Source organism: Trichosurus vulpecula, chromosome 6 (genome assembly GCF_011100635.1).
Source record: "Trichosurus vulpecula isolate mTriVul1 chromosome 6, mTriVul1.pri, whole genome shotgun sequence".
Taxonomy (NCBI): domain Eukaryota; kingdom Metazoa; phylum Chordata; class Mammalia; order Diprotodontia; family Phalangeridae; genus Trichosurus; species Trichosurus vulpecula.
The window spans coordinates 271,329,359-271,399,221 of record NC_050578.1 but is presented as its reverse complement, the minus strand read 5'-3'; the positions used below and the strand labels follow the sequence as shown (position 1 = coordinate 271,399,221).

General features: G+C 50.7%; 3 protein-coding genes and 1 pseudogene across 6 annotated transcripts in view; 1 reads left to right on the top strand and 3 right to left on the bottom strand.

The window, feature by feature from the left end:
- Positions 1–11,738, top strand: part of SYT7 (synaptotagmin 7) — a 91,970-nt gene extending 80,232 nt beyond the window's left edge. For all 4 annotated transcript variants that reach the window (XM_036763068.1, XM_036763066.1, XM_036763065.1 and 1 more), the window contains 3 exons: positions 509–623; positions 1,982–2,181; positions 3,952–11,738. In XM_036763068.1, the coding sequence (XP_036618963.1) occupies positions 509–623; positions 1,982–2,181; positions 3,952–4,056 (420 nt within the window). In that variant the 3' untranslated portion in view covers positions 4,057–11,738. The remainder of the gene's footprint in view (positions 1–508; positions 624–1,981; positions 2,182–3,951) is intronic.
- Positions 11,739–18,959: 7,221 nt separating this feature from the next.
- Positions 18,960–19,940, bottom strand: LRRC10B (leucine rich repeat containing 10B). Its single transcript, XM_036762640.1, has one exon. The coding sequence runs from the start codon at positions 19,938–19,940 to the stop codon at positions 18,960–18,962; it is 981 nt and encodes a 326-aa protein (XP_036618535.1).
- Positions 19,941–39,416: 19,476 nt separating this feature from the next.
- On the bottom strand, positions 39,417–46,560 carry LOC118855202 (annotated as a pseudogene).
- A 773-nt stretch (positions 46,561–47,333) lies between these two features.
- On the bottom strand, positions 47,334–60,012 carry PPP1R32 (protein phosphatase 1 regulatory subunit 32). Its single transcript, XM_036764883.1, has 14 exons — positions 59,884–60,012; positions 56,378–56,517; positions 54,582–54,699; positions 53,322–53,475; positions 52,863–52,991; positions 51,654–51,717; positions 50,989–51,089; positions 50,697–50,756; positions 50,379–50,462; positions 49,377–49,502; positions 49,205–49,293; positions 48,055–48,228; positions 47,644–47,726; positions 47,334–47,454 (listed from the first exon to the last, which is right to left on the bottom strand). Exons 2-13 carry the CDS (start codon positions 56,484–56,486, stop codon positions 47,648–47,650), a joined length of 1,287 nt encoding a protein of 428 aa, XP_036620778.1. The 5' UTR covers positions 56,487–56,517; positions 59,884–60,012; the 3' UTR covers positions 47,334–47,454; positions 47,644–47,647.
- Between the last annotated feature and the right edge of the window lie 9,851 nt (positions 60,013–69,863).

Here is a 69,863-nt window from a genome sequence, read left to right as displayed (position 1 = left end):
ATGTATGGTCATAAAAGGCAGCTAGCTAGGTGGCGCCAGAGTGCACAGAGCACTGGACCCAGAGTCAAGAGGACCTGAGTTCAGTTTCTGCCTTAGACACTTCCTAGCTAGGAGACCCTGAGCTAGTACTTGACCTCTGTTGTCTAAGTTTCTCCATCTGTAAAACGGGATAATCACAATACCTGACCCTGAGAGTTGCTGTGATAATATGATGAGACAATATTTGTAAAGTGCTTTGCAAATCTTAAAGCACTATACGATGCTCGCTAGTGTTATTAACCCCAGGTGGGGGGGGCATTGTAAAAGAGACCCCCTGGCCCACACCCAATGAGGTGGGAATCCGAGAATAGGGTGTGTTCATCTGGACTATGGGTCCAGGTCAGAATGAGGAGCTGAGGGCTGTGAGTTCCTGGCCCCAGTGATCTCCACAAGGCAGAGCCACCTAAGGACGCCGCCCCCCACCAGCCGCATCTCACCCCGCCTCACCCTCTCCTTTTGTCTCCTCCAGGGAAGTCGAGGGGAGCTGCTCCTGTCCCTGTGCTATAACCCCTCTGCCAACTCCATCATTGTGAACATCATCAAAGCACGGAACCTCAAAGCCATGGACATCGGGGGCACATCCGGTACTCTGGGCTTCGGGCCGGGATGGACTGATGAGGGCCCTCCTACAGCATCCCACCTGCGCTCAGGCTCCTGAGCCCTCTGACCCTCCCTCCCCAGGCCACCGGCCTCAGCTCCCTCCAAATGTGCGGACCCCTCTAAATGCCCCATCAGTCACCCAGCCCATGCTGGACAGTGTCGCCCCCCGCACCACGGAGCAGGCCTTCCTCACAGAGCATTCCCAAAGCCAGGCTCGGCAGGCAGCCTTTACTGAGCATCTCCCAAGGTGTCGGGGGCTGTGCCAAGCACTAGTCTCCCTGTGGACCCTCTGCCTGCAGAGAGGGGCTTATTCTGGATTTCTTTCTAGAATAGAGAAGGTAGCACAAGAATAGAAGGAACACAAGGCCTTGGGCCTGATTCTGTTAACTTTCTTGGTGACCCTGAGCTAGTCATGACCCCTCTCTAGGCTCACGTTTTCTCCCCTGTAAAATGAGGTCATTGAACCAAATGCTCTGACATCCCCTGTTCTAAGGTCCCTCCGCCCTGACATCCCCTGTTCTAAGGCCCCTCCCAGCCCTGACATCCCCTGTTCTAAGGCCCCTCCCAGCCCTGACATCCCCTGTTCTAAGGTCCCTCCCAGCTCTGACATCCCCTGGTCTAAGGCCCTCCCAGCCCTGCCATTCCCTGCTCTAAGGTCCCTCCCAGCCCTGACATCCCCTGTTCTAAGGTCCCTCCCAGCTCTGACATCCCCTGGTCTAAGGCCCTCCCAGCCCTGCCATTCCCTGCTCTAAGGTCCCTCCCAGCCCTGACATCCCCTGTTCTAAGGTCCCTCCCAGCTCTGACATCCCCTGGTCTAAGGCTCCTCCCAGCCCTGCCATTCCCTGTTCTAAGGCTCCTCCCAGCCCTGACATCCCCTGTTCTAAGGTCCCTCCCAGCCCTGACATCCCCTGTTCTAAGGCTCCTCCCAGCCCTGCCATTCCTTGCTCTAAGGTCCCTCCCAGCCCTGACATCCCCTGTTCTAAGGTCCCTCCCAGCCCTGCCATTCCCTGTTCTAAGGCTCCTCCCAGCCCTGACATCCCCTGTTCTAAGGTCCCTCCCAGCCCTGACATCCCCTGTTCTAAGGCTCTTCCCAGCCCTGCCATTCCCTGCTCTAAGGTCCCTCCCAGCCCTGACATCCCCTGTTCTAAGGCTCCTCCAAACTTTGACATTCTATAATTCAATATGTCCTAAAGATCCCTTTGGTCCTTTCATGGATGCTCCCCTCTAAAAGAAAGAGGCCCTCTCTCCTCCACTCCTCCTCCCAGCTCCACGTCCTCCCTCAGTGGGAGGGGTCAGAGCTGGAGAAGCCCCACTCCCCTGACTCCTTCCTTTCCCTGCACAGACCCCTACGTGAAGGTGTGGTTGATGTACAAGGACAAGCGAGTGGAGAAGAAGAAGACAGTGACCATGAAGAGGAACCTGAATCCTGTCTTCAATGAGTCCTTCATCTTTGACATTCCCACAGAGAAGCTTCGGGAGACAACAATCATTATCACTGTCATGGACAAGGATAAGCTTAGCCGGAATGACGTCATCGGCAAGGTGGGGGTCACCAGCACCAGGCAACCTGCTGATGCTGGCAGGAGCCGAGGGAGGGAGGGAGAGCAGCACCTAAGGCAGGGCTGTGTATGCTGTAGGCAGTCAATCAATATTTGCTAAATATATGCATGAATGAGGGTGTGAAGCTAACTACAGGAGGAAGGAAGGAAGGAATGAAGTATGGAAAGAGAGAAGGAGAGAGGCAAGAAAGGAAGGAAGGAGTGTATGAAGGAAGGAGAGAAAGAGAAGGAAGGAAGAAAGGAAGGAAGGAGAGGGAAGGAAAGAGAGAGGAAAGGAAGGAGGGAGGGAAGGAAGGAGAGGGGAAGGAAGGAGAAAGAGATGGAAGGAGGGAGAGAAGGAAAGAGAGAAGGAAGGAAAGTAAGAGAGGGAAGGAAGGAGAGAGGGAAGGAAGGAAAGAGGGAGGGGAGGAGTGTATGAGGAAGGAGGGAGGGGAGGAAGGAAGGAAAGAAGGAAGGAAGAAAGAAAGAAAAAGAGAAAGGAAGGAAGGAAGGAAGAGAGAAAGGAAGGAAAGGAGGGAAAGAAAGAAGGATTCCCATGGCTCTGCTTGCCCACATTACCCTCAGAACCTCTACTCTGTATATCTTATATTTCATTGACACTTCATTCCTTCCTTTCCTCCCCCTTTTCCGCACCCATTTCTCCTCCCCGCTCCTGCTCTTCCTAACATCATCAGAGCCAAACAAATCTGCAAGGTAACAGTCCTGCCTGGAAACACCAGGCCCTTTCTGCCCCTGAGTCCCTCCCCTCCCCATTCAAGGATGGGCAGCCCATTTCCTCCTTTCTTCTCTGGTCCTTTATTGATCGTTAGCCTGATCAGAGCCCTGAAGTCTCCCCTCGTCCTTTCTTTTCCAATGCTGAGGTCGTCTAAGCTCTCCCAGTTAGGCTCACCTCCCTCTCCTGGATGCCTGGTTTCTCCTGAGCTAACTTCCTGCAGGGGTGACTGTAGGCAAGTCACCTGAGCCTCTTGACCTCAGTGGTCTCATCTGAAAAGCCAGGAGATGCTCCGAATCTGTGATTCTATGACCTTGGCAGTCATCACTCACATTTCAAAGGGCCACAAGGTTTTCAAAGCACTTTTCTTATAACAGCCTGTAAAAATGATTCCCCCCCCTTGAAGAGAGCCTTAGAAAGATCACCCAGCCCCAGAGGGTCAGAGCCTAGACTGCTGCACTAGTTGTCTAGTGTGCCTTCCTGCCCGCTGCCAAGTGATCATCCTAAAATTAGCTCCAACTGTCATGGTCCCACTCAGGAAACCCCATTGTCCCCCTTCTTACCTCTAGAATTAACTATAAACTCCATAGTTTGTCATTCAGAGCTCTTTGTGACCCTACCCTTCCCACCTTTCCAGCTTTATTAGACATCACTCCTCTTCACCTGATAGTCTGCCCCCAATGCTGTCCCTTTCAGGTAATCCATATCCCACCTCCATGCCTTTGCCCAGGCTGGTCCCCATGTCTGGGATGCCTTCCCTCCCTCCTCACTTTGGCTTCTTAGAAGCCCTAGTTTCCTTCAAAATTCAGCTTAACCTCTATGTAAGGCCTTCACTGATGTACCCCTACTCCCAGTGGTTAGTGCCTCCCTTCAAAAAATAACTTTGCATTTACTTTGTACACTTAGACTTTCATGAGTGTCTGTTATCTCCCATGATAAACTAAAGTCTCATTTAGCTGAGCAGCTGGCACATAGTAGGTGCCTAATAAATGCTTGATAATTGAAGGATCATTCCCCCCCCCTTCACTCTCTTCCCTCCAGATCTATCTGTCCTGGAAGAGTGGTCCTGGTGAGGTGAAGCATTGGAAGGACATGATTGCCCGTCCTCGGCAGCCTGTGGCTCAGTGGCACCAACTGAAGGCCTGAGTAGGGCCTGGGGAGGCCCGGGGGTGGGGCTGTGGGCCTATGGTTTGGGGGTCACGCCTTCACACTTTATGCACAACGCTCCAGGCGTGGCTCCCCCATTGGGTGGGGGGAAGGACCCCTGTGGGCTCAGCCAGGGAGGGGGCTCAGGACTCAGTATGGCCATGTTTCTAGGAAGCGCCAGCCCCCCCCCATTTGGGGGGGTCTTTGGGAGCCATTTTCCTGCTTGCCCCTTTTCTTCAACTCGCCGACACTAAAGAAACAGGAGGGGGGAGAGAGAGAAAGAAAGAGAGAGCAAGAAAGATGGATGGACAGAGAGACGGACAGACGGCAGGACAGAGAGATCCCTCCAGAGGCCCCACCCGGTGGAGCTTGACTCATCTGCCATTTTCTTTAAGGTGGCTTCTGGAGCTGTGGGCTGGCCGAGCCTCAGCCAGCCCCTGGTCAAAGTGGGCTAGGGCACGGTAAGGCCATGGCCATCAGCCTGGCCGGAATGGCCCTCCTCCCCTCTGGGGTGTTGGGTTTTTTTAAGCCGTCTGGGGGCCCCTGTGTGCCAAGGGGGTATAAATAGCCTGGCGTCAGAGCCGAGGTTCTGTGTACATGTGCTGTGTTCAACCTTTGTGTATGTGCGTGTGTGTGTGTGTGTGTGTGTGTGTGTGTGTGTGTGTGTGTATGTGTGTGTGCTCATGCACATGCATGTGAGTGTATGGGGACAGCGTCAGGGGCTCCATGGCTCGCTGTGCTGGTCCTGAGGTTGTGGTGAAGGATGGGGCTTTGGAAAGAGTAAGGCATACAGAGAAAGGGGAAGGAATGGAGATAGATGGTGGGCTAGGGAAAGAAGAAGTGAAGAGAGAGGTTAAAGGGCATCCAAAAGAAAGGAAGAGACGAAGGAGGGAGGAGGGACGGCCTTGTTTGTCCCGAATGTCCAATAGCCCATCATACCTTGGAATCTAGAGCTGGAAGGAGCCATACAAGACAGTTTTCCCCAGCCTCTCGTTTTTCAAATAAGGAAACAGGTGCCCAGATTCGCCCAAAGACATAAGCAGCAGAGCTCAGACATGAACCTCGGTCCTTTGCTTCCCAAGTCCAGTGTTGTTACTGCTTAAAGACTGGGCCTTCATGCTGGTTTGAGAGCAAGAATACTGTTTTGTGTTCTAGTCTCTGCTTTCCAGTTCCTGGAGACCAGGGGGTTGTGTCTAAATTATCTGGGCCAGGCTTTTCCAAGCTGTATTTCTGGCTCTCCCCACCATGGCATGGGACTTCTGTAGAGAATCCACACGCTGGCTCTCGTTTCCCTTCTAAACATGAAGTATGAAATTCTGTATGTATGAAAAGAGTTAGTACATGTGTTTTTTTAGTATAAAAATAGGTGTAGGATCCTAAAAGTTAGAGTTAAAAGGGCCCCTTTAAGGCCATCTAGCCTGACCCTCTCACTTTTCAAATAGGGAAACTGAGGCCCAGAGGGATTAGGTCACTGAGCCAAGATCACAGCAGTAGCAAGTACAGGGCTGAGATGCGAACCTGAGTCCTTTCACTGGTTCCCCTCCATCCCCCTCCCCCTCCTCTGTTTTGTTTCCATATGTCCCTGTCCCTACCCCCACGTTTGCCCTGGAGAAGCCTAGACCAACAGCTGTCAGTTTCTATAGCCAGAGTTCAAGCCTCTGAGTGCTCCATGGCCAGCTTGGTCCATCATCTCCATGTGAACTAAGTCTCCGAGGCTCTTCCAATAAATAGTCAATCACCCCCAGGGCCATCTCCCTTGCTGGATGACCCTACTGCTGAGAATTTTTAAGTAGGCTGGTCCCAGTCACTGCCCCTGGCACAGATACACAGTGCCCAAGTGGGCCTTGGTCCATCCCTGGAGCCTTCGAATGGGTCTTGGCCCTTCCTTTCCCTCTAAGTGTTCCCACGTTGTCCCCCCCACTTCCAAGACCCCATTACCTTCATTCTCACTTGGAAAGTGCTCCCTCCAGCCCTGCCATGTAGCTCTCCTGGCCTTCTAGATTCTCCCCTGCTCTTTCAGACCCCTTATGCCTGCTTTCCAGACTTCCCCAGGTGTCTACCCCACTTCTCACCTCCCTCCCATACTGTCAGAATTGGAGGGAACCTTAGAACAGAGAATCTCAGAGCTCAGAGGGAAGGGCCTTAGGATGTGAAAGGTCCAAGCTGGAAGGGACCTTAAAATAAGCCTATGGGAGAGTTGCATGAGCCCTTGGAACTCTGAATGGAGATTGTAGGAGCTGGCAGGGACCTTAGAATGTAGATTTTTGGAGAAAATTTCAAAAACAGAATGTCAGAGCTGGAAGGGACCTTTGAATCCAGAACGTTGGCACCAAGGAAGCACCTTATAAGGTAGAACATTACAGCTGGAAGGAACATTAGAACATAGATGGTCAGGACTGGAAGGGACTTTTGAAAATCAAATGTGAAAACTGGACAGACCTTAGAACGTTGATTCTCAGAACTAGAAGAGACTTTGGCCTGCATGTCATCAGAGCTGAAGGGGAATCTCGAACACAGAACATCAGAACTGCAGTGGAGGTAGGAAAGCACAGAATGTCAGAGCTAAGAGAAACCTTAGGATACAGAACATTCAATGTCATTCAGACATTAGATCACAAAAGGTGAGAGCTAGGAGGGTCCTTAGAGCATAAAATGTCTGAGCTGACCTTGGAACCTAGAAAGTCTGATTCAGAAGAGACTGCAAAGATCATCCAGTCCAAGCCCATGATGTCACAGCTTCTTCTTTTTCTCCCTGCCTGAGCCCAGCCATTAACCCAGAGGAGGACCCATTCAGCTAGGACCATCCCCCCCAAATGCTGGGAGTTGGGGTGACCATCAATTTACCCCCAAAGTATTTCTGAGCACCTAATAGACCAGCATAAAGGAGGCTGAGGAGGGCCATGCCCCATCTCTCATTCCCTTCTCCACCTCTGCCTCTCCTCTCTGCCCACTCCTTGCCAAGAGAAATGGAATGGAGCCATCCGAAGGTTCCCTGAAATAATGAGGCAAGGCCAGTGGCCCCTGGCTCCCACAGAGTTGGAGCCAGCTCCCTGTTGGTGACAGAGTGCCAGTTCATCCCCACCTAGGAGCAGGATTTGAGGGCCAACAAAGCTGGAGTCCCCCAGGAGCAGGTGTAGACCTGCAGTTCCCAAGGCTGGCCACCAGATGGCAAATAGGCATCATAGACTGGCAGTTGCTCCCTGCTCACGCTCTTGCAGAAAAGTTGACGTGCGATGGAGAAGAAGCAGCTTCTGCCTTACCATGTTTTGGGAACGGTGGGAAAGGGGAAGAGGAAAGGCCCCCCCAGGAAAGGCTGAAGGTGATCCCCAGAGACCCCCAGGTCCACAGTGGGGCTTTGGATTTAGGGGTAACTTCCAGCCTTCTGCGTCTAGGAGGCTCGGGCTATGCCCTCTGCTTAGAGTATGGATTCCTAGAGTTGGAATGAGCTGGAGAGCTCATCCAGTCCAGCTGCCTCAGCCCCAGACACAGAGAGACATTAGAATGAAGAACATCAGAGCTGGAAGGACCCTAGACCTTGGAGTGCACGCAGAGGGACCTTCTGAGCAGAGAGGGGCCTTAGAATGTAGAGTATCTTTGAATGAGGGAGAAGCAATTTGCTCGTGGTCATGTCTGAATTGGACACAGAGCAGGAGTTTGAACTCAGTTCTTCAGGCTCCATATCTAACGCATACTTAGCACCACCCTAGCCTGTCTTAGTGGGCTTCAATGCTGAACCATCTTCCATCCTAGATAATAATTCCCAGCCTTGCTGGGGCATAACTCTGCCCTCTCATCTTCATCCTGTGTCACCTTGGGCAAATCCCTTGACTCTCTGGGCCTCAATATCTTCATTAGAAAAATACGGGGATTGAGCTAGGTGACCTGAGGTCCCTCCTACTGCTCTGTCTAGGATTCTCTCCTCCTGCGAATGAATGAATGAGAAAGCTGGGCCTCTCTGATCTGGATTCTGTCCCTGGGACAAGCTGTGTGACCTTGGGCAGGTGACTTCATCTGTTTCCTCATTGGTGAAATGGGGGGAGTGGTCTAGAAGGGGACCCCCAGGTCCTTTCATATCTAAATCCTGTGATCTAATCCATGGCACAAAGGCTCAGGCTTATGTGGAGGGGAGCAATGGAACAGGGTAGGTGGTGCCCTCAGGCAGCCAGAGGAGAAGGGTGAGGGAGGCAGAGCAGGGCAGGAGACATTATGGGTAAGGAAGCTCAGAGAAGGCCAAGAGAATGAAGAAGCCTCCTCTTGGGGTCTCAGTTTCCATCTCTGTAAAATGAGGGGTTCAGACCAGACAGCCTCTAAGGTCTCCGCTGGCTCAAGATCCTGATGAGTCTGTATTCTGGTGAGAACTAGATTAGAGGAGAGTGCATGAAGGGTTAATGGGCCCTCTGCAGCTGGGTGCTTCCTGGGTCTCCCCCTTTCTCCCCTCCTCCCCCTCCTTGTGGGTGGGGAGGGACCAGCCAGCCAGCAAGCCCCCAACCTTGCCATTCTTAGCTATTGATTCCCAGCTGGGGTCAGACCAAATCGTATTAGAGTGGACAGGGCCAGCACATTGTTTTGGCACCCGGCCTGTGCAGCTCTTAGCCAATCAGAGGCAAAGATGCTCTCCAGATGGTGTCTTTTTTTTCTGAAAGGGGGACTGAATGGAGCAGGGGTGGGAACCCCCTGCTTCCTCTACCTCCTCCTCCCACATCCTTCCCAAGCCTCCTCCTTACCTTGCATCTTGGGTTGCCCTGCTGAAGTTTCTACTTCATGGTCATTGCAGCCGAGGGAGGGAGGGAGGAAGGAAGGAACAGCAGAAAGGGAAGCTCCCTGTCCACAGCCCACCTCTGGTCTTTATTGGATTGAGGCTCGGATGGTTGATGAGACCATGCACAGGGCACCCAACCTGTCCTCAGACCAGTGGGTGCCCAGCTGGCCATCTAGGTAGGAGAGCTGAATGGGGTCAAGGTGCAAGGTGCTGGCCAGAGGTAGGTGGGACAGATGGAGGAGAAGCAGGGGGAGCAGAAGCAGCCCCACAGGTGCCCTAGGGATGTTTTCTCCACTTATAAAACGGTGGTAATAATTCATGCTTCACCTACCTCACAGGGGAGGTTGTTAGGTTGTGGTCACCTGACCTGTGTCCAGGGGTGCCCTGGATGCCCTTGGATTTTGAAGGGGCTAGACGTCTGCCTGCCCTGAGAGTGAGGCCTGCTTTGCCTTGAGGCCAAGGTTCCCCAGTGTCCTGGGTCCCTCCAGTCCCCATAAGGATGTGAGAATCATCTTTGGTCTCTTTGGGGTACGCTAGAGCTTTTAGCTATTACCTTTTTCAGGTATGTCTTTTTTCTTGTGACCATCCTCTTGTAACTGCTGTACAGAGTTCTCCCCACCCCCAGCCCTTCACCTAGCAATGCACCTGAGGGAGGGGATGGGAGAGGCAAGGGCCTAAAGGCTCAGGCAGCCTCCAACCCCCAGCCCAGCTGGGGCCTAGGGGTGGGGACCCTGCTGTTTCTATTCTGTTGAGTCCTCTTCCAGCAAATGTTTTATAAAAAAAGAAAAAAAGAAAAAATTCACCACCATAAAACAAAACAAAAACAAAAAACACCACAAACCTCAACATTCTCAGTGAAGAGAAAGGAAGAAAAACTAATGGGAAAAAAAAACCATACAAAATGTTTCCACCACACACCCTCTAAGCCAGCGAGATTTCCTCTTTGCAGATTCCTATTTTTGTGGGAATGGCCCTTGCTTTTTGTGGAGCAGGGCCATTCTGATTAATAAAGGAGAGTGAAAAAGCAGGGCCTTGGCTCCTTCCTCCGCCGTTCCTTAGCACTCCCCCAGGAGGAGGTGAAGGAGATGGGGTGGGGTGGGGCAGGCTGGGGCTCTCTCTACCATACACCTTGTCTCTGGCGTCAGGTGGAATATGGCCTCAGCCCTGGCTCTTCTTCCAAGATCCATTTGCTGACTCCCTGGCTATCATCCCCCAAGGGGAATTATTAGCACCTTAGGGCCTCCTGCAGCCATAGCTCCCCATCCCCCTCCCCACCCCCCCAGGAGGAACTGAGACAGATTCACTCCCCCTTGATCCACCCCTGAGGCAAGGCAGACCAGCCAGGATTGGAGCATGGGGTGGCGCTTTACGGTGGGCCCCCCCCCCACCAAAACCACCCTAAGGGGAGGCCCAGCCATGGCCCTGGTTGGTTATCGCTAGCCACTTCTTCTTCCTCAGATGTTACTGGGTAGGAAGGAGGAATTAGGCAGGGTCCTGGGCCTGGTAGTCCTGGCCCCCTTAGAAATAGCAATAGCCAAACCAATATTCTCTCCCCAACCCTGGCTCTGGGGAACAGCCCAAAAGGGAGCGCTGGCCCCAAGCCTGCAAAAACTGGGTTCCAGTCCTGACTCCTCCTGGTCACTGGCTGTGTGACCTTAGGCAAGTCACTTCTGTCCTCTGGGCCTCAGTTCCCCACCCCTAAAAGGGCAATAAGCACCCCAGCCCCCGTCCCTCCCAAGGAGGAACTGAGGTCTGTGTCGTGCTCAGGGTTTCCTCGGAAGAAGGTGCTAAATCAGCTTCCCTCATGAGCACAAAAGGAAATTCCAGTCCAGTCCTCTGCCCATCCCACCCTCATTCCTACCCCCCGCCCTGATTATGGAGTCCTCATGAAGCCAGGGCAGCATGTCTTCCTGGCACTTGGGCTGGGTTTAAATATTCCTTCATTGTTTTTCTCTCTGGAAGCCCATCCCTAGTCAGGGAAGCAACGCCAGAAGGGAGCTTGGGGACCATCTAGTACCTAGTGTACCTGCGGTACCTAGCTTGGCTTCCCCTCCCTGCTGGGGTGACTCTTCCTTCTCATGGAGCCTGGAGGAACCTTGGGAGGCAGCTGCCAAATAGCTCGGCCCTGAGCAAAGAGAGGAAAGGCCCAGGGCCTTGAGTTTTTCCCATGGAAAATAGTCCCTGGAAAAAAAACCAACACAAAACACTAACCAGCCCTGGTGCTCAGGTACTGCCCATTCAAAGGCCTGGAGGTGCCAGGCCTGGCCACTTAAAGCTTCAGGGCCTTGGGCAAGATGCTTTCCCTGGGGGCCTCGGGTCTTCCTTCTGTCCCTCAGGGGAGTAGGACCAGAGGAATTCAGAGACCCTTCTTGTTTGGTGACTTGGCACCCCGCCTCAGTTCTGAGGTCCTCCCCAGTTCTGAACCTTCCAAACCCCGCCTTGGTGACCCCAAGAGCCCATTGTGGGATCTGAGGGCAGGGAGATTTCACTGTCCTGGTTTCCAGTGCCCTCCTAGATCCTGGATCCCCTTCCGTTCCCATGTAGTTCATCTGCCCCGTACTCAATCCGATCCCATTCTGCAGGCTGGGCTCGACAGGTTATTCCTTCTTCCTTTGTCTTCCTTCACATCCTCCTTCTATATTCCCTGCTCTCTGGAAGCTTATCCTGAACAATTCCCCATTCCTCCCACCCCCACCCAAAGTCGAGGGGATGGGACTGAATCCACCTCTGTGTTCTGGGTGTTGGCTGTCTGGGGCCATCTGTCTTTCCCTGGGTATGTCCCCTGCCTCCATCCCTTCCCCTTTGTCTGTGTCCTGTGTGTCTCTGTCTTGTTTAGATTGTGAACCTCAGGGGCAGGGACCCCTGTCTGACTCAATGTTCTGTACGGCACCTGCAGGTGCGTGAATAAATGTTAATCCATGGATCCAAGAGTGCCCAGGTCATCTTGGGGAAGCAGGTTATGGGACAGGTGGGCTAACCTGGGTGGCTGGGCCAACCTGGGTGGCTGGGCTAACCTGGGTGACTGGGCTAACCTAAATGTTAAGACTAACCTGGGGAGGCAGGGAAGGGGAGATGGAGCTTCTGAGCTGATCCTAACCTGCCCTTTCCTTCCCAATGACCCCAAGGGGGTGCATTAGCAGGTTTGGTAGGGGAGGGTAGAGGACCATCTCTAAAAAGAAAGCCCTACTACTGTGGTACCACCCAAACAGCTGGTGCATCCTATCACCAGGAGGCCCTCCAAAACCCAGGTAGTCAGAGACTTTGAGAGCTAGGGAAGAGCACATAGACCCTGTCCCCCCACCCCAGCCCAGCTGGCCTCAGAACCACTCACAGCTACCTTACCCACACAACTACAGGTTTCCTTCTCCTGCCTCAGGGAAGGTGCAGACTAAGTGTTTTTACTGACCCAGAAGAATCCTGGGATGGGGCTGGAGGTAGAGATGGGGGAATCATTCTCTACCTAAGGAGAGTATCTGGGAGGCACTTTCTTAGTGACATTCAGTACACATTTATTAAGCACCTACTATAGCCAAGATTGCCACTAGGCTCATGGGGTAGGGAGCATCTGCTCCATCTGGGAGACAAAGCTGAAAAAAAGACAGAATCCCTGTCCTCCAAGAATGTGAATTGGGAAGTGGGGAGGGGTGGAGGACACTCCAAGAGCACAGAAATAGGGTAGGGCAGGCAGAGGGGTCTGGGAACATCAGAGGTGGATCAGTCAGAAGAAGACTTCTCAGGAAGGTGGTATACACATGAAGTAAGACTTTGATGGGCAAAAATAAGGAGAGAGGGCAGTCCTGGCATGGGGGCAGGGGTTGAGCAGCTCAATGGAGGCAAGAAACATGTTTGGGAAGCAGCTGGTGGGCCGGTGTGGTTGGAACAGAGAGTACCATCAGAGCCAGGAGGGATGGAGAACAGGGGAGGTCAGATCTGGAGGAACCTTAGAATATTCAGGAAGACCATCCTGGTATAACAGAATGAGTGTTGTATTTGGAATCAGGGGACCCACATTGGAAACCCAGCTCTGTGACTTCCTATCTGCACGACTTGGGGCAAGTCACTTCTCTCTGGCCTGCCCCCAACCACCATCTTTAAGATAGAGAGGTTGGACCAGATGGACTCAGATCACCTCCGGCTCTAGGCCTGTTATGCAAATGAGGCTTTGACCCTAAGAACACAAAACACAGAATGGCACCCAATTAATCACCAAACATTGCCTGAACCCTTACCATGTGCCAGGGCCCTGCCCTCAAGGAGCTTACTTTGGGGAAAGGGTGCAGGGGAAAAGAAAACGTGTGCACATAGAAATATATACACACAAAGTCCATGCAGGGCAGTTTGGGAGGGAGGGTGGAGAGGTCTCCTGTAAGTAGGAGAGGTTGGAGCTGAGTTGTAAAGGGAGGGAGGGACTCTCGACAGAGAGCAGCCCAGTTTGACTGGACTTTCACATGCAGGGAGGGGACAAAGGTCTGATGAGGAGGCTGGGGACAAACTGGCTTTAAAAGGACTTAATATCTGATCGAGTCAAAAAGGAGCCATCAGAGTTGATTGAGTAAGGGAAGGACACAGGCTGTGCTTAAGAACAATCACTTCTGCGGCTGTGGGGAAGTTGGATCAGAGTGGGAGAGAGATAGAATGGGGAGGCCTATTATGATGACGTTGCAGCAGGCTGGTGGCAAGGGGATGAGGGCCTGAACGAAGGGAGGGAGTGGTCAGCTGAATGGACAAGTCACACAGGAGAGATTGTTCACGCAGATATTACAAGAGTTGGTGCCTGATGGGTTATGTGCCGTAGGGGAGGGTGAGGAGATGGGTAACCCGGAGGTCATCACCCTGCCTAGGAAGCTTGGAACAGGGATAGGTTCGGGGGCAACATGGTGAGGCCGTTTCAGACATGCTGACTTTGTGATATCTCTAGTCTAGGATATCCAGTTTGAAATGTCCAAAGGGCAGTTGATGATGGACTTGGGACAGAGCCTGGGCCTGGATGTGCAGATGGGGGAGTCATCTGCATAGATGATAAATAAATCCGTGTCAGAGCTAGAAGATAACTTGGAGTCATTGAGTCCAAACTCGTAATTTTATAGTTGGAGAAACTGAGCCTCAGAGACACTGTAGCATATGCCCAAGGTCATAATATCTGGTTGGCCCAGACCCGAAGAAGAGAATCATTAAGAGGCAGCTAGGTGACACAGAAGACAGCATACTAGACTGGGGATTAGGAAGACCTGAGTTTTAATCCTGCCTCAGACACTTACGAAATGTATGACCCTGAGCAAGTCACCTAACCTTGGTTTCCTCAGCACTAAAAGGGGGGTGGTAATAGCATCTACCTCCTAGGTTTGTTGTGAGGCTCAGATGAGATCATATCGTGTAAAGTTCTCAGCCAGACTTAGAGCACTCTCTGAATGGTGGCTGTTATTCTGCAGACCCCTCCAGTGACTTCCCTCTCAGCCCACAGCACCCCACATTATTGCTCCTATCTATAATGCCTTATTCCTCCTGCCCATAGGTCCATGAACAGCCAACTACTCCAGTGAGACCTTCATCTCCAGATGCTGAGGACTGGGCACATAGGAAGCTAAGGGAAGCTGTCAGAAGCAGCTGTCTCCCCACATTCCACTGCCTGCTGGCAGCTGGAACACAGGCAGAGGCTTCCCTGCTGGTACCTCCCTTTTTAGGCGAGGCAGCAGCTCCTTTGACTCTTTCCCCTTCTATTCCTTCAGTCCATCCTCAGTGTCTAAGGTCCCAGCTTAAACTAAAAACACCAGGGTACCCCAACGGGGAACCCTTTATATTTTCCTGCCTAGAAGGACTGCCCTCAACAGAAATAGAAAGTTTGGAAGAAGGGAGGTTTGGGGACAAAGATCATGAATTCTGTTTTGGACAGGTTGCATTTGAGATGCCTCTGGGACATCCAGCTTGACATGGGCTATGGGTTGGTGACACCAGACCAGAGTGCAGGAGAAGCAACTGGGGTCAGACCCAGAGTTCTGTGATGCAGTTCCAGTGGCCTCCCTGTCTATGTGCCAGTTGGCCTGGGACTTTGTCAAGGCAAAGGGAAGAGCCTCTGGACAGAGCTGCTGCTCCAGCAGTCACAGGCAGGCTGAAGGACCCAGAGGAGAGAGCTTGGGGTAGGAAGGGGGAGTGGGTAATAGCCCTTGACCTACTCACTGGTTTATCTAATTTCATGGGAATGTTATTCAATATCCTCCAAGGTCCCATAAAGCCCACCACTTCTATATTGTGTCCACTTCAGCTAATGCCTCTAATGGTTCCTGACATTTTTGGTGGCCTGTCTATCCCCCTTTACCAATGAAGCCTATGAAACCTTTCTCAAAATCAAGTTTCTAAACACATAAAATATATAGAATTACATAGGAAACTGATTATATCAAAATAGAGATTTTTTTCCCATCCACATTCACAATTCCCCCAAAATCTATCCATGGATCCCTTTGGGAGAAGTGGGGAGAGGTCCAAGGGGCACTCAGGGGCCCATGGACAACAGATTAAGAATCCCTGATCTAACCTTTCAAGAGGCGTCCAAATGCTGAAAAACCTTAGCTAGAGGAGCCTTCATTCTACTCACAAAAGGAGAGAGGCAATGGTGGATGGGTCAAAGGCAGAGCCAGGGTAAGGGATTGTGGCAGCAGCCTGTTCTCCATCCCTCTACATTACTCACTCAGCTTCCATTTGGATTGGAATGAATCAAACTTGGGCAGCCATTTCCAATATATTGGTTGAGTAGAGAAGTCCTCCAAACACCATTGGGGATCATACCAGATAGGTCTGCAGAGCCACAGTCATGAGAGAGGGTAATAGAGAGCTATATCAGGAGTGGGGAGGGCATGATGATGGAAAAGTAGTAATAAAGTTTTCAGTCCCTTCTGTAATCAGGGCCCTCCCATCACCTCCCCCAGACTCCATCTCCAAATGCCTTCCCAGAGTGACTGGTCCCCTCTGGCTACCCCTCCTCTCTCCTGGGCTGGGGAGTGAGAGGAATGGATGAACTTCAGGATACAGCTGGGAGGAAACTTAGCAATGTCTGAGTCCAGCCCACTCATTTTATAAATGGAGAAACTGAGGCCCAGAAACAGACTTGTCCGAAGTCACTAAGCTGGGAATAGAACCCAAGGCTCTTCTGAATCCCAAGCAAACCATGTGCCAAGATATTTGAGAGGTGATGGCTCCCCTCCAGCCCCTTTGTGAGCAAAGACTGGGGTTTTATTCTTTCCAGCTTGCACCTAAGAACCACAGAGCATCTTCTCTCTGCCCACAGCCCCTCCAGGGACCACTGAGGCAAGAAAGGAAAGAATCCCCCATGCCCCTCTCCTTCCTCTCAAGGATAGAGCATAAGGCTGGGTGGGCTTGGGTCTCTGAGGCAGCAGAGGAGGCCTGGCTGTTCCCAGGCAGTGCCAGCCTGGACTCCTGGGGGCAGCTTCCAGCTCTCCTTCTTTCTCTGCCAGCTTCTAATTTGCATCTCCCTGCCCCCACCTCATGGCTCCCTCCCAGCCTGGCTGGGCAAGGCTTGACCTTTCAGCCCAAGCTCATGACCCATTGCCATAGCAACAAAGCCTTGGCACCATCTCCTCATGTCATTAAGAAGGCTTTTTATTTACTTATTTTCTCTCAGTATGGCTGTTTTTCCTGAATGGTTTAAGAAAAAGAAGAGAAAGGGCTAAGCAGAGGAGGGAGGGAGTGAGAGGCAAAAGGCAGACGGGGAAGGAGAGACCGAGAGAAAGGCCAGAGAGAGCAGTCCAGGAGGAGTGACTGCCACCCAGAGGTGGGGGATGGGCAGAGAGGGTGAGAGCAGGGGACAGACAGACAGTGTATGGGAGGAAGAGAGGGATGGCTAGAGGAGCAGAGAGGCAGAGAACAAACAAGACAGGAAGACGAGGACACAGAGAGGAAGGAAGAAGCAGCTTGTATAACAGATCCATCAATCCATTAGCATTTGTTAAACACCTACTATGTGCCAAATGCCCTACTAAGCAGGAGGATTACACATCGTGACAATCATGAAAGTGAAACAGAAATAGAAGACAGACCAAGGGGCCAAAGGGAAGAGAAAGAAGACAGGAAGAGAGAGCAAGAAGCCAAGGCTAGCTAGAGAGGGGCAGGGATGGAGACAAAGCAGAGAAGAATGGAGAGAGAGGAACAGGCAGGCAGTGTAGCGGGGGGCCAGGGTGGGAGGAGCAGAAAGGAGGCACCCAGGGACATGGGGAACAGAAGGGCAGAAAGAAAGGTGGAGGCACCGATAGAGGAAGTGCTAGGGAGAGGGATCGGGACAGAAAGCAGCAGAGACAGAAGGGGAACAGAGGCAGAGGCCAGATGGCAGACAGGAGGGAAGGAAGAACACAGAGATCGTACAGAGGAGTAACAAAGTTATCGAGGGGGTGTGGGGATAGGACAACGGGGTGGGGAGGAGAGGGGCAGGGAAAAACCCCACAGGAAAATGGGGGCTAAGATTCAAACACAAGGGCCTAGAGCCTGAAAATAAAACTACAGACAGATAGACAGACAAGACAGACCAGAGAGGGCTTGGCCAGAGGTTCAAAGCAGAAACACAGGCCCGGGGCTCAACCAATTGAATCCAGGCTGCATTGATACAGAACAGAGCTGGGCTGGCCAGAAGTAACAGAACACAGGCTGACAAGGAGACAGACCGGGCCAGCACTTGGCTGGCCCAATGAGCCCCAGCTCAGATGGAAGGAGAATAAAAGCTGTGGTGCCTGGCACACAATACTGAGCCTGGACAGACAGATGGCAGGGCTGCTGGCTGGATGGGGGTGTGGGTGAGGACGATGATAGGGAAAGGGCCGAAGCTGGCCAGGCCACCAGAGAGAAACAGAAGGACACACATTAACTGGAGCCCAGCAATCTCCCAGGACTTATAAATAAACAGGCATGTGGGAAACCAGGATTCTTTCTCCAGGAAATATAATTTATGTTTACAGACATAAATTTTCTTTTAAAGAATATCCTTCCTCCACTTGGTCACTGTGTCCCCTGGCTGTGTCCCTGAGTTACCCCCAGGCCCTGCCCTCTCTGCCCTAGCAAATACCTTCCCTTTATTGCTCAGATGGTAAAGATTTGGTCCTGACCAAGAGGACTGGGGAGGGGGCAACGAGGATTGGGCTGTCCCTGGCCCAGGAGGGAAGAGGAAGCGAGGCAGGGCCAGTCAGTCCCATCCCCTCCTGCTTCACGGAGCTGCCCCAGATGTGCCCATGTATGGGCATGGAAAAAGCAGGCAGCTGGGAAATGCCAGAGTCGCTGTCTGATTCCCACCATCCAGAGAACCTCTCTGGGGGGCAGAGGGAGCCGAACTGGAGGCCCAGCACAGGCACAACATGGGAATACTGGCGTCTTGTCAAACTTGACAGCCGGAAGGAACAGCTCCCATTCTGGGGGGTTGGTGGGGAGAGAGGCAGTGACATTCCAAACTCCAGAAGGCCAAGGGTTTGAGAAAAGTGGGGTGCAGGATCCTTCCTTTGCTTGTTACTGAATACTGCTTAGGCAGCAGGCCTCACACCCAAGAGCTTGAGAGGTATGTAGGATCCCCATGGAGGGATGGAGGTGATTCAGTGCTAAACACAGGCCTTTCCTGGCCTCCCAGACCCCAGAACTTGAGGCTCCCTTACCCAACACTGTCCAATTAGCCTGGTTAGCATGTCCCAGTGCCAACTCCAGGCAGAGGCAAATGGGCCCTTGAAGGACCTCTTCTGCAGGAAGGTACCAGCTTCCAGTCCTTTCAGAGCAGGGTGCTTCTAGGAGATGTTCTGTGGTTCCCAGGCCCAGTGAGAGGTAGTGACCTTTAGGAACAGAGGAAAGAGGTGGCCAATGGGAGAATGGCTGATGGTCCTCCCCAGACCCAGTGAGAGATGACGGTCCCAAAGCCGCCAGCAGCTCCAGGTTGGTGGCCCTAGGAGGAAATGTTCCCCAGAAGTGAGCCATAGTTCGAGGCCCAGGCAGCAGTAGAAAGGCCGAGTCCCTTTGGGCTGCCCAGCCTGGCAGGACCAACTCCCCCAAGCAGTGGGTGGACTGTGTAGTGGGCAGCTACCCAGATCGGCTGTTACTGGTGTCCAGGAGCCCTCTGGGGCCTGGAAAGAAGCAAAGTTGAGAGAGTCAAGGCTTGGAGGGCTCAAGTGGGCTCGCCTTTGCTGGGGATCCCTAGGCCCGGGGGCTTGCGCCCTGCACAGAGCGCAATCTCTTCCTCCTCCTCCTCCAGCTCCTCCTCCTCCTCTTCCTCCTCCTCCTCCTCCTCTTCCTCCAAGTCCCGCACGCGCTCCGGCTCTTCCTCCTCCTCCCCCTCCTTCTCCGAACGCACCGCCGGCGGCGGACCGGGCATCTGGGCCGGGGCCGGACGAGGGCGCGGCGGCCGGGGCACAGGCGGCGGCTCGTCGCGCTCGGCCATGCGCTCGACGGCGCCCTCGCCCACTAGGAAGACTGTGTCGAGGACCCGCGGGGGCCCCGTGACGGGGTTGTGGTCGTAGGAGAAGACGCGCAGTCCGCGAAGCGGCCGCAGGTCGGGGAAGCCGCCCAGCTGGTTGCGGTCCACGTCGAGGATGCGCAGGCGGCCCATTCGCAGCAGCACGTTGGGGAACACCTCGAGGCGGTTGCCGTAGAGCCAGAGGCCGCGCAGGCCCACCATGCTGGGCAGCTCGGCGGGCAGGCCGCGCAGCCGGTTGTCGCCCAGTTGCAGGGACTGCAGCGCCGGCATGCGGAGCAGAGCGCGCGGGAAGCGTCGTACGTAGTTGCCCTCGAGCCACAGACAGCGCAGGCTCTGCAGCTGTGCGAAGTCCGCGGGCAGCCCGAGCAGCCGGTTGCTGCCCAGGTAGAGGCGGCTGAGGCGCGGCAGGCGGCACAGTGCCTCGGGCACGTGCTCCAGCTTGTTGAAGTCCAGCGCCAGGATGCGCAGCTCGCGCAGCTCCTCGATCTCGTCGGGCAGCTCGCGCAGGCCCGTGCCGCTGATGTAGAGCCTCTGCAGGCCGAGCAGGGCGCACACCGAGGCGGGCAGGCGCCGCAGCCGCCTCCCGCTCAGCTCCAGGAGCTGTTCGCCGTTACTCAGCTGCTCCGCCACGTCCGACGGCAGCTCGTCCAGCGTGGACTCAGCGATGCCCATCCTGCGTTCATGGCCCCCAAGTGGGGCGGGGGCCGCCGGCGGCGTGCGCCCTGCCCGCGCTCAGGCCCCCGTCTATCTGCCTGCCTCATTACCCTGTCCCCGCCCCCCCGCCCCCCCCCCCCTCCCCTGACCCGGCCTGCACTACTCACCGGGCCTGATCAATCGTGCACCCCCGACAGAGCTGAGGGTCCTTCCTCCCACCCCCACCTCCCCCCAGCAAAAGGCTGCCCAGCCGGCTATCACCTCCTGACCTGGCTCCGTCGGGCTGCCTTCTCCCGCCCCGCGCCGGGGATTGGGCTGCCTGTCCTCTCCAGTCCTGCGAGTCGTAACCCGCTAACAGGGCTCGGACTATTCGCCCCCCACCCCCCACCCCGCCATTGTCCTAAACGGCACTCCTCCCCTCCACCCAGGGCTCAGGATAACTCCCCTCTGGTCCCCTACGGAAGACCAGGTTCCCCCCACCTGTCCCAATCTGGTTCCCCAACCAGAGTTCAAGATGCCCGCTCCGCCCCGCAATAGCCCCGCTCCGCCACAGCCCTGATAGGGCTTGCCCCACTCCCGGCTTGATCCAGCCCCCCAGTCCCAGACCCCAGGACTAGAGGGGAAGCGCCGCCCGGCCACTCAGCTGGCCGCCGGGCGGCTCGCCGCCAGTCTCTTGATCGCCCTCCGGGACTCCCCCGCTCGCAATGACTTGGGTTCCCACAGACTCGATGCCTAGCGACCCGTCTCCATGGAAACCCCCCGACGCGGTTCCAGCTGCCAATGAGAGGGAGGGAAGAAGAGAGAGGGGCGGGAGCGAGACCAGGGAAGGGGGGCGCCTCTCCCGAGGGCCAGCCCTGGTCCCTGGGCACCGCCTCTCTCCGACTGAGCAGGAAGGAACCTAGACCAGAACCGCCCGGGCCAGCAGGTACCCCATGCCACCCTACTCAGATCTCTTCAAGATTTGGCCTCCTTACCCACTCCCCATCGGCGCAGTCCCTCCTGCCCCTTACAATCCAACCCCGGGCTTGGCTCCCCCAATTATCCCACGTGGCACCTTGCCCCAGTCCGTCCTCCCCACCCCCTTCCTCTCCCAATTACACCAGAGCTAAAAAAAAAAAAAATAGACAAATTGATGAATTGTCTTTGTAGTCAACGACAGCCAGATGCTTCATAGACCGTGGGAGAAATGGCTGTGCTCGGAAAGACCTTCTAACGGAGAGGAGCGTCTGGGAGGGACCTGAGGGCAGGTGTCTGTCTGGACCTTCGAAGATAGAAGGTCCCAAATACGAGGGGCCCAAAAGCAGAGAATTCGAGGCATCCAGTGTTGTAGGTAAACCACTTCGAGCTGGGTTCAAATCCTGTCACACCGGATGTGTGATCTTAGCTAAAAAGCCAATTCACCTGGCCAGTAAAAGGAGGGAATCGTCCCTGAATGACATCCAGCGTCCCTTCAAACTCAACAGCCCACAGGCAGCGGCTCTCCAGAGGACCTTGGAACGGAAGACGTTCACGCCTGCACGGGGCCCGACAGCTAATGTTGCCCTAACCCCCCTCTTCCTTTTTTTTTACAGCTGAGGAAACTGAGGTTCAGAGAAGATAAGCAATTTATGAATGAGCGCTAAACTCTTCGGGTACGATCGGAAATGCGTGGCGTCCCTGCTCTCACGGAGCTCCCATTCTAGCGCGGAAGACAAGAACACAGGCGGAAAGGTCCCATAATCCTCAGGGAACAGAGGCAAAGCAGATGGTGATTCCTTAATGTCATTTCCACTGATAAAATCGGATCCGTTTCTGCTGCTGAACCACTTGGCAGTGCCAAAGGCATCGGTAGCAAGAACTTTCTTCGCAGTACCCCCAGAAGCAGATGCCAGGCTGCAAGGGGGCAGGGGAGCTCAGGATAATAGCTTCAAGGTCTGGTTTGAAAGTAGGACTGATGGCCAAGTGATGCTGTCCCTCTGGGGGCCCTTGGACCAATCAGTGACGGTTGGTGTTAGTGTCAAGGAAAGGGGCCCTCTTCTCCAGTGTTTCCTCCCATGGTTCCTGGCTGTGAGGGATAGACTGGAACCAGGGCTAGTGGTCCAGGGTGAAGGACACTGCTGTTCCCAGCTTGAGTTCGGGCCCTGGGCTGTGTCTCTCAGGGTCTGAAGGGAGATGGTGTTTAAGGTGCTTTTGATTCCCCCAAAATTCCACTTCCTGCTGTGCCTTAGGAGGCTTCCGTGAGGCTAGTATGGCTGATGGCAGTCAGGAGCTAGTGCTAGCCCCTTATCCGAAGGAGTTGCTTCTCTGGCTGGTGGCTATGGGGGCTGGGTGGGGCCTCTATCAGAAACAGGGAAGTTTGGAAGAAGGGAGAATTGAGGGGGAAGATAATGTAATTACAACCTGTCATCCACTCCTGCTCAACCTGTGCTACTCACTCCCCCGGAAAAATGAAAAGTGTGTGGAAGGGGAGGGAGCAGGGGATAGTGCGTACTCACTGGCCACAGCTCTCCAGCGCAATCTGCTGCTGAGGGGGGCTGGCAGCAGTCACAAGGTCTCAGGGAGTGAGTGGGGAGCAGGCCACTGAGTTTAGGACTCTCTTTTGGCAGGCAGTCCCCTGCCTCTCAGCTACATCGTTGTACACTACAGGATTGTACTATTCAGTGCATTCCTTGATGGCTGCCAGTGGGTAGAGGTGACCCTGGAACCACACAAGTTCAGGAAAGGCTTCCTATCAAGCTGGAAAGGCCTGGATATGTGCCTGAGGGAGGCTTTTCTCTATTGCCACCATGGTTAGTGTGAGATAGAGTTAGGAAGACCTCTGACATTTTAGAAGCTGTGTGTCCTACCTTTCATTGTTAGGAACATTTTCCTTATGAAATCAGCCTCACTTCCTTGGGTCAGTTGGCCCTGATTCTGCTCACAAATCTCTTCTCTCTTCCACATGACAACAGCAACCATGTCTCTGTCTTCTCTCTTCCAAGCTAAACATTCCTGGATACTTTAACTGATTCTGGTGTGGCACAATCTCTCATCCCCTCAGGAAGCTCTCCAGCCCATCAAAGCCTTTCCTAAAATATGGTGCTTAGAACTGACCACAGTGGTTCAACCATAATGGCATGTTTGCTGCTGAACACGCATGAAGCTCCATCTTCAATCTCCATGTATTTGCTTTGGCAGTTTTCCATGCCTAGAATGCACTCCCCCCCTTCCCTCAAGGCTCAGCTCAAGCTCGGCTCTCTGCAGAAAGGCTTTTCCTTTTCTTCCTGTCCTTCCCTCCCCAGTATCATCCTGTATAAGATTAACTGATACCTGTTTTATATGTCTTGTAAAAAACCTATATCTGTGCATGCCCTCTCTATTAGACCATAAGCTTCTTTATTCTTAGGGACTGTTTGGGTCTCGTCTCTGCCATCACCAGTGCTTGGCACGTAGTAAGTGCTTAGCAAAGACTGATGGGTAGATGAGGGGGCAGATGACAGCAGGACAATCATTTATGGTAACTGTCCCTCTTGAGTGAGCCTAAGGTTGCCAGCAGCCATTCCTGGGGCTCTTATTAGATCCTCCAGGATGAAGCCCTTCCCCCGCCAGCCCATACCCAGCCTTCCAAAATCTCAGACAACAGTGCCCCCAGGAATCACTCCTTTGTACCCTCTCCCCACACCCCCCACCACAGACAGGGGGCTCTTGTTCCTGCTCTGCCCCTTACTAGTCACATGAGCCTGGGTAAATGACATCCTCTGTGCCTCATTTTCCTCATCGGCTGAAAGGAGAGTTACAGAGTGAAGGGCCAAGAACGTCTGCTTCTTGATGTCTGTGACCCCTCAAGAGGTGCAGCACGGCACTGGCTTTGGAGTCAGAGGGCCTGATTGCAGACCCTGCTTGGGCCACTCAGATTGTGTCACCTCCCTGGACTTCAGTTTCCCTATCTGTAAAATGAGAGGGTTGGGCTAGATAGCCTCTAGGGTGGTATCCTGAGTCTGATTCTGTGAGCACAGCTCTACCTTGGAGGCCCAGCTCCAATGCCACCTCCTCCATGCAGTCTTCCCTGATCCCCCCTTCCCCCCCACACACACTCACACACCAGCCCTTCCAATCACCTTCAAAACAGACACACTTCCTTGTGCACAGACCCCAGTTCCTAAGGTCCTGGCTCCTCCCTCCCCCAACAATATGGCAGCACTTCCGGGAAGAGTCAGGGTCGGGTTCAAGGATAGGAGAGAGTCAGCTTAGCTAGCAGGGTTGAAAGAGGTTTGGGGGTGGGGTGAGGGAAGAGAGTCACTCTGGAGAAGAAGGGAAGAAAATTATTCTCTTCCCAGGGTGCTCCTTAAACTTAGTCCTAAGGGCTCTCCATGGGCCCTGGTGAATCAAGGCCCTCCTGGACAGGTTCACTGGATAGAGTGGAGGTGGGCAGGCTGTGTTTCCTTCTCTCAGCCCCATAGCGCAAGAGCCTGGGACAGAGGCCTGTCTGGCTCCTAGGCAGAAACTCCAGGGAGTGCTAACACACACACACACACACACCATTCTCTTCCCCTTGATTAATTCTGTACCTCTGCCTCCCACTGGGCTCCTCTCTGTGGGGGAAAGGTAGAATGTGCTAATGTTCTGGGCCCACTCAGGCAGCCAGCCACAGGAATAATGCTGATGAATCACCTGGGCACCACGTGGCAGGTCTGAGGCCTTTGCAAAGAAGAACCAACCAATACCTGCCACCCCCAGTACAGGGCCTCCTGCACATCCCTTTCCCCCCCAAAAATGGGGAAATTGAGGCCCATAGCCTCTGAGGAGAGCCACTCCCTATGGATCACCACAAAATAGGCTGGGTCCCTGGTGAGGAAGCTGAGCTTATGAGCAGTGCCCAAAGGGTCAGACCCTTGTCAGTCTCTCTCCTCATTGGAAATGTATCAGAGATTCAAGCTCCTCTAGTCCTATATGTTTGTGTCCCCCTCTTCTGCCCCCCAAAGCACACACACACACACATACACACACACATACATACACACACACACACAAACACACACACACATACATACACATACACACACAAACACACACATACACACACACACACACACACACACACACTATTGCTGGTCAACTTCCTACATAGCCTCTCAGGGAGGATTGACTCTGCTCCCTTAACCATTTTTGTGGTGGGGAGGTAATAGAGTCCAGGTCCATGATTTCATCAGTGTGAAAGTTCCCTCCACTGATACAGGTCAGCAACCCACCTGCAACCTATGATTTTAGAGAGGTTCAATGCTTACTGATGGTCTCTTAGCCAGGATGCACCAGAGTTGGGACTCAGACTCCAGATGGCACAGCCAAAGGTGAAAGGCATCAGGCTCAGGAGGTGAAGACCTTGGTTTGATGACTGGCTTTGCTATTTATTATGAGACCTTATGCAAGGAACCGACAGAGCTGAGGGTCCTTCCTCCCACCCCCACCTCCCCCCAGCAAAAGACTGCCCAGCCGGCTATCACCTCCTGACCTGGCTCCGTCGGGCTGCCTTCTCCTGCCCCGCGCCGGGGATTGGGCTGCCTGTCCTCTCCAGTCCTGCGAGTCTGTGGAGCAGGGTTGGAGCAGGGGTGGAGAGGATAATCTAGAGGGAGTTCTATAGATGTTAAAATGGAAGATATCAATAATTTTATCTAAGATACAGAGAGATATTTCAATGGAGACTAGAAAATGCATTGTTTCTTTATTCACTTCTTTGTCATTTTCCTCTTTTTCTTGGATCTTGTGAGTTCAGAGGGTCTGTAATCCTCTTCCCTGCCTGTATCTTGGACTCTAAGAAGTCATTTATTCATTCCTTCCTGCCTCTTAGCTGGGCCCAGTTTCCAAGATGGGGTGGTGGTGGATTTAGAGGGAAAAGCTCTTATGTGCTGGCCCTAGAGCTCCAGGGGTGGGGAACCTGTAGCCTCGAGGCCACATGTGGCCCTCTAGGTCCTCAAGTTCGGCCCTTTGACTGAATTCTCTTAAAGGGCTGTGCTTGAGGACCTAGAGGACCACATGTGGCCTCAAGGCCACAGGTTCCCCACTCCTTGAAACAGGAAAATTCTCAAGCCCAAGGCTAAGGTGGGGACTCCAGGCACCCCTAGGCATATGCCTAGTATGCCCTTTGGATAACACACCACTGAATAAAACAAGGTGGAAAGGGTTCAACCTGGAGAATTGAAGCGACCTAGGTCCTCCCCCCACCTCCTTCCTCCCACACTCTGAGAAAGCGTGAGAAGTCTTACCCAGCCCCATGCCTTCTGGATAAACAGCAGCACCACCACCAGGGATGTCCCTTGCTGGGGTCTGACCCACCCAGGCTTTTTAATGTTTACAGTGTCTCAAGCATGTGGGATGATCCTGGGAGCTCAGAAACAAGATGGCATTCAGAAGGCAGAAGGCAAAAGCACCCCTGGATCCACTGAGCAGCTTACCTAAAGTTCCTGAAGATTTATGGCTAGAGATTTCAACACAAAGTAGTCACTTTGGGCTCAGAGCAATATCTTCCTTGAAAAAGTTCAGCCACCCCCATGAAAATAGTGCCTGTTTCTATGATGTACAAGGCTAGAGTTAACAACTTTTTTAAAACACTGAAACGAAAAAGAGAATTTTATTTGATGGGATATTAATGGAACCAAAAGATGTTGTAGATAGTACATATTTGATGTATCTCCTTCCATTCAACCGACCCTGAGCTACACACTTTCTTTACAGCAAATTTGTGAGGTGGGCAATGAATGAACTATTTATTCCCATTTTATAGATGGGGAAACTGAGGCACAGAAAAGTTAAGTTAAGCTGTGCTTAGGGTCACACAGCTAATAAGTGTCAGAGATAGGAAGTGAACCCAGGTATTCAAGACCAGAGCTGTCCTTGCTATCCTAGGCTGCCTATCCCTGTGAGCTCACGCTCTCTACCTAAGCTCCTACCCCCAGAACATGGAAGAGCTGCCAGCTGAGGTGGTTCTCCTGAAGGGGCCAGGCTAGAAACCAGAGCTGAGAGATGACCTGCTTCTCAGATGCTCCCAAGACGAGCAACTCAATATTCCGTCCAGTGTCAGCTATTGAAACCTGAGTGTGACAGGCTCCCGGTGACACACGAGACCAAGGGTTGGGGGCCAAGTGAGAAACAAGAGAAGGAAATGGCCATCCTGGAGCCACTCAATCATGCTCAATTCTCGCCATTACCTCCATCATCCTGCTAAATGACCATGAATATCACCTCGGCCACCATGAACGTGAGGGGTAACATCATCCACCATCATCTCTATTATCAACAGAATCACCGTCATTGTCGGCCTCTTAACTATTACCGAGAGAGACACCTCTGCCATCGTCCAATTCAACCAACAAGCATTTATTTGGCACATTCTGTATGCCAGGCATTGGGGACACAGAGACAAATAGGAAGTGGTGTTCCCAAGAAGCCTGTGCTTTACTGGGAGAAAACATGAGACACACATGCATCATTATGTAGGGAGGGAGGACTAACCATCCAGGAGTTCAGAAAAGGTCACCCATAAGGTGAGCCAGAGGTGAGGAGAAAGGGCATGTCAGGCATGGGGCCTAAGTTGTGCAAAGTCATGGTGGCAAGAGACGACATATCCAGGTTAGGGAACAGCAGATAGGCCAGTTTTACTGGAAGGTGCCACCGTCACTGCCATCATCATGATCACCACCACCCATGATCATTATTATTACTACACATTTCAACAACAAATATTTATTAGATATGTACAGGTCATTTTGAGGAATTTTTTTTGGTGGGGTGAAGTCTGAACCTGTGATTTCATTGGCTTCAGGGACCCCCGGGAGAAGCACTTTCTCCACTGGACACCGACATATGATCTTAGAGGCAAGGTGAGTTGCCCAGTGTATGTCAAAGGTGAGACTTGAAATCAGGCCTTGTGATAGCAAGGTCAGCTCATGACCATCACGTTGTCAGAACTATAGACACAAAAACCAAAATGGAAACCAGACTGTGCCCTCAAGAAGCTTCCAATCCAACAAGGAAGATCCAGTCCATACATTAACTATCGGTAGTTGGAGCTCCCCGGCTTTCCGGGTGTTTTGTCTCCCTCTGTTAGAAGGTAAGGTCCTGTGGGGCATTTGTGGATTTGTCTTCATAGATATGGTGCTGGAAGGCCAATCCCATCCTTTTACAGATGAGGAAACAGAGGCCCATGGAAGGCTAAGTGACTGTAGGATTTGAACCCAGGTCCTCTGGCTAGAGCTAAGCCTGTACCAGCACAGTGCTGGGCACCCAGTGAGCTCCTCCTTAGTGCTTTCTCATTCATTCATTCTTTTCATTTGTTGTTTTCATTTGAACTGAACTTTCTACTCCATCCTACCCAGGATTTAAGGAGAGTAGGCCCAAGATCAGCGTGGTGATGGGATCCACAAACTATCTCCCTCTGTACAGCGTGTTCTTGACTTTGAAAGTTATACAGCTTGCCATAATCACCCCTTATACAAACAGACTTGCTTATGTAGGAACGAAACCAAGTTCAGAGTCTGGACTTCATTATTCGGAGAGATGAAAACTATGAAGAAGGGCCTAGGGAGTCTGGGGATGGGGGAGAGTCATCCAACTGGGCAGGAACAGAAAGAAGAAGATGCTTCCAAGGCCAGGAGAAAGAGAGGGCAGAGAGGGCTGAGCAACGAGAACATTTGTGCATCCCTGCCATGAGGAGTCAGGAGAGCCGACTCTGTGTGTGGTGGGGGTGTGGGGGCATGGGTATGTGTGTGTGTGCGGGGGTATGTGGGGGGGGAGGGTATGCGGGTGTGGGTATGTGTGGGTGTGGGTATCTATGGGTATGTGTGTGTATGTATGTGTGTACGTGTGTGTGTGGGGGGGGAGGGTATGTGTGCGTGTGTTTGTGGGGGTGTGTGTGTGTCTCTGTGGGTGTGGGTATGGGTATGTGTGTGGGGTGTGTGGGAGGATGTCTATATGTGTGTGTCTGTGTGTGTGTGTGTGTGTGTGGGTATGGGTGTGGGGGGGAGGGTATGGGGGTGTGGGTATGTGTTCGGGGGAGGTATGTGGGTATGTGTGGGTATCTGTGTGTGTGTATGTGCATGTCTGTGTGTGTGTGTGTGTGTGTGTGTGTGTGTGTGTGTGTAAATGGTTACTTAGCTGCTGCCTGAGGCCTTGCTTACTTATTCAGTCCCTAGTGGAGGGTGGGAGCTGCCAGGAAGGAGTCTGGCAGCAGTGCTGAGGCCCAGGGGACAAAGAGAGAATGAAGGCCTCCAAGTACAGATGAAGGAAGGTATAGCACACCTCTTTTCAAAGTGCCCAGACCTCAGGGGTGTAAAGCAAGTAGGGAAGAGCTGGGGGATTAGGGACATCTAGGTGGCACAGTGGATAGAGTTCTGGGCCTGGAATCAGGAAGACTCATCTTCCTGAGTTCAAATCTGGCCTCAGATACTTATTAGCTGTATGACCCTGGGCAAGTCACCTAACCCTGTTTATTTTAGTTCCTGATCTGTAAAATGAGCTGGAGAAGGAAATGGAGAAACACTCCCATATCTCTGTCAAGAAAACCCCAAATGGGGTCATGAAGAGTTGGACACAACTGAAAACAATTGAACGACATTAGGGATATGAACCTTGGAAAGCAAAGACTAGACAACTTCTGCCTGAGAGGAAAGCATCTGTCTTTAGGTGGATGGTTTCTTCTGGATTTTTATTGCTAGAGGGAGAATAATCGTTGATGTCCAAGCTACGACCTACGTAAGACTTTCACTTACTCCTCTGGCCCCCATGGAAGTCTCATGGTTTTGTGTATATGGACCCTTGTGAGAAGTAAGTAGCCCACTCTGCTGACACAGAATGAGAATGGGGCCCTCAAGGCATCTCTTAGTATAGAAGGAAAGATGTGGCTAGGGACACTATACACCCCACCCTTTCCAATGCCAGCAATTAGTATCACCCTCATGACCATCACTATGCCCATCACCATCTTAGGTTCATTACTGAACCAGAAAGAAATCTCAGAAATTATCTACTTCCATCCCTTTGTCTTAAAGATGAGGAAAGTGAGGCCCAAAGCAAGTTGAGTGATGTGCCCAAGGTCACACAGTTAGTTTATGGTATAGTTGAGACTCAAATTCAGACCTGCAGAATCCTCATTAATCGCTCACCACACCCTCCATTATCATCATCTCCATCACCATGACCAGTGCCTCTACCATGACCATCACCAGCATAGCACCATCATAGCCCCATCCCCTCCATCATCATCATCACCATCGCCAACATCAGCACCTCCATCATCACCATCTTGACTGCCATCACTGTCCTTGCCATTATCATCTTCATCATCACCACTCTGGTCATCACTATCACCAACATCAGCATCTTCATCATCACCACTCTGGTCATCTCCACCACCAACATCAGCACCTCCATCATCACCATCTTGACTACCATCACTGTCCTTGCCATCATCATCTTCTTCATCACCACTCTGGTCATCTCCACCACCATCATCATCACCAACATCAGCACCTCCATCATCACCATCTTGACTACCATCACTGTCCTTGCCGTCATCATCTTCATCATCACCACTATGGTCATGTCCACCACCATCATCATCACCATTACTGTCATCCTCTATCATCATCATCTCACTATCATAACCATCAATATCTCCCTCCCACCCCCGCCATCACCACTATGACTACCACACACACTACCACCATCATCCTGGCCCTCGTGGCCATCCGCAATCTCATCACTATCTCTACCATCAGTACCCCCCATCATCCACATTGTCACCATCACCACCATGATCTCCCATGGCTATCCCCATCTCTATCCCTCCATCATTCTCACCATGGTTGCCATCCCCACCCCCACCATCATTCTTACCATCATCTTTAATGCTCCCACTACTATCACCACTATTTCTCCCATCATCACTACCACCACCACCACCACCACCACCACCATCATCCCTCTTGTGATAGGAATTAGTGATCAACTACGCTACCAGGTCACTGAGACAAACCCCCACTGTGCCAAGCAATGTCTCTAGTTGTTCACACCTCTTCTCCTCTTTTCCCTAGGAAAATTCCCAAATACCAATTTAAAAGGAAAGGCAAGCTTTTCCAGTTGCCCTTGGTCAGATGCCTAGCTGGCTCTATGGGGTAGGGGTGAGGTCATGCTTCCCTTCCATTGCTCAGAGCCACCTGTCCCACATCTTGCCCAAAGCCTACACTGTCTCCACTTTCTGCTGATGCCTAGATGAATCATATGGAGAGTGAGTAACACAGAAATTCACCCTCATCTATTCATACCATCTTGGGGCCTGGGCAGCTGATTTTCAGCTACATCACCGAATCCAGTGCCCAGGCACTCCCCCAGCTTGGGTCCAAAGTGTCAGTGGCGTTTGTTGGTCTGCTTCTTTCTGTAAATGTCTGCTTGTCCAGGGTAATATTCCCTGAGAGTAACTCCACCACCAGATGGTCAGAAAGAGAATGAGGGGAATGTTCAGAGTTGTATGTAACTCCATCTGTCTCTGGAAAACAAAGTTCTCACACTTTCTCAGCTAAGGGCTTCCTACTGCACCACTGAACCTACAGGCTGTAGGCACACACCACCCCCCACCACCACCCTATCATCTTTACCCTCCCTGCTGGGAATCCTATGTGCCCTGAAAACCAGACTTGTGTGGGCTTTTGTCATTTCACAGATGGGGAAACTGAGATCCTGCCAGGATTGAAACTAAGGTTCTTCCCTACTACAAGTTCATCACTCTTTGCCCTATCCAATGCTGCTGGTATATCATCAACCACTCAGATAAGTGAGGAGCTGTCCTTATCCCTGACTAGCTACCCACAGCATCCATCATGCAGCCTTAGGGACATCCACACCTGCTAAAGGGCCCTTTCATGTGCCAATGTGTCACCATATGTCAGGTTGACAATGTGTCACATCATTCAGAATGCCACTGTCCCATCAGTGCTCTAGGCCCACCAGTGGCAGCCCACATAGGGACACTGCCATAGCAACCCCTGCCAGCCACCCCCAGACATTCGCTGGGAAGGCCCCTTTGTCTTCCTCCTGAAAAGACTCAGACCTTCAGACTGTTCTCATCGCCCAGCACACTGTGGGTGCTTAATACAGGTTAATAATAATCATTCCGCTTTCCCCCCCCCCACCCAATTTCATAAATTACCTACAGAAATGGGTGGAAAACTCTTTGTGTGAGTGTACAATAGGTGCCTGCAGGAAGGGCTGACTCAGTGGAGCCCAAAGCGCAGTTCTCAATCAGGAGGAAGAGGAAAGGAAACTTCTGTAGTCCTTTGGAAAGAGCTGAATCTCCCTCTGAACAAAGACCCAGGGCAGCAGGCAAGCCCAGCCAGGGAGAGGTTGAATATCACCCTGGGGGTGCCTGAGGCAGCACCCAAAAAAGAAATAGTTATAAAAACTGTCATTTCTCCGGCACTCTACAGGCTATGCTTTTCTCCCAACTGCTTCATGCAGGAGGTAGCGTTGGTTTTATTCTCCCCATTCTTCAGATGGGAAAACCAAGGTCAAATGAGAGTGGGGAGAGAGGAAGTGATACCAGTGCCTTGGCAGCTAGAGTGTGCCAGAGTCAGGATTGGAATTCACATTTCTCCAAGACCAGTATGTCCTCTTCTTTGAAATGGAAGTACGAGACAAAAGAAAATACTTGGGAAATAAAGCCTTTCTTTATTTTCTGCTGCCATATTTTATAGGCTTGTAGTGTAAGGGGGGAAGACAGCGAGATGCTGTGGGTGCTGCACTAACTCGGGAGTCTGAGGACTTGGGTTCAAATCTTACCACTAGGACCTCGGGCAAATCACTTGAAGCCCTGAGCCACCGTTTCCTCATCTATAAAAGGAAGGAGTTGGAGGAGATGGTCCCTGAGGTTCCTTCTGACTCTGGTCGAGGAGCCTTTGGGATCTTGGGTAAGTCAATCTCCCAGGGCCTCAGTTTCCTCACCTGTAAAATAATGGATCGTATCAGCTGGCTTCCGAGGTCCCGTCCGGGCTCCAGCTCTATGACCTCCTGAAATAAAGAGAGAAGTACTTGGGGGGGAGGGGTGGATCGGAAGGAGCTGGTGACGAGGCCCAGGGCATATCTTGTCTTGCTCAGCCTCCTGCCTCCTTTCATACAAGCCCTTCTCATGCTGTGGACCCACCCTTGACACTTCGGGAGAATCCTCTAAGGCTCAGGCTTTCTCCAGGAGTGCAGCCTCTGGTATTTTTGTCATCCTCTATCAATAATTCTGTATTAAGTGGCTACCATCTTCCCAGTGCGAGAGAGACATCATGGGAGAAGCAAAGATGGATAAGACATGTTTCTCATGGGCCTCCCAGGTCTCCTCTGGTCCCAAGCAGCCCTACTGACCAGTGATGACCCAGGTCTGCCCAGCCTTCCTGCTCTGGGCCTCTCTCATTGGCCTCCTCCAAACCTTCCCTCAGCTGCCACCACAGGCCATCCTCTGACCAGTCGGACATCTCCTGCCTGGGGACATCCTACCCAGACATCAGGGCTCATCTCCAGTGCCACCTCCTTTGTGATAATGGTGATGGAAGGAGACAGTGGACTGGAAGTCAGAGGACCTGGGTTCAAATCCAGCTCTGATATGGGCTCACTTCTGTGACCATAGGCATGCCTTGACCTCCCCAGAGCTCCATTTTCCCATCTGTAAAATGGGAGGATTGAACCTTCCTGAGCCTCAGTTCCCTCATCTGTAAAATGAGAAGTTTGTACTAAAAAGATCTCCAAGGTCTCTTTCCAGCTCATTACCTTCCCAAGGCCTCAGTTCCCCAAGCTGCAAAATGAGATCTTAGAGAACATTCTGGCCAATCCTGGCCTTAAAAATGAGGAATCCAGGGCTTAGAGAATAGCTGAGGTGGTTCAAGCCACAAAGGCATAGGACTAAGGAACCACCACTGGGCCCACGTGCCCTTCCTGATCATACCCAATCAGGTGGTTTGGACCTAGGGACCCTGGCCTCAGGTGGCTGAGGGTTCTCTTGTCACACACCCTTTGGCCCTTTAAATCCCCCAGCTCAGCATCCAAGAGATGATTTTAATTCTAACAAATTAAATTGTGGCTCACAAATCTAGGGGGCTTTCCCAAAAGGGGGGAGATAAAGAAAGGTACTCAGTGTAAAATATTAATTGAATGTGGGACAAATAATTTATACCTACACACCCAAGAAATGCTGAATATAAAAGAGTGGGTTGACAGAACAGGATTTAGTGACATAGCTACTGTCACAAAATGCTGGGAGGCTAATATTTACACTTCATCAAAATATACAACAGTTTTGTAAGGCTGCCAATCAGGTATTTTACATTTCACCTCTGCATTGCACTGTCCAAACTCCACTCCAAGTATTTGTTTACTAGTGACACAGTGAGGCTTGAGCCAAACATCCTACACATACCTGCCCTCTCTGATACAGAAGTAAGTGTGTGTGTGTTTGTGTGTGTGTGTGTGTGTGTGTGTGTGTGAGAGAGAGAGAGAGAGAAAGAGAGACAGACAGACAGACAGACAGAGACAGAGAAATAGGGACAGGGAGACAGAGAGACAGAGAGAGAGAGAGAGACAGAAAGACAGAGAGAGGAAACAGAGACTGAGATAGAGAGAGGAGAAAGAGAGACAGAGACAGAAAGACAGAGGGACAGAGACAGAGAACAGAGGCAGAGAAGAGAGACAGACAGTGAGAATGAGAGAGAGAGAGAGAGAGAGAGAGAGAGAGAGAGAGAGAGCAGAGGGAGAGAAGAGAGAAACAGAGAGAAAGAGACAGACAGTGAGACAGAGAGAGAGAGAGAGAGAGAGAGAGAGAGAGAGAGAGAGAGAGGGAGAGAGAGAGAGAAGGAGGGAGGGAGAGGGACAGGGAGAGAGAGGGAGAGAGAGACAAAGAGACAGAGACAGAAAGGAAAGGGGGGGAGGAAAGAGACACTGCTGTAGCTGGACTCTGAACCTCTTGAAACACACAAGGTCACTTTCAGGTCTAGGATATGGGAAAACTGGGACACCAATGCACTGTTGGTGGAGTTGTAAAGTGATCCAACCACTCTGGAGAGCAATTTGGAACTATGACCAAAGGGCTATAAAACTGCGTATGCTCTTTGACCCAGCAATGCCACTACTAGGTCTGTACCCCAAAGAAAGCAAAGAAAAAGGAAAAGGACCTAGGTGTACAAAAATATTGATAGCAACTTTTTCTGGTGGCAAAGAATTGGACATTAAGAGGAAGCCCGTCAATTGGGGAATGGTTGAACAAGTTGTGACACATAATTGTGATGGGACACTATTGTGCTATAAGAAATGATGAGCAGGCTGATTTTAGAAAAACCTGGAAAGGCTCACATGAGCTGATGCAAAGTGAAGTGAGCAGAACCAGGAGAACGCTGTACACAGTAACAGCAACATTGTAATAATGATCAACGGTGAATGATTCAGTTATTCTCAGCAAGACAATGATCCAAGACAGTTCTGAAGGAATTATGATGAAAAACACCCCCCACTTTCGGAGGAGGAACTGATGGAGTCCGAGTGCAGATTGAAGCAGGTTAGTCTTTTCTTTATTTTTTTCATAGGTTTTTTTCTGTGTGTTTTCCTTTTTTTGCAGCATGGCTAATGTGGAAATGTGGTTTGCGTGATTGCACATATACAACTATATCAAATTGCTTGCCATCTTAGGGAGGGGGCAGAGATGGGAAAGAGAGAATTTGGAACTTAAAATTAAAAAAACAAATTTTAAAAATTGATTTTACATGTAATTGGGGAAAAAACCATTTTTTTAAAAAGTGCAAGATGGTGAAGACATGGCTAAACAGTGAAAGGAAAAAGGGCTGGGGAGTCTGGTGGACTATGAAACCACTAGGTGGTGCTGCGGATAGACCACCGGGCCTGCAGAAAAGAAGACCTGAGTTCGAATCCAACTTCAGACACTTACTAGGTCTGGGCCCCTGAGCAAATCATTTCATCTCAGTTTGCCTCAGTTTCCTCCACTATAAAATGGGGATAATAAAAGCACCTACATCCTAGGGTTGTTGTGAGAATCAAATGGGATAATATTTGTAAAGCGGTTAGCATAGTGCCTGGCACATAGTAGGGACAGCTGGGTGGCACAATGGATCGAGTGCCAGGCCTGGAGTCAGGCAGACTCATCTTCCTGACTTCAAATCCAGCCTCACACGTGTCCTAGTTGTGTGACCCTGGGTGAGTCACTTCACCCTGTTTGCCTCAGTTTCCTCACCTATAAAATGAGCTGGAGAAGGAGATGACAGACCACGTCAGCATCTTCACCAAGAAAACCCCAAATGGAATCACAAAGAGTAGGACACAACTGAACAACAACTGGAACATAGTAGGCGCTTAAGGACTGCTTGTTTCCTTCCTTCTTACCTTCCTTCTTTCTTTCTTTCCTTCATTCCTCCCTCCCTCCCATCCTTCCTTCCTCCCTTCCTTCCCATATGTTCATTGAATTAATATGAGTCAATCCTGCACTGTAGCACCCCCAAGAGTAATGTGATCATCAGCTGCAACAAGAGAAGACCTGTGTCCAGAATGAAGGAGATCCATTCCCACCGTCATCTGTCCTAGTCAAACCACATGTAGACGGTGATATCAGGTTCTGGGCACCACATTTTAGGAAAGATGCTGAAGGAACTCTGATCAAGGAAACGACTAACTAGGATATTTTTGTCATGTCCAGCTCTTTGTGATGCCCTCTGGGGTTTCTTGGCAAAGATACTGGAGTGGTTTGGCATCTCCTTCTCCAGGTCATTTTACAGATGAGGAAACTGAGGCACTCACCCAGGGTCACACAGCTAGTTAGTGTGTGAGGCCGATTTTAACTCAGGAAGATGAGTCTTCCTGATTCCAAGCCCAGTGCTCTGTCTACTGTACCACCTAGCTTCCCTACCAGAACTTTAGAAGTCCAATAATGGAAGATGCTACCCACCACCAGAGAGAGGTAACTGAGGCACACGTTTCTGGACATGGCCATTGTGGAAATTTATTTTGTTCGATCATCCCCTTTCTTATATGAGTTTTCTCTGTTTCTCTCTGTCTCTGTCTCTTTCTCTCTCACTCTCTCTGTCTCTATCTCTGTCTCTGTCTGTCTGTCCCTCTGTCTGTCTCTCTGTCTCTCTGTCTGTCTCTCTGTGTCTCTGTCTCTGTCTCTGTCTCTCTGTCTCTCTCTCTCTCTCTCTCTGTCTCTGTCTCTCTCTCTCTCTCTCTGTCTCTGTCTCTCTCTCCCTCCCTCAATGGGTGAGGAGGACATGGGAGGGGGAGAAAATAAATGTTAACTGAATTTTTTTAATTAAGCAAACCAACAAGCAAAATGGAGTGGCCTGCCCCAGGGGGGATGACTTCCAAGTCACTAGGAGATGCAAGAGTCTGTAACATTTTTGTGGGTTATGGGCCCCTTGAGTAGTGTCTGGCAAAGCCTCTGGGTCCCTTCTCAGAATCATGTTTTTAAAGCACAACATAAAGTACATAGGAGTGCAAAAGGAAACAATTCTATCAGAGTGCAGTAAGCAAAGCATTTTTTCAAAACCGAAGTTCACTGCCCCTGGGGTGAGAATCTCAGCAGGAGAGGCCTTGGCAGGAAGGCTAAGTGACCACTTGTCTGAGACCCTGCCATGAGGATTCTTGTTTCAGGAGCTGGACTCCACGGCCTCAAAAGGTTCTTCCCATTCTAAGATTCTATAACCCTGCAAGGTCACTTTTCAGAAAACGGCGAGCTCAGGAGGCCCGCCCTTATCCATGAGACCTGAAAGGCACCATTTGAGTTGGAGAAGGATAATGGCTGACTCCTAGAGAATCAGAGGCTCCTAGAATGTCAGGGCTCGGAGGGAGGGACCTTAGAACAAGGAACACACAATGTCTGAGATGAGAGGAATTTTAGAACACAAGACAGAGAACCTCAGAGCTGGGAGAGACCTTACAACAGAGAATATTAGAGATGGAAAAGACCAGCTCCCTTGCTGCTTAATAATAGCTGTGTGACCTCAGACAAGACACGACCTCTCTGGGCTTCATCTGTAAAATGATGGCCTAGATCCCTCTTGCCTTAGAATACAGAAGGAAGGACCTGAGAGATCCCCTCAAATGGTTTTTCCTTCTCATGGTAAAGGAGGAGGGAAATGAGGCCTGGAAGGAGAAAGGGCCTTGCAAGGATCCTACAGACAGCTGGGGACAGAGCAGGGATTTGAACCCAGGCCTCCAGACCTCTGAGGCCAGGTTAGTAGCATACATGTTTGCATCCCTCCAGCTGTGTGCAGGGAAGGCCCTGGGCTGGATCTGGGAGGTTTGGACCGAAGATGATTTATTCAGGACAATCATCACTTCTGCTGTGGTGCCATTTTTCTTTCAGAACATCTCTCCCTCTGCCCCTTTAATCCTCAGCCCCACTGGGAGGTCAGAAAAAGATCCTTCTCACCCTAAAGCACAGAGAAGGTGAGACGTTTGCCAGGGGTCACACAGTGGGACGTGGATGTCCCCCCAAGGTGCGTGATGCTGTTCTGGGCACAGAAACCATGCCATCTACTCCCTGGGGACTGCAATGCCTCATTCTTCTCGGTTTCCTCTCTGGGTTCCCTGCCCTGGCAGAGAGGCCTGAGCTTCTAGCAGACAGGAGCCGCTTAGGGAGGGCTGGGCCATTCCACCCCTCCAGTCTGCAACTCCTCGGCTCTCCTGTTTCCAGACTCCCTCCCCTGGGGAGGAGATCAGGTATCCTCCACTCAGGTGTGCTAGAAAGCTGAGTCCTGGGCCAGAGGATGCTGTCAGACAGCTGAGCCAGCTCTGGCTCCCTCAAGGGAGTGCCTGATGACACTGGGCACAGGGAAGGGCCCCGGAGCTTCTGGTCAAGGTCATTCTCCAGAGACAGTGCAGTCCAGTGGACCCAGATTCAGGAGACTTAAGTCAAATTCTGGCTCTGACACTTACCAGGTTACCAGTGTGCAAGGGGTGATGGTGGTGTCACACAGTGGGCATCTCATGACAGTGCCCAATGTGGAGGCCATTTTGGAGGATTTTGCCATCCTGGGCAAAGGTCTGGTACGAACCGTGGAGGCCCGGAGTGAGAAGTGGACAGTGTGACCTCAGACTTCAGCTGGACTATAGCCCCAGAGGGAAAGATGGAGGAAGACATCTCTGAAACCTTGACCACTGCTGTTTTCTTCCCCAATACAAAGTCCGGTTGTTCTCTGACAGCCTTGGTGCCCGGTTCTGGGTTTGGCCTCATGAAATTCAGAGACCTCAGATCCTGGCACTGACAAAGGCCCAGGAGGGCAGTGTGGGGAAGGAGTGAGAGCAGCGGTTCCTAATCTAAAGACCATGAAATGAACTTGTTTTTTTTTTCCTTTTTTAAAAAAATATTTTCATAATTATTTCAATATTACTTTTTTCCTTTTTTTTTTTTTAGTTTTTACTTTCTTAATTTATTTCACTTAAGTGATTTAACAATTTCTATAAGCACCCATCCCTAGCCAAAAGTATGAGTCCTTAGACCCCTGAAGGGGGTCACCACCAGGTGAAAATGAATTTATAAAAGTAATCAGAGGACTTGATTCAGAATCCTTTCTCAGCTGCATAGGGCTGGTAAGAAATACAGTATCCCTGAGCTTCAATGTCCATTTTGACACAATCCAACAGGTCGGTGATGGCTGGCGATGCCTTCCAGGGCCCAAACTTGACCACTGATCTCTTGTCTGTCTCCAGAATCTGTAAGGCATCAAGACAGCGAGCGGCATCCTCTTCAGTTCGCACTGCACATACCACTACACCAGAACATCGAGCTGCCACAGCCTCTGCTCTGGCAATCCAGATCATGAGCTCAAGGTTCTCATTGTATCCTGGTACTCAGAGCAAAAACTGTTTCCTAGCTACCTGCTCACCAACGATCTGGGGTGTTTCCTCTAGGAGCTTGACCAGGGGTTGAATCTCATAGAATTGGGCTTCTCTATATACCTCTGGGATGCTCTCTGTAGGCAGCTGTCTACTGCGGAGATATTCTAGGGTGGGTCGAAAATGGGTGCCTGGTCGATCAATGAAGATTCTGCCTTGGGAATCAGGCCGAGGAGGCTTGGTTGTGTTGAACATTCCTGCCAGCTTGGAGCCTGGGAATTTTTTCAGGGTGCCCACAGTGGTGGTGTACAGCACACCACCCATATTCGGTTCAACAACATGGCCTTAGACAAGTCACTTAACCCATATGTGGCTTGGTTTCTGCAAAATGGAGATATTTGGACTACTTGAGGGGTATTTAAAGAGCTCTGTGCAGACTTCAAGGACGGACTCCAAAAATGGGAGACTTTATAACCTGGTGTCCTACATCCACTAAAGGCTGACTACGTGTTGAACTGAATTGAATCTGAATCAGACTGAATTGTTGCAAGAAGAGACTGGGAAGACGAAGGAAGAGGGCCCTGGTATGGAGAGGGAAGAAGAGCCCCAGGGGGGCACAGCTGCCGTCATTGGTGCTGCTCATTCACACGGACCCCAGTCATCTCTTTCCAAAAACCCAAAAAATCTTAGTCATAAACTCCATCTTATTTATGTTTGGCTTAAAAACCCTACATATTAACTTTAACAAAATAATCATCAGAAAGGTCCTGTTTGTTTCTGTGACTCCTTCTGGCCCCTTTTTCTCTCCTGCATTTTTTTAACCTGGATTTCATGGTTGCATTTCTGCTTATGTGCAGAGTCATGCATGTCAGATCCCCCAGTAGACTGGAAACTGGAGGGCAAGGACAGTTTCACTTTTGTCAATATATCCTTGGGGCCTAGCAGTGCCTACCACTCCACTGGACTTGACGTCCAGATGGAGCTGTGATCCATCCTTCCTACGGTGTAGATCCTGTGCCACTGTGGTCTACACCCTCCACAAACTTGTCCCAAAGCATCCACCCAACAAGCTGGAGGCCTTCCTCATTCCTCCTGCCACATCAAGGGAACCAGGAAGCACTTAGGTGAGACCATGCTATCTTCCAGATACTTTTTTTTCCTAGTTTTTCTTTATTATTTTAATTTTTTAATATTTTAATATTTATTTAATATTTTTAGTTTTCAGCATTGATTTCCGCAAGATTTTGAATTACAAATTTTCTCCCCATTTCTACCCTCCCTCCCACTCCAAGATGGCATATATTCTAATTTCCCCATTCCCCAGTCAGCCCTCCTTTCTGTCACCCCACTCCCCCCACCCCCGTCCTCTTTTCCCTTACTTTCTTGTAGGGCAAGATAGATTTCTATGCCCCATTGCCTGTATATCTTATTTCCCAGTTGCATGCAAAAACAACTCTTTTTTTTGGACATCTGCTTTTAAAACTTGAGTTCCAAATTCTCTCCCCTCCTCCCTCCCCACCCACCCTCCCTAAGAAGGCAAGCAATTCAACATAGGTCACACATGTATCATTATGCAAAATCCTTCCACAATACTCATGTTGTAAAAGGTAACTATATTTTGCTCCCTCCTATCCTGTCCCACTTTATTCAATTTTCTCCCTTGAACCTGTCCTTTTTTGAAAGTGTTTGCTTTTGAATACCTCCTCCCCCATCTGCCCTCCCTTCTATCATCCCTCCTTTTTTATCGACTTTCTCCTTCTTTCCTGTGGGGTAAGATACCCAAATGAATGTGTATGGTATTCCCGCCTCAGGTCAAATCCGATGAGAACAAGATTCACTCATTCCCCCTCACCTTCCCCCTCTTCCCTTCCAACCAACTGCTTTTTCTTGCCATTTTTATGTGAGATAATTTACCCCATTCTATCTCTCCTTTTCTCCCTCTCTCAATATATTCCTCTCTCATCCCTTAATTTGATTTTATTTTTTTAGATACCATCCCTTCCTATTCAACTCACCCTGTGCCCTCTGTCTATATATATATATATATACACACACACACACACACACACACACACACACACACACATATATATATATATATATATATATATATATATATATATATATATATATATATATATATATATATGTATATTCCCTTCAGCTACCCTCATACTAAGGTCTCATGAATCATACACATCATCTTTCCATGTAGGAATGTAAACAAAACAGTTCTGCTTTAGTAAGTCCCTTGCAATTTCTTTTTCTTCTTTACCTTTTCATGCTTCTCTTAATTCTTGTGTTTGAAAGTCAAATTTTCTATTCAGCTCTGGTCTTTTCACTGAGAAAACTTGAAAGTCCTTTATCTTATTGAAAATCCATATTTTGCCTTGGAGCATGATACTCAGTTTTGCTGGGTAGGTGATTCTTGGTTTTAATCCTAGCTCCATTGGCCTCCGGAATATCATACTCCAAGCCCTTCAATCCCTTAATGTAGAAGCTGCTAGATCTTGTATTATCCCGATTGTGTTTTTACAATACTCAAATTGTTTCTTTCTGGCTGCTTGAAGTATTTTCTCCTTGATCTGGGAGCTCTGGAATTTGGTGACAATATTCCTAGGAGTATTCTTTTTGGGATCTTTTTCAGGAGGTGATTGGTGAATTCTTTCAATTTCTATTTTACCCTCTGGCTCTACAATATCAGGGTAGTTTTCCTTGATAATATCTTGAAAGATGATATCTAGGCTCTTTTTTTTGATCATGGCTTTCAGGTAGTCCAATAATTTTTAAATTATCTCTCCTGGATCTATTTTCCAGGTCAGTGGTTTTTCCAATGAGACATTTCACATTGTCTTCCATTTTTTCATGCTTTTGGTTCTGTTTTATAATATCTTGATTTCTCATAAAGTCACTAGCTTCCATTTGCTGCAATCTAATTTTTAAGGTAGCATTTTCTTCAGTGGTCTTTTGGAACTCATTTTCCATTTGGCTAATTCTTCCTTTCAAGGCATTCTTCTCCTCACTGGCTTTTTGGAGCTCCTTTGCCATTTAAGTTAGTCTATTCTTTAAGGTGTTATTTTCTTCAGTATTTTTTGGGTCTCCTTTAGCAAGTCATTGACTCGTTTTTCATGGTTTTCTCCCATCACTCTCATTTCTCTTCCCAATTTTTCCTCTACTTCTCTAACTTGCTTTTCCAAATCCTTTTTGAGCTCCTCCATGGCCTGAGACCAATTAATATTTTTCTTAGAGGCTTTTGATGTAGGCTCTTTGACTTTGTTGACTTCTTCTGGTTGTATGTTTCGGTCTTCTTTGTTACCAAAGAAAGATTCCAAAGTCTGAGTCTGAATCTGAGACTGTTTTCGCTGTCTGTTCATGTTCCCAGGCAACTACTTGACCCTTCAGCTTTTTGTCGGGGTTTGACTGTTTGTAGAGTAGAGAGGACTTTGTCCCAAGCTTGAGAAGCTGCGCTGCTGTTTTCAGAGCTACTTCTACACAGCAAGCTCTGCCACACCAGCACTCCTTCTCCCCCAAGAACCACCAACCAGGATTGCGGCCCAGATCCAGGCAGGGCAAAGCAGACTTTGCATTCCCGCTCTAATCTGCAGCTTAATTCCTCCCACCAGGTGGGCCTGGGGCTGGAAGCAACTGCAGCTGTAGCTCTGGAAGCAGCCTCAGAGCTTCACCACCTCCAGCCGACCATGAACTCCTTTCACTCTGTCCCAGCAGGTTTTCCCACTAACCTTCTCTGTTGTCTTTGGCGTTTTTGGATTGAGAAGTCTGGTGACTGCCACAGCTCACTGATTCTGGGCACTACACCTGTTCCACCTGGCGCTCAGTCTGGTTGGTGCTGGCACAGCCCATGCTGGGCTCTGCCCTGTTCCACTCTCAGCACAGTGTGATAGACCTTACCCAGCGACCATTCAGGCTGTCCTGGACTGGAGCCCTGCTTCCCTCTGCTATTTCATGGGTTCTGCAGCTCTAGAATTTGTTCAGAGACATTTTTTATAGGTGTTTGGAGGGACCTGGGTGGGGGGAAGCTTAAGCAAGTCCCTGCTTTCCAGCCGCCATCTTGGCTCTGCATTCCAGATACCTTTTACCCCCATTCACATTTCCTCCTTGGCTAAATGTCATAGCTTCTCACATCCACCATGCTCCTTCCCCAAGGTCCCATAATATATTTTATTATAATTAGTTTTATAATAATTTATCATAATTGCTTTATATTTTAAATATTATACAATTGTAGCAAATAATTTATTATAATTATCTCTCCATGTTGCATCTGCCCAGTAGAATCTCAGCCCTTGAGGGCATGGACAATTTCCTTCTTGTCACTGGCTCTTCAGTGTTTAACATACAACCCCTTACAGAAGATGTTTCATACATTTTCGCTGAATTGCATTCAGTGAATTACTCTTGTGCCTGGCACTGTGCCAGGGGGTGGGGGCTACCAAGGCAATACAAAGAACAATCCCTGCCCTGAGGGAGTTTACATTCTACCGAGGGATACAACACACCCATGCTTGTCTACACCATTATTTGGGCACTAAGGGGTGAAGGAGCTGGGGAAAGCCTTTCCCTAGGAGAGAGCACTTGGACTGAGACTTGATGAAAGTCAGAGATTCTGAGAGATGGAAGTTAGGAAGGCATTCCAAGGATGGAGAGGATCTTGAGTAAAGATGCTGGGGGAGCAGATGGAAGGCTCCCACTTCATGTTGACTACCTGCCTAGGAACAAAGAGCCTCTTCCATCTTGGGAGAAGACACTCAAGATCAGAAGCAGTCCTAGTGCAGGGAAGAGCTGAGTTGGCTGAGGGCAAGTGCCTCAAACATGCATCCTTCCTCTGTAACCAGCCTGGGCCCAAGACTCCACCATCCCCTGCCTTGACCTTCATGGAAATCTGTTCTGCTGCTGTGCCCTGTCCCCTCCGGCTTTCAGTCTCCTTCTTTGCTACTGTGAAAGGTGTGACCATCTTCTGGCCCTTGGCCCCACTAGGGCTTCTGAGATCAGCTGCCTGGGCTCAAGCTTTCTTCTCTAAACAGCTCCACCCCTCCCCCATGCACCTTCTCATACCCATCTGTGTCTGCCCCATCCCTCTCCCATTCTCCCAATATGCTCTCTGGAATTCCTGTTTTGTTGTCTACAAGTCACTCTTTTGAATTTTCTCTGTGCCCTGCACCCTTGGATTACTTTGTATTTCATGTGTATAAATTGTTTCTCCCCAATAAGCACGTTGAGGGCAGGTTCTGTTTCATTGTATCTTTCTATCTCATCAGGAAGCACAAGGCCCTGGCATGTCTAGACAATACCTGACTGTCCAATGCTGATTTGAGGGAGCAGAGGAGCAGGCTAGCTGGAACATGGTGTAAAGAGAGGTATTACAGAGCTCCCCCCTTTACAATCCTTTGCCCCAGTTTGTCCAAGCCATGGTTGGACTGATGGGCTCTTTCTCATTTCTTGCAGCCAGACCTCTTTCTGGTGATGTAAGCTTCATCTTCCCCATGGTGTGCTGGAGGGTGCTGGGACAAGCGGCTGGAAGCCTAGGCGGCCAGTGAGATGGCACTGCCATATGGCTTCTGGATGCCAGAGCTGACAAATTCGGGCAATCTTCAGCTCATTCACTCTGCCCCTTTCCCTGGTACTTCCTGCCTTCTCCCTCCCTCAAGTCAAACTCCCTTTGGTGGGATTGCAATCTGGGCTGGGTGGATGGTCTTGTAGACCTGTGGGCCCTTCCCTGGAATCACTATCCTCAGCTCCTCTTCCCACTGCAAGCCCCCTGTGACCTGTCCAAAGATGCTAAAAGGGAAGAGGCCGGGGACCTGGATGGGCCATGGAACCAGACTGATCCTGTCTGATGAAGAGAAGTCTGGGTCCCCTTCAGAAGCACTGCCTCCTGTAGCTGGCACCTTGTAAGGTTGTGAGACTCCCGTGTTCTGAGTGTCTGCAAGGATAGCAGAAATATCTCAAGAGTCACAACTGGAGATCATCAATTCCAACCCCCTCATTTTACAGCGGAGGAAAGTGAGGCCAGGGGAGAGGGAGGGGCTTGCTTCTCAGTCCACATAAGAAAGGAAGGGTCAGGATACAAATGCTGGGTCCTTCGATTCCAAAGCACAAGATCCTATTGAGGCCACAGCGCCACAGCCTCAGACCTGAAAGAGGCTGGCGGTTCCAACCCCCACCTCATTTTACAGACAGAGAAATTAAGGCCCAAAGAATCACTTTCCTAAGAGCACACAGGGAGAAAAACAGGAGAACCTGAAATGAGGCCCATCGGGCTCCAAATCCAGGAAGAAGCAGAGCTGGGACAAGGGGTGAGCAACACAGGCAATTTCCGCATGTCCTAGCTGTAAGACCTTGGGCTAGTCACTTAATCGCTGTCTACCTGTTCCCTCATCTATAAAATGGAGGGTAGTAACAGCACCTACTTCCTAGTGTTGTTGTGAGATGCTATTATTTTTACTTGTAGCAGCAGCAGTACCCCAGCTGTGCACACTCTGCAGGTCCCATGTGTTACAGCAAAGGCTAAAAGCCTTTGGTGATCAGCCACTCAATTCTAAAATATTGCCCAAAGTTTCTATGAACAAGGATCCCGGCGCTGATTGAGCTTGCCACTGACTTGCTGTATTGACTTTTGTTAGAGCTCTGCCCCTTCTCCAGCCTCAAATGACACACTGGGTTAGATGCCATCTTCCAGCACTAACATTCTATGCTGCCATGACACCATTTCCAGGGCCACATTGCATGGGGAAATTAACTCTGAAGCTGGAGACTCAAGAACCCAGGTTTAAGACCTGGCTCTAACACTTACCAGCTCCATGATCCTGAGAGCATCTGCCTATCTGTCTGTGTCTTCCTGGATCTCCCCTGTGTCTGTCTGTCTCTCCAACCCCACCCCAGTCTCTGTGGCTCTGTCTCTCTCAGTCTCTCTCTGTCTCCCTCTCTCTCTGTCTCTCTGTCTCTCTCTCTCTCTCTGTCTCTCTCTCTCCTCTCTCTCCCTCTCTGTCTCTGTCTCTCTCCCTCTCTCCCCCTGTCTCTGTCTCTCTGTCTCTGTCTGTCTGTCTGTCTCTCTCTATGTCTATGTCTCTCTGTCTCTGTCTCTCTCCCTCTCTCCCCCCATCTCTATCTCTCTGTCTCTGTCGCTCTGTCTCTGTCTGTCTCTCTGTGTCTCTGTCTATCTCCCTCTCCCCCCATCTCTGTCTCTCTCTGTCTCTGTCTGTCTGTCTGTCTCTCTCTGTGTCTCTGTCTCTCTCTGTCTCTCTCCCTCTCTCCCCCCTCTGTCTCTATCTCTGTCTCTGCCTGTCTCTCTCTCTCTCTCTCTCTCTCTCTCTCTCTCTCTCTCTCTCTCCCTCTCTCTCTCTCTTTCTCTTCCACCCTCCTGTCTCTGCCTCTCTCTCCCTTTCTTTCTTTCTTACTCTCCCTTTCTCAGTCTCTCTTCTCTTCTCTCTCTCCTTTCTCCTCTCTCCTGTCTGTCTCTGTCTCTCTGTCTCTGTGTCTCTGTTCCTGTCTCTGTCTCTCTGTCTTTCTGTCTCTGTCTTTGTCTCTCTCTCTCTCTCTCTCTCTCTCTCTCTCTCTCTCATACAACACTCCTCTAGGTGAAATGTTATCTCTTTATTTCCTTAGAAAAGTAGCAGGCAAGGTGCCTTCTTGGGAGGTTTGAGGATTTGGGGCACCATGTGCCCAGCTCCTATCTTCTTCCTGGACTGTACACAACCTGTGGGCACAGAGAGGGGATCACTAGGAACACAATACACAACCTGGAACCCCTTTCTGCCTGAGGCTTTCCCTTTCTACCCCTTCTTCAACAGACATTAGACTCTAGCTCCTCTCTGACCAGGGCTAGGAAAGAGAACTCTAAGGATAAAGAAAGGAGTCACAATAGTAGGATCCCAGGGTCCCTTACCAGCTTAGGATAGGGCATGCAGGGCAGAAAAGCCTTGGCTGTGAGGGCTATCTCTGTAGAAGGGATCCAGTGTTGTCAGAGTTCTGCATAGAGAGAGATATACCAGGAGGACAAGGTGGAGAGGAGCCCAGGTCTAGAGCTGGAAAAGACCTCAGAGACCAGAGAACCCACCCCCCTCATTTACAGATGGGGAAACTGAGGTCCAGAGAGGCTGTGACATGCTCAATGGAACTAAATGCTATTGTCTTTTCACTCCAAATGTGGGAGGGAGGGGCAGTGCAGCAGAGGTGGGCAGAGATAGGAGGCCAGACCTGCCCACAGAGAGCATAGACAGGAAGGCTGGAGAACACTTGGGGATCATGGTCAGAAGTCAGAAGACAGACAGAGCTGAGGCAGAGTCAGAACAGAGACCTGCCCACATGGGGGTGTGACATCTGAATGGTTTCTGTGGGGTTGTGGTAACCACTCTCAATGTTATGCTGAGTGACAGGCTGGTTAACCCCATAGCCTCCAGGCTGCTGGGGCTGGATTCCTCCTCGGGTCCAACCTTCCCGGTCCAGCCCCTTAGGAATGTTCTCAAAGTATCTGTAGAAACAAACAAAGCGAGAGGCCTAACTTTGGCCTGGAACTTAGTGGGGTGCAGGGATGGGGGATGGGAGGGTGGAGAGGAGAGCAAGATTAGCAACATATTGAGGGGCCCCATTGCCAGGTCAGGATGTGTAAGTGCCCCCTGGTGGAGGTGGGAATAGGTTGGGGGAGAAAGGGGTGGTCAGAGCCTGCTGAGGCTCAAGGCTTAGGGCAGGGGGAGTCCTGGAGCCTGAGGAAGGATGAACACAAGGATCTTGGAGCAGGGGGCAAAGGCATAGGGGATGGGGCCAGTCAGACTCCGTGCATGGGAGCTGGCAAAGCCAGGAAGTGTCTAGGAGGCTGTTATGTCTTCCAGCCACTTTACCACTTCAGGAGATGATGAGTCCTGGGCTAGACCTTAGGGTCAAGGCTTCCCCAAGCCCAGGCAGCTGGGAAGGAACAACCCAAAAGGTAACAGGAAAGGGCTCGTAGGAGCAGACAAACTTCTGATTCTCTCTGGGAAAGTCCCAGCTGGGAGAGGTGTTAGAGACTCTCTAGAATCCCCTTTGTTTGATAGGAGTGAAAAGTGAGTTTCAGAAAGGGCATGTGAGCAGACCTAAGTCACACAGCACTTTAGGAGAAGTGGTCAGGACCAGAACTCAGATCTGCTGAGTTCTGACCCAGAGGTCTTTCTCCATAATGGAACCAGGGGTTCTTTATCATATTCCCACTGGCAATGGGGACACAGGAATTGCCATGAAAGGGGAGTATAAGAGGAAGGCAGAGCTTCAGGGAAGGATGGAGATAACCATTCAGTCCCTGGCCTAGTGATGCCACTTAAGACAATGGCTCTGAGCTCCCCACCTGGTGGAGAAAGTCCACACCTGCTCCAAACTCTGTCTGTGGGAAACTAAGAGCTGTTGAAGAGAGACACTCATCTTGGCTCTAAAGGGGTGGGATGGGGGCAGAGGTACCTGGAGGGGGAGCAGCTCACCTTTGGTTGTAGGTGGTCAGGAACCTATGATCAGGGTCAGGTGGACCTCGGTTATAGCCGGGATTGTTGGTGCTGAAGCCAGAGGGCTCCTGTGAGGAGAGGAGGTAGTGACAGTGATCAAGGAAAATGGTGAAGAGGTAACGAGGCTGGGAAAGAACAGTGGAGCACTCACCTTGCACCCCAGAGTCTCCCGTCCCAACATGGCATTGGTGCTTTGGGGCATCCACTGCATGCTCTGGTACTGGCGGTGACAAATGCTGCTAGGCTCAGAGATACCGGGAGGGCCAGTGGATGAAGTCTGCAGGAAAGAACCGAGGATGAAAGCCTGAGGGAAGTGGCCAGGTATGGGCAAATGGGAGGAGAGGCTGTAAAGTTATGCTTTTGTGGAGGACAGGGAGGGACAGAAGACAGACAGATAGACAGAGACACAGAAGGAGAGACAGACATGCACACGAGCATGCGCGCGCGCACACACACACGCGCACGCGCGCGCGCGCACACACACACACACACACAGAAAGATACAGGGACAGAAGGAGAGACTGAGACAAAGACAGAGGTAAAGACTGTAGTAGAAAAACAGGTAGGAAGACTGAGGAGTAAACAGTAGAGAGTGAGTAAGGCCCCTCAGGGCAGGGACTGTCTCACTTTGGTTTTTATATTAGCCCCCTACTCATACATTCAGGGCTTGTTGACTGATAGATTGAAAGGTGGAAGGAAAGAGGGCCGGAGTAAGGAGAAGAAGAGCAAGGGAGGAGGGAGGAGAGAGGCAAACAGGGTGGAGGTGGAAGAAAAGATCAATTTGTGGGCACAGGCATCCCTAATGATAACTGGCATTTATATGGCACTTTAAGGTTTGCAAAGCACTTTACAGCTTTTATAATACTCAAAGCAACCTTGGGAGGTGGTTGCTATGTATTGCCCCCATTTTGGGGAAAAATAAACCAAGGTTTAGGGTCTTTCCCAGAGTCACATAGCCAGTGAATGTGTGAGGCCTGATTTGAGCTCAGGTCTATGTTGGATCTGTCCATGGTACCACCTAGCTGCCTCTGTAGTCAGAAGAAAGGGAGGAAAGGAAAGGCAGGAAGATAGGCAGAGGTGGGAGGGGGGAAATAAGACAGGGAGGCAGAGGTCAATGAAAGAAGCTTCAGAGCCGGTCCCAGGGGCTGCTTACTGCGCAAAGGATTTTCTCTTTCATCCGAGTGAAGCCTGTCTCTCTCTCAGAACCTTTGGCCAGCACGGGTAAATACTCATCCCCCTGGAGAAAGAGGAAAGGCCAGAAACCTTGAGAGCTATAGCAGTGCCCCTGCCTCCTCCATTTCCCATAAACATTCCTCCTAGGGACTCCCAATACCTCCTGGGGTCATCCTCCCACCCCAGACAAAGGGACAGCTTCCCAAGGTCTCCTTCCCTCCCCTATCCGCTCATCCAGCCACCTTCCTTCCCCCTTCCCCTTCCCCTCTCCTTCCTCCTCTTTCCCCTCCCTTCTTACATGTGGGGTGATCATGGGGATGTAATCTGCCTTGGTAGTGCTTCTACTGGGAGGAGGCAGCTGAAAGAAAGGCCCCCAGAGACCCAGCAGGGATATCAGGTCATCACCCTCTGGCCTAGACTGGGAGCTCCATGAGGGCAGGGCCTGGGTCCACTACTCCCTCCCTTACCTCTCTCTTCCCGGCAGAACCAGCAGAAGGCCCCTGTGGGACCTTCCCATCTCAGAGCTCTGGGACTGGGGGCAATAATGGGGGCTAGAGAAGGGATTGGAGAGGTGGTCTGTAATAACTCACAGGATCTCCAGGAAGGGGCTGAAAGGCTATGGGGTTCTTGGTGGCCTGTTCTGTAAAGCCCGACTCCTCCCTGGCACCAATTGTCTTCTTCTGGAGGAAATCTGGAAAGGACTCACATAGTATGGGTTTGCCTGGCCACCCAGGGGCACACCAGCAGCCAGTGACCAGAAGGGCTCTGTCTGGGCGGCCTCTAGGTGCCCCTGTCCTGACCCAGGCTTGGGATATGCCAGATGGAGAAAGGGGGTATGTCTGTCTTCTATTCCAGCTCTCCTTCTAGGGAAGCAAAATTGCTCCAGAGTCTTCCTTTTCCCTCTTCTGACTCAATAGCTGCTATCCTCCTAGCTGAGTGCTGGGTTCAAATCACTTTGTTGGATTCTTGGAATCTCAGAGTGGGAAGAGAGGCCCAAGGTCCCACAAGCAGTAACCCCAGGATTTAAGCCTGGGTCCTTGTCCAACTCAGAATCCTACTGAGACCTGACCCAGGATGCCCTTTTACAGCATCCCACACCATCAGGCGCCCAGCCATCACCTGAACATCTCCAGAGCAGGGAACCTACTGCCTGGGCTTATTTCTAGGGTGGATGGGATAGCAGGGAGGGAAAGGCCTGAGCTGAGGCTGCTGAGTTCTGGGGATGGGGGAGGGCTGCATCTCCAGAGCTGTGTACCTGGTGGGGCTGGGACTTCATGGCGGTACTTGGAAACATACTCAGAGGTCATAAATCTGGGACCCTGAAGCACCAAAGAGGAAAAATCAGTACCAATTTCAGACAGCTCCCTACTATCACCACTCCCAGGTCAGCCCTTGCTCTTCTTGCCTCCCCCCCACCAAGTGGAGTCGACCAGAAAATAGATTATTGAGGGTGGGGGACCAGAGACAGGAATAGTCTCACCCCGTCTGGGGAACGTCAAGCCAGCCCATTCCACAAAACCCTCCCCCCAGATGCTGTAGTTCCCTAAAATTCCATATCATTTTCTTTGCTTGAAGGTCAATCTCCTATGGAAACAGCAGTGACGTTGGGGGTGGGGGCTGTTAAGTGGCTGTCAGTCACTGCTACATGAGTATAAACTAGTCTTCCTGGTCTTTCCCACTGGGATAGCTAGCTGGGAGCAGGTTTGATGGAATGCTGGGAGAACAGGTCAATTTACAATTTCCCAACCTGTAGGAAGGGGCTCCCAGGACCTAGTTACTCTACCCATGACCTGGCATTATCTCTTGGTAGCAGCCTGGTCCATAGACCGTAGAATTTAAAGATGGAGGGAACATCCCAGATCATGAATCCAACTCCCTCATTTTACAGAGGCCAGAAGGAGGAAAGGATTTGTTCAGAGTCATGTAGTCATAGAGCCCCGCTTCAGATGCGGATCATCTGATTTGAAATCCAGCAGTCAAAACCTTTCTAGTTGGGCTGAGAAACCCCTTAAGAAATCTCATAAGCCCTAGAAAAGCTACCTTCCCATCCTCACCATTATGAATGATGAGAACAGGGGGCATTTATATAATCACCTACATATATTACCTCATCTGATCCTTACAATGACCCTGGGAGGTAAATGGCATTATTATCCTCATTTTACAAATGAGGAAAATCGAGGCTTGTAGTTAAGTGACTTGCCCAGGGCCATACAGCTAGGAAGTATCTGACACAGGATTTGAGTATGCAGGTCTAGTGGAGCCTTCACTGCACAGACAGCCTCATTTTGAGGGCCTCCCTTCTTACCTCTCCACAAGGCCCCATGAAAAGTTGCCAGGAGGCATAGTCTGAGCCCAGGCCCCAAGCTGTGGCCCTCTGACACCCACCAGCTTGAAAGGTCCTCTCATTGCCCTGCTCATTTCCTAGAAGGCAGCAGCCTACAGCCTGAGGCACCCAACTCACGTATCTGTAATTCTCCGTGTCACAACTTCCCTTGCCCACAGACTGGTGGAGGATGGGCACAGTCTTGGGTTCCAGTCCTGGGATGGCCTGTGGCCCATGATCCTGGGTGTTGAAATGGACTCTCTTGACCTGGGAGGAGCCAAAGAAGCCTGTGGTTACCCCCAGGGAGGAGCAAAGCCTACAGGCAGCCCAAGACCTCTGAGCCGGGAAACCTCACTTTCCCAATCGATAAAATGTGGGAATCAGCCTAGAACCTTTGGATCCTTTCCAGCTCTGATTCCAGAACTCCGCAGGCCTCTAGATTCATTGTGGAGGAGGGCCCTGAGAAGCTGAGGAAGGAGGCTGGTTGAGGGGGTGAGCTTGGACTGTCTCCCAGTGATCCCCCACTGATAGGTGCTGATTTTCTGTGATTATCACCAATTGATAGAAGGTGCTCAGCAAGAACCCCAGAGCACTCACCTCTTTGGAAGGGGGACAGGAGTGAGTTTTCTCATGAGCATAGCCAGAGCCAGTCTGGTACAAGTTCCAGGGCAGTGGGTGCTTGCCATCGGGCAGCTCCAAGGGGCGGTAGCTCTGATTAAACATTGTCTGAGCATTATCCTTAATTTGTTCTCTGTGGCAGGGCAGAAAGAGACCCAGGGAGCTGGTTAGAAATCATGGATGATAAGCAAAAGAGAGAACCCCCCATAAATTAAGAACTGGTTGGTTCAGGTCAAGCCCAGGGGCATTCCAGCATTGACCCAATGGGGCAATGAGCCACATGGGCTTTCTGTCCTCTAGGATAGGGAGATGTATGCTCTGGCCTGGGCCTCAGAAGTATACTCTCCTCCCCCATTCCCCAAGATCCCTCCCCCTATAAATGATTGACATTGGGGTGGGGTGAGAAGATGTCCAGTCTGTTTCAAGGGTGTGAGCCTTACCCCCGTAGGAGTGGGGTAATGGCTCCTCTTGGAAAAATGTGGCAGAAAGGGGGCAAGGAGAATGCTCCTCCCCCAGGTCTGATGGCATGAGACCCACCCTTGAACCTACTCCCCAGTCTCATGCCTCCCTGGATCCCAAGAGGCCAACTATCCCAAGTGCCTAGAACTGTGCCTGGCACAGCAGGCACTTAATAAGTGCTTGTTAATTGACTGGCTCATCACCTAATGGGCTGAGAACCATGGGGCCTGGAGTATCATCAAGACAAGAATATTTACAGAATGCTTTAAAGTTTGTGTTATGTCCATTCTCTCCTGGGACCTAAATGAGCACCCTGCTACACGATACTATTCTCCCCATTTCCCAGATGAGAACATAGAGGTTCAGAGAGGATGGTGACTGTCCATAGCCACCTAGCTAATGATAACATCAAAGGCAGGACCCTAACTCATCAATCAAACAATCAATAAACATTTATTAAGCACCTACTGTGTGCCAGACTCTGTGTTAAAGCACTGAAGATATAAAAGTGGCAAAAGACATTCCCTGCCCTCGAGGAGCTTACAGTCTAGTTGGGCACTCATTAAGACCCAAGGCTTTTTGACTCCCAAGTCCAGCTCCATAGGACTTTGAGTCAAGAGGCCTTCAGAGGTACTGGGTCTTACCCTTCTATTTGACAGACAGGGAAATTCCCACTCAGAATGCCTAAAGTCACGAAGCTAACAAGCAGGAACATCAGCATTTGAACTATGGTCCCTAATGCAGAGGGGAATGATGAACAGGGGGGCATGAAGGGGCTACCCTATAGCAGGATTATCCACGATGTCCAAGCTGGGCTGGTAGTTGATCACGGGTCGGTAATTCGACTGGTATCCAGAACCCTTGTGCTGGCCGACTTGGGGCTTGAAACCCTCCCGATCTGCCAGAGAGGAAGAGACGTCATTCCTTGGAGGAAGGGGGCTCCTGGGGCCAAGACTAGAACCTGGGCTGGTTCAGGGTCTGACTGAAAGAGGGCCTGTGTGTCACTGACAGATAGGGAGGGGGCTGTTGTGAAGGAGTCTGTGATGGAGTCACACCGAGGTATCGGGGTCACTGGATAGGATTAGGGAGCCAATGAAGATGGGCTGACTAGATCAACGTCCTTCCCTGAGGGACAATAGAGGCCATACATGCTGCCCCTGACTTCAAATACATTCTACCATCCCAAGATTAGCTGGATGGGACCTAGTCAAAATCAGCATCTCGTTCCGGGTCACTTTTATAAAGGGTGGCCCAAGATCTTAACTTTATTGGTTCACTTAAGACTTGGCTCTCCTCTATTGGCCAGAGCCTTTGGAGAACAGTAGTAAGTACAGCTTTATTTCCTCAGGCCAAACAAAGACAGTGACCCAGTGCATGACAATGAAGCAAAGGTGTATGTTTTCTTGTATCCTACTTGTGTGGGCAGCTAGGGGGTACAGTGCATAGAGCGCTTGGCCTGGAGTCAGGAAGACTCATCTTGAGTTCAAATCTGGCTTCAGGCAATTCCTAGTTGTGTGACCCTGGGCAAGTCATTTTACCCTGTTTGCCTCAGTTTCCTCATCTGTTATATGAGCTGGAGAAGGAAATGGCAGACCAGTTCAGTATCTCTGCCAAGAAAACCCCAAACAGGGCCATGAAAAGTTGGACATAACTAAAAATGACTGAGCCACACTTGTATAGGTGACTTTGCCCACCCAGTTGGCACGTGAAGGTCCCCCCATATTTTCAGAGGATGCCGCAGATGGCACTGGCTTGGTCAATTTGTTGATTGGTTTTACTGAATTGATTTTTCTTCCTTCCTTTTCCTTCTTTGTTATAAGGGGCAGCTCTCTGGGAGTGGGGAGGGACATGACGGAGGGTGTGGGCAGCATAAAAACAAGAACTAGCAACACACTATTAAAAAGTAAACCTTATATTCAGTTTAAGATGGGCATGGGCACAACTTTGTTCCTTGAAATCTGGAATGTGACTATCACAGACAAGGTCCAGGAAGGTCTGCCCCCTCCAAGCTACTGTGACCAACCAGGTCAGTGTGGCTCAGTAATGTGGAGTCCATGGGTTGAGGTGATTGGGGTCGGTGGGACCAAGGGAGGCAGTCCTCCGCAGAGGGTGAAAGGGTCAGTGGTCCAGATGGGGCAGCATGATGGGGCCATGTGATGGGCTCATAAGGACAGGACCACTGGAGCTTGAGCTGGGAGAGACCTCAGAGGTCATTGAGGCCATGTTACAGGTGGGCAGAGATTGAGAGCCCATGAGGTCAAGTGATCTGCCCAGAGCCACATGGGCAGGATCTGGACCCAGTTTTGACCCCAAAGCTGCTCCCCTTTCCACTTTGCCACATAGAGCTGCTCTGGGTCTCAGAGTACTGGGGTTTGGGTGGTGATGGTGCTTCTGTACAACTCAAGTTCTAAAGCTCAACCTGATAGGGGCAGGGGAGCAGTGGGATAGGGCTGGGGGGATGCTGATGGCCCACCTTCCACTGCCCCCCACACTGGAGGTCTGCTTCCTGCCCAGTGCACTGAGGGGAGGAAGGAGGGGATGGTGGCCTCAGGGAGTACAGAGGGAGAGCCCCTTACTGTAGGCTGTGCAGTAGCTGGTGGCATAGAATTTCAGGGGGTCTGCACAACCCCCTGAACTCATCTTCACATAAGGGGAAACAACACCCAGGGGCAGTTTGCCCATCATGGTGGCAGCAGGAACTGGGCACCAGGACCACCTAGGAAAGAAGAGACATGTAAATGGTATCAACAATCAATGCTGGGTTTGCATGACTAGACAAAGAGAGAGAGAGAGACACACATACACACACACAGAGAAAGGGAGGGAGGGAAGGAGGAAGAGGGAGGGAGAGAGAGAGGGGAGAGAAAGAGAGAGGGGAGAGAGAGAGAGTGGGGTGGGGAGAGAGAGAGAGAGAGAGAGAGAGAGAGAGAGAGAGAGAAGTGAAGAGAAGAGAATAGAAGAGAAGAGAAGAGAAGAGAAGAGAAGAGAAGAGAAGAGAAGAGAAGAGAAGAGAAGGGAAGAGAACAGAAGAGGAGAAGAGAAAGAGACTGGGAGAGACAGAGAGAAAGAGAGAGGGAGGGAGAGGGAAGGAGGGAGGGAGTGGGACAGAGAGAGAGAGGGAGGGAGGGGGGAGAGGGAGAGAGAGGAGAGAAAGAGAGAGAGGAGAGAAAGAGAGAGGAGAGAGAAAGAGAAGAGAAAGACAGAGACAGAGAGAGACAGAGAGAGAAAGGGAGGGAGAGAGAGACAGTGATGGAGGGAGGGAGGGAAAGAGAGGGGGAGAGGGAGGGAGAGACAGAGACAGAGACAGAGACAGAGAGAGAAAGGGAGGGAGAGAGAAACAGTGAAGGAGGGAAGGAGGGAAAGAGAGGGGGAGAGGGAGGGAGAGACAGAGACAGAGACAGAGAGAGAGAGAATTTAGAACTGAAAATAAAATCAGTTCTGGAATCCTTTAGAGATCATCCTTGCTTTTCTTCACACGAAACCTCCATTTCCCACCTCTGCAGCTTTGCCCTGGCAGTCCCTAATGCCTGGAATGTATTCCCTCCCTTCTATCCCATAGAATTCCTAAATTCCTTTAAAATTGTGCTCAAGCTTGACCTTAATATAAGCCTTTCCTGATCTTCCAGCTGCCAGTGCTCCCTTCCTCCTCCTCCCAAAAATGACCTTTTATTTATATTTTCATATATTTGTCTATGTGAAGAGATGAAAGGTGGAGAGGTGTTCGACACCCCAAAATATTGACGCACCGGGTCCTGCTGAAAGAATTCGACTCAAGCCTTCTTAGCCAAAGAAAAAGATAAAGTTTATTAGGGACCAGCTACACTGGCCAGATCTTCCAGCAGCCCCGCCATAGGCTAGACTCCTAAAGAATCTGAGCCCTTGTGAAGGCCGGATGGGATTTAAATACATAAAAGATTGTGGGAAAGATTGATGGGTTTTCTGGGGTTACTAGTGGGGGGCTTTTGGGATGGTCCTGAGGGGAAGTCTAAGGAAGATAAGGGGGAGCCAGAGTCCAGGATCCAAGAGAATGGGATCAAGGGCAGGAAGTTCCTGAAGGAATATCAAGGTTGGGAAGTAACTGAAGGCATACATGTCTAAAGTTACAATAGAGGGAGAGATTTGGGCCTAATAAGAATGTGAGGCTATAGCCTCAGGCTAAAACTGAATCAAGCAGGGAAGAGTCAAGGAGAATTTCTAAAGACAAATGGGCTTTTTTGGGGGTTAGGAAGAAAAGGTCTCTGGGCCTGTACCCCATCATATGGACATGCTGTCTCTCCTGATAAAATAGAAGCCTTTCAAGGACAGCGACTTTTCTTATGTCCTTGTCTCCCTGCCCTGCCCCCAGCCTAGCCCGAAGTATGGGCCCAGAGAAGGGATTTGTCCTCGAGATCTCACTGATAAGCAGCAGGGCCGGGTCTTCTGATTGGGAGCTGCTCGAGGGCAGGAACTCCTTGCTGCCTTTCTTCTTATACCCAGTCCCTAGCCTGATGCCCCTCACACAGTAGGCACTTCATAAACACCCCTTAACTTGGCCCAGGGTGGGGCGTCCACCCAAAGCCAGGAGAGACCCGAGGCTGAATCTCACTGCGGACACAGACCAGTTGTGGACCCTGGACCACCTCATTGCTCTGAGTGTCAGTTTCCTATCTGTGAAATGAGAATGATCACACCTGCACTGGCTACTTTACAGTGTCCTCCTCTGCAAAGAGTGACTATAAACCCCATGGTGGAGCAGGAGGAGGGCTGGCTCTGGTTGCAAAGGCCTGGGTTCAAATCTCGCCTCTTACATTTATTACCTACGTGATTCGGGGCAGGTTATCTGACCTCTCTGGGCATGTGTTTCCTCATCTGTAACAAGAGGAGGCCAAGACTAGATGACATGACTTCAGACTTACTTTCCAACTGCAAATCTATGATCCTCCCTCATGAGATTATCAGTGAAGATCAAAAGGAAAAAAATGTGGGCTTAATAAATGCTTATTGATTGACCGATACCCTCATAGATATGTGCAAAACCCTCCATTAGAATCAGTCCCTTAGAATTCCCCATTAGAATGTGAGAACAGGCCCTGTCTTCTTTTTTCTTAACTGTATCTCCAGGGCTTAGCACAGTGCTTTCTTTACAAACAGTGGGAGCTTAATAAATGCTCCATTCATTCATTCGCTTGCCCTCAAGCCTAGCTGAATTTATGGTGGCCATTAGTACTACTTTTCATCAGCTAGAATGGGTCCTCCTTCAATGCCTCTCCGTGGGGTGGGGATAATTCTGGGCTCTGGAGGATTCTGCATGCCAGCTCAGCGGGTCCTCCCACCCAGGAAAGGACTTAGGGAGAGGCTGCGTTTGGTGCCCAGGGACCAACCCATGTGGCTAACTGCAGAGGGGCACACCACCAGAAGCCCAGCCGCCAGGTGATGGCTTACGAGCATCTCCTAAGGAAGGCATGGGGTCTGGGGACACAGAAAATAGCAGTCTTGAAAAGCTAATAATCCTTTTCTATAGAAAGGAGTCTCCTCGAGACTGCCCTGTTAGAAAGACACATGTTCTCTTCCCCCATTTGACAAGGGAGGGAACTCACACTCAGAGACATAAGATAAACTTGCCCATAGTCAGAACTAGTGAGGTGGCATTGGAACCCAGATCTCCAAGGGGATTTTCATGACCCCAGACTCCCAGGGTTCAAACCCCTGTTATTACTCTCTTTAGTACACACTGTGTTGTGTTGGAGTTTGTGTCCTTGTCTCTCCTCCCCCTCCTGGTTGGACTGGAACCTCCTGAGGGTGGGGACTGGGTCTTCTTCACCTCGGCAGCCAGCCTGGGACAGCCCAGCCCAGAGCCCCACATCATTTAAGGTTTGTTGAATTCAATGAGCCAGAGAATGGACAGGGGAGCTGCCTGCCTTCCAGGGATTCATGAATTAGAGTGCACCTTCCTGTTGGCCTCGCTGGGTCTCTGCTCTCTCATCACTCCCATGGTCCTAGCTTTCCTTCTCCCATCTTCCCTCAGGCTTCTGCCCAATCTCTAGCTGCTTCTTGTCACTAGGGATGCACCACGGGAGGCGGTGCCCAGCCCGCACTGACTTACCTGTGCCTTCGAGGCTCTGAGTGACAGGGAGAAGGACTCCCGGGAGGAGCCGGAGCGGCAGGGGAAGGATCTGACTTTAGCAGAAGCTACAACCAACTGGCTGGCCCTTCCCCAGGGAGGCGGCAGGCTGGGCTAGAACAGCAACAATACATTGCTTGGCAACAGAAGCTTAGCAACCGGCTCCCAAACACCTCTGGAATCAGCTTCCCCTAGGGCCCAGAGAGAGAGAGACAGAATGGAGGGATCTAGATAGACGGTGAGGGAGGAGGCAGGCTAGGGAGCCTCACATCTGCCTAGGGATGTTCGTCAAATCAACACCACAAACTCCATTCACTTAATTCACCCCATTGAACATCTACCACTAACTACAAGTAAAGCCTTGGGTTGGACCCTGAGACAGAATGTAAGCTTTAGATCAGGCCGGGTTCCAGTCCTTCTGAACTTTCTAGTCCAAGAGGGGCTAAGATGCAAACACGGATAATGCTTATTAATAATGATGATGGTGGTGATGGTGATGATGGTGATGGTGATGGTGGTGATACATCAAGAGCTTTAGAGAAGAATAAAGGGCCCTGTGAGGTCTGAGGGCATTTCCGGGGCTGCCTGAAGGAGGTTCTATTTCAGGTGGGCTTAAATGAGGGAGGGGCAGTCATTCCACAGACAAAGAAGGAGCAAAAACACAAAGGTTAGGAAAATGCAAGGTGTGTTTGGCAGGAAGGCGACTGCTCCATAGCAAAGAAAATTGGCATAGAAAAATTGTGGAGAGAAATAATATGAGAAAAGTTAAAAACAGTATTGTGAGATCAGATTAGGGAGGGCACTGAGAGCCAAGCAAAGGGGTGGAGAAAACTATAGTGGACCACAAGCCTTTCCCACCCCTGCCCCCCTGACCCCTCCCAAATTGACACTTGTAATTTATTCTGTACAGATTCACACATGTTAGTAGAATAGAAGTTTCCTGAGAGCAGAGGTGGGGTGGCTTCCTCATTTCTGGCTGGCTCCGGTGCTTGGCACATGGTGGGTGCTTAACAAATGTACGTTGGTTGTTTGGTTGGTTGGTTGACTGGCTGCAAAGAAACCTAGATTTACAGTCAGAGGCCTGGGTCCAAGTCCCAGCTCTGCTGTTTTCTGCCTGTGTGACTTTGGGCAAGTCTCTTCACCTCTCTGGGCCTCAGTTTACCCATCTGTGAAATGAGGACAGTTGGACTAGGTGACCTCAGAGGTCCTGCCCCTTGGCCAGATCTCCAGATCTCAGGGCAAAGCCCACCTTCTCACCCTCCGCTGGTTCCCCAGGGAGGTGGATGGGGTCCAGTCCCCAGGTTGGGAAGCAAGGAGATCCCTGCCTCCTCTGGCTAAGCGGCATTTCTTTGGGAGAGGAAGAGCAGCATCTCGATGTTGGGGACCCCTTGGGCTAAGGAGGACACACGAGGAACTTGTGCTGGAGCCTCCCAGGGCCCACCCATCTGGCACTAGGGGCTCCTTTGATGGGCCGATGGACTCTCGATCACTATGTGCTTTTTGGCTGAGTGGCGACACCTCGTGGCCAGCTTTCAGTACTTCATGGAGCTCTGGGGTGCAGAGCCAGATGGCTAGCCCAGCCCAGCCCAACCCTTCTAACGCTGCCTTAATTTTCCTCAATGAAAGAGGAGGGACAGGCTGGCTCGGAAAGGAGGAAACCATTGACCGGGGAGGCCCTGGAGCCAAGCCAAGGCTCTGAGGCTTCCTTGCCATGTGACCTGGGGCTGGTCCCCTCTCCTCTCGGGACTCTGCTCCCTCATCTGATAAGAAGGTTGGCCCAGATGTTCTCAAGGGTCCCTTCCTACTCTAACAGTCTTCAAGGTTAGAAATCCTGCCCCTCTTGATCCCCGCCTCACTCCCAGTCCTAATGAGATCAATCAGCAAACACTGATTACTCGTGACATGTGCCTGGCACTGTGTTGGAGATGCCCAGACCAAAGTGTCACTGTCCCTGCCTTCATTGCATCAAGGGAGACATAGACCCATCTGGGAACCAAAGGTTCAAGGCTGGAAGGGGCCTGAAAGGTCGGCCAGGCCAGTCCCTATCTAGAGTCTGAAGACAGATTTGAACCTAGGTTTTTCTGACTCCAAGCCCTGCACTCTCTCCCCTCGGCTTCTAGATGCCCAGGTAGGTTTATACAAATAGTAATTTGGGGTGAAGGGAGGCATGGGAAACTGCATGAAAATAAGCAGAGAGTACATGGCCTTTAGAGCGGGAAGTGACCATGGAAGGCCTCTAGTCCAGTGCCCTCATTTTGTAGATATGGAAACCAAGGCCCAGAGAGAAGGAAATGACTTACCCAAGGTCACACAACCAACACATAGCAGTGCTGGGTTTCTACCTCAGGTCAGTGGACTCCACACCCAGCTCTGTTTCTATGACAGGAGCAGTGAGGGTATGGAGGCTTTAGGCTTCCTGGTCTCTAAGATCCTGCTTCCTAACACAGCCGCTCCCTGAAGCTGCCTTCACCTCTTTGGTCAGTCTGTCAGTCAACAAACACTTAGTAGGCACACACTGCAGGTCATTCTCTGTTAGACCTGGAGTCCTGAGGTCTGCGCTCCATCTTTTGTCAGTGACTTAGCCCTAAAGGCAGACAGAGGCTGCTCATCAAACCTCCAATGGCCCAGAGCTGGGAAAGATGACCACCACCCTCCACAACAGTCAGGACCCAAAAGGGCCGTGGCAGGCTAGAGAACTGAGCTGAGTCTAATCAGATGAAATTCATCATGGATAAATGTAAAGTCTTAGACACAGATCCAAAATATCAACTTCACAAGCACAAGATGAGGGAGGCAGAGTCAGACAGCAGTTCTGAAAAGGATCTAGGGGTTTCAGTGGACCACGAGCTCATTTTGAGTTAGCAGTGTGATGCGGCAATCAGCCAGTCAAGAAGCGTTTATTAAGCACTTTATGCCGGGCATGGACAGCTAGATGGCACCATAGCGCACAGAGCGTGACCCAGAGTCAAGAAGATTCATCGTCACGAGCTCAAATGTGGCTTCAGATACTTCCCAGCTGTGTGACCCTGGGCAAGTCACTTAACTCTGTTTGCCTAGGTTTCCTCATCTGTAAAAGGAGCTGGAGAAGGAAATGGCAAACCAGTCCAATATCTCTGCCAAGTAAACCCCAAGTGGGGTCACTGAAAATTGGACACAACTGGAAATATGACTTAAAACAGCAAAGTGGGAGGTAGAGGATTCCCCTTTGTTGGGCATCTTCAAGCAACGGCTGGACGACCACTCACCGGGTATGTAGTCAGAGGAGCTCCCTCTTGGGTAATGGGTGGACATCCGGGCAGACTCTCGTACTCTGCTGGAGTCTAAACTTGTACTGTTTGTCGGTTCACCAACAAAAATCTTCCTTGAGTGTGTCGTGAATGGGGCGGTGCACTCAAAGCCAGAAGATGTGGGTTTGGATTAGACTTCTGACTCTTAATAACTGCATGTCATGACCCCTCATCTGTAAAATGGTCTTACTTGCAGGCCCTACCTCCCAGGGAGGGGTGTGTGAGGATCCAAGGCAGTGAGTAATATGTTCATGTCGCCTCGTCAACTTTAAGGCACGGTAAACCTTAATTATTATTGTAAATGTGCCTCGTATCATTTACAGCTTTAGGCTGCAGAGAGGGAAAAGGGCTCAGTCCTGGCCCTCAAGGAGCTTACCCTCATACGTCCACAAGAAACCACGATCCCAAGGTGTGACCTTGGACAAGTCACTGAAGTTGCGGAACCTCTGTTTCCCTCCCTGGCTACCTGAGGAAATGCTGTGTAAATGGTGGGAGGCCTGGTCAATGTAAGTCCCTGTTACTATTACCCCTTGTGCTCCAAGCACCCCTCCTTTTCTGGGCCTGGAGTAACAGCACAATGATAATAATCAAAACTGACTTGATTTTAGCCTCCTGAAGACAGCAAGCCCTGTGCATTTGTCATCCCAAAGGCCACGGCCAGGATAGCTTCCCAAAATGCTTCTGTCTCAGGGCCTAACTTGGGCCTTGGAAGGATGCGGGCCATTTACACACATCTAGATTCACCCATTCGTCTTTATTAATTTGCTCATTTTAATTCAACGCACTTTTTATTATGACTGCCACTTGCTAAGTACCCACTGTGTGCTCGGAGTGGGGGCCCAGAAGAGCTTTGGGGTGGGGGTGGGGAAAGCCAAGCAGCTGTACTGACCTTGTTAGTAACAGGACCTGAGGGGGGCCATCTCAGCCCAGCCCTCCCGGGTGCTGAAAGCCCATAGGGAGAAGGCATAAACACCGATAACTAGAATATAAACTATTAGGAGAAGGGCATTGGAGGGGAAGCATGGCAGAGCTGGCCTGAAGGTCAGGCAGGCCTGAACCAGAGTCTGTGACCCTGAACTCTGACTCTAACCCTAATTCCCACTCACTTAACCTCTCAGTACCATGCGTAATGCTCCAAGAGTGAAAATTGCAGGGCTGGGGCCAACCTCCATAGGCAGAGGGAATTTCCTCATTGAAGGTTCCCTCCATCAGTGCAATCACAGGCTAGTTGAAATCCAAAGGCATGGGAGACTTGCAAGCACAGTGCCTGGGGGCCCACAAAGGGGAAGGGCTTTCCTGGGGGTGGGTCTTGACATTTGAGCAGGGTTTTAAAGGATAAGTAGGAATTCATCATAGGGCAGCTAGGTGGCACTGCAGTGGATACAGCATCAGGCCTGGAGTCAGGAAGACTCATCTGGCCTCAGACACGTACTAGCTGTGTGACCCTGGGCAAGTTACTTAACCCTCTTTACCACAACTTCCTCACCTGGAAAATGAGCTGGAGAAGGAAATGGCAAACGTCTCCAGTGATCTTTGCCAAGAAAACCCCAACTGGGATGATAAAGAGTCCAACACGACTGAAAAACAACTGAACCACAATAACAAGGAATTTATCTGGCAAAGAGGGCAGAAAGGATGGTGGAAGCAAAGGTGTGGAGGTGGTAAAACACAGGGTGAACCAACAAAACAGAAGACTGTCCACTTTGGCTGTAGAATGGAGTGCATAGAGAGGAGCAGTATGAGATAATGCTAGAAAAGGAGGGTAGCCCCAGACCAAGAAAGGCTTTGAATGGTGGCTGTGGTCTGCCAGAAGGAACAGACATCAACACAGATAGCTAGATGTGATGTCCAATGTTAACATTTGTAGGACTATGGATCATGGGCTGAAAGGACCTTAGATTATCTTATCAGGGGATAAATGAATCAATAAACCCTCATTAAGCCAGGCACAGTGCTAAGCTTAGGAGGTACAAATAAAAACAAAGACAACCCCTGCCCTCCAGGAGCTTGCAATCTAATAGGGAAAGGGAAGCTGAAAAGCTGAAGGGGGACAGGCCATGATGGATTCTGCTGGTGGGGAATGGGGAGAAAAGCTGCCCTGAGACCCTGATTAATTATGGCCCTGCCCTCCAGTCCAAGGGTCCAATCAGAGGGGACTCATGAAATGGGAGGACCAGGAGGGTTCGATTTCGGTGATGTTTCCTGGCCTAGAAAGGCCCGAAGCAGTGACTGAGATCATAGACTTCAAGCTGGAAGAGACTTCAGGTTATCAAGGCCCACACCCTCATTTTACAAATGTGGAAACTGAGGCCCAGAGAAGTTAGGTGACTTGTTCAAGTCACACAGGCAATCAGAGGCAGACTCGGATTCAAATCGAGGTCAACTGTGTTTTATGGCAAGTGCCTCAGAAGGAGGCCAGCTGAAAGGATTCTTTGAGGTGTGGGAGGAAGGCCTAATGATGGGAGGAAATCCTAATGATCAGAAGGACAGAGAAATTGGTCTAATTAGAATTCCAAAAGCCTATTTCCACCCCCAGCTTCCTTCCTGAGGGGAAAGTTAGACAGTGTGAATCCATGTGGTTGTCCTGCTGGCTGTTTGTAGGGGAGTCCACAGACAGCAGCAACCAAGATGATGAAGATTTGGGAACTAGGCCCTTGAGAGAAAAAGCTAGAGAAACTGGGCCCGCAAGCCTAGAGTCAGAGGCTGGGTCTGAGCCCAGGTCTGAGCCCTGTCTCTGCCCCAGGGGGCTGTAGTAGGACTTTGGAGAAGTCCTTTCTCTCCTGAAGTGGCCACTGCCTGGGCCGGGCTCTCATTACTTCAGGCCTGGGAGTTGCAATGCCCTGCACTCTAGTCCAGCCTTTACTCACTTTACTCACCCGTCAGTGCAGGTCCTGCCATATCAGCCCTCAGTAAACCTCAGTGGCTCCCTGTCACCTTCAGGATCAAAGTCCATTGCTGTGCTCCTCCCTACCTTTCCAGGCTTCTGACACCTTCCTTCCCCCAGGGGTACTGGCCTCCTGGCCATTCCTCCAACAGATGCCTCAGTGGCCACTCTCCACTCATCTTCACTGGCCATTCTCTGTGTCCCCCTCCTCACCATTGCCCCAGCCTTCTTCCAGTCTTGGACAATGTCCCACCTTCTTCCTGAGGCCCTTCTCTGCCCCCCTCCATCTTACTGCCTTCCCTTGGAAGGTCTCTCCAGTTTATGCTGTAGATACCTGGCTTTCCTCCTTCAGATTGGGAGCTCCTTGAGGGCAGGGACTGCCTGGGGTAGTCCTGAGAGTTCAGCACAGTGCCTAGCACAAAGAGACCACGCTTGGTGACTACCCTTCTTCACACCTGTTTTCCGTACAGTGACAAGGCTGGATTCAATGCTGCTCAGTGTTCCAGCACTGACGTCTATGAGTTCAACGTCTGTGTCTGATTCTCTCCAGTCTCACGTGGAGCCTCCTGCCTTCCTGCTGCCGGGACAAAGGAGGATTTATCTTTCATTCTGAGTGAGTTCATCAGACCCACATTAGGATCCAGGAAGGCCAGACCAGGAGCCGAGATTGTTGAGAATTTCAACGTGAGAGGACCCAGGACCAAGATTCTTTACTGGAGGGGTGAGGGAAGGGAATGGAGGGGGCAAGGTGAAGGACCCACCATGGTGGGTTGACTGAGAACTACTGGTCTGTAACCTGGCAGCTCCCAGAAGAAGAAATGTCCTCTCCCTGGCTTCTAGAACCATCTTTTCTCTATTGTGCTTTCCACATCCTTTTTAGGAAACCTTGTGGGAGGGATGCTTACAGTCCAACTCTCTCATTTTACCATTGGGGAAACTGAGGTCTAGGGGGCAAGTGACTGGCCAGGGTCACGGGGCTAGCTGGGATTAGGACGAGGAGATTAGAACTAGGATCTACTGTCTCATCCACTCTGACACTTCCTCCATCACTCTGCTGCCCAGGCACTCTCTAAAAGTCACAACTTCTCTTTGTCTCAGTTTCCTCATCTGTAAATAGGGATGATAACACGCCCACCTCCCAGGGTTGTTGACCCAATGAGACAACATTTGTAAAGCATTTAGCACAGGGCCCAGCACACAGAAGGTGCTTAATAAATGCTTCTTTGTTTCCTTCAATTGCCCTCCTCCTCGTCTCTGCCCACCCTACTCAGGGCTTTCTGATGGGGTCATCTTTGTAGAGTACAATGCTAGCTACCATACACTAGGGTACCAACTGTATTCTGCATTAACCAGGGTGAAAAATATTAGACTTTCCTTGGCATTCTATGGGAAAAGCCCAATGCTCTTTCTTGGATCCAACCTGAGTAAAAATAAGCTTCCTCAGTGCCCCAAAAGGATGGATGATGTTGGCTGAGAGAGGAAGAGGGTCAAGGAGAAAGACAGAGACGAAGATAGAGACAGACAGAAACAGAGATTCAGAGAGAGACAAAGAATCAGAGAGATGAAGGGCAGCCAGGTGGCACAGTGAGTACAGGGAGGACCTGAGTCCAAATCCGGCCTCAAACACTTGACACACTTACTAGCTGTGTGACCTTGGGCAAGTCACTTAACTCCAATTGCCCTGCCTTCCTCCCTCCAAAAGAAAAAAGAATCAGAGAGAGGAAAGAGAAAGGGGGAGGGAGAGACAAAGACAACCCTCCCACCCCCACTTAGCAATTGATCTCCCTCAGGACAGGAAGAATTCCCAATTACTAAGGGGAAGTGGGGGTGTGGGATAGTGGACCTGGAAAGCTGCCTGCTACCTACTCGCTTCCCTTGTCTGGTGATTGGACTGGTCCCCAAAGTCCCTCCTCTCTATAAATCCTAGGCTAAAAAGAAGAGCTCCAGGTGGGAGGCAAGGCCTTTGGTCATCTGCTTCACTGAAGCCCTTTGACAATCCTGAAGACAGCCTGCCAAACACCTCCTGCTGTGCGGGATGATTGTTCCCTTCCCCCAAGGGCAGTGACACCTGCCACCAGCACAGGCCCCTTCTTTTGAGGTCTAGACTGAATGGACACCTCAAGCATTCATTAAGGGCTTCCTATGTGGGGACACCTTGCTAAAGGCTGGGGACAGAATGACAAGACGGGGCCCTGTCCTCCAGGACGTTACTGTGGTCTAATGGGAGAGATGATGCATAAATCTGGTAGATGAATTACACCCCTGAGGGGAAGACTCAAGCTGCTGCCAGATCTCCCCTATCTCCTGAAGGTGTTCTTTTGAGACCATTTTCCCAGTGCAGGGAAGGAGCAGTCCTGGCCTGAAGCCTTGGAAATCCAAGGATTTTCCTCCTTGGCCTCCTGGGTGATGCTGGTCCCATCCTGAGCCTCGAAGACAATGAATACAATTGGGTTTTAAGCCCTGGATTAGATGATCTCTAACATCTCTTTCGGTTCTGACATTGTATAGTCCATGTTCTAAGGTCCCTTCCAGCTCTGACATTCCATGTTCTGTGTTCTAAGATCTCTCCCAGCTCTGACAGGGCCCTTCACAGTCAGTGATCCTTCCAGCTCTCATCATTGGCTCTCACATAATGTTTTTCTTTCTTGGGGGGAGGGGGTTGAGAGTGTTCCTCCCTATCTTACCCAGGCTGGGGTACAGCTGCCCCTTCCATCAGTCCACAAACTCTGCCCTGCTCTGTTTCCAGCCTGGATCAGCTCATGCCTCAATGAGGCAGCTTGCTGCCACCCCCACCCCTGGGGATCATCATATTGGTACAGATTTAGCTCAGACACCTGATCAGCCTTAATCCTTCTGCAACTCTGAATTCTGGAGCTCAAGCCACATGCCAGCTTCAGCCTACGGGGGTTGGAAGGCTTGCAGGTGTTCACCCTCCCCTCCCCTCCCCGGCTCTCCTTCCACTTTTGAAGGCCCCATTCATCTCTAGGCTTCTCTGGTTTATGTCTTAAGGGGCCTCCACTTGTGACATCCCATGATTCCTACATTCCAAGTCTATCTTGTTCTGGGTCACACAAAAGGAGCAGACAGTATTTGCTGCTCCCTCCATCCCAATCTGGTGAATGTACCCCAAGGTAGAAGGTAGCACGCCTCTCCCCAGGATTCAGGGCCAAAGACTGTCCTATTAGAGCGCTTGGCACATGTCCATTGTTATGATCACTAGAAGAGGTTAAGCACTTCTTTCCTTCTTTCTTCCTTCCTTCCTTTCTCTTCTTTTTCTCTTTCATTTTTTCTTTCTTCCTTTCCTTTTTTCTTCCTCCTCTCTCTCTCTCTCTCTCTCTCTCTCTCTCTCTCTCTCTCTCTCTCTTCCTCCCTCTCTTTCCTAAGTCACTCACTCAAGGGGATAACTTTGGCCACAGTCATGACCTCTCTCCACCTGGCACCATCCTATTATCATTCCTTGGGGTGGCTTTGTTCTCCACTCCACGGGCTCTTCCTGGAAGACCAATATTCTGTTTATTTAAGCTTCCATTTCTGGCTCTTCTCTACCTCCCCCTTCTCCTCTGGGTGGACCAGTTGATCTCACAAAGGTTTAAAAATTCATGACTAGTTGCGTAAGAAGCAATAAGCCTGAGCTGAGCTAAACACAAAGATTGCAGGCGCAGCCGCTGGACCATGTTATGATGACCTACCTGGCAGGGCTTAGGGTGTTGCAGGAAGACCTGAGTTCAAATGCTACCTGATACTTGCTATGATGTGACCCTGGACAAATCATTTAATTTCTTTGAGCCTCA

Coding starts and splice junctions, on each gene's coding strand:
- LRRC10B (XM_036762640.1), bottom strand. CDS start 19,940: ATGGGCATCGCTGAGTCCACGCTGGACGAGCTGCCGTCGGACGTGGCG.
- PPP1R32 (XM_036764883.1), bottom strand. CDS start 56,486: ATGATGGGCAAACTGCCCCTGGGTGTTGTTTCCCCTTATGTGAAGATG. Junction 52,992..53,321: donor CCTGTCCCCCTTCCAAAGAG/GTGAGTGCTCTG, acceptor GGCTCCTCCCAG/GTCAAGAGAGTCCATTTCAA. Junction 48,229..49,204: donor CTGACCACCTACAACCAAAG/GTGAGCTGCTCC, acceptor TTGTTTCTACAG/ATACTTTGAGAACATTCCTA.